The following is a 70,685-nucleotide window of genomic DNA, read 5'->3' as shown; positions in this document are numbered from 1 at the left end:
TTCAGTGGGAAAGGTGTCCAAGTCTGACCTTGCCCCTAGGTATTCCTGCACCATGTAAATTAGACGCTGGCGATGGGTGCTGGAACCAATCATACCTTGGGGCTGCGGACTAAAAAATTGTCTGAAAGCATCAGTCAGACGGCCACCTTCTCCACCGCTCCTTCTGACTGATGCCTCAGCAACACGTTGTCCAGGACCAGGAGTTTGTGACCTCCCAGTCTCTGGGAACGCGTTGCACAGAGCTTTCTGCAAGGCCTCCCGGAGATGTCTCATCCTCTGCTCCCTCTGCGATGGCAAGATAAGGTCGGCAACCTTACCCTTGTACCGTGGATCAAGGAGAGTGGCCAGCCAGTAATGGTCCCTCTCCTTGATCCGAAGAATACGAGGATCCTTCCACAGGCTTTGCAGGATCAGGGAGGCCATGCAGCGTAGGTTAGCTGAGGCATTCGGTCCGGAGTCCTCTGGGTCACTAAGGACAACATGATCCGCAGCTACCTCCTCCCAGCCACGTACAAGTCCACGTGTTTCTTGGGACTGTAAATCATCCCTATAAGACTGCTGCTGCTGATGCTGATGCTGAGTGCCAGCCTCCACCTCCATGCTGACACAATCATCCTCCTCCTCCTCTTCCTCCTCCTCACCCTCTTCCTGTGTGATGGGTGGCACAGCAGGAACACTGTCTGGATAAAGGGGGCCTTGAGAGGCAAGGAAGTCCTCCTCTTCCTGCCTCTGTTCTGCCTCAAGTGCCCTGTCCATTATTCCACGCAGCGTATGCTCCAAGAGGTGGACAAGAGGTACAGTGTCACTGATGCATGCACTGTCACTGCTCACCATCCTTGTGGCCTCCTCAAACGGTGACAGGACAGTGCATGCATCCCTGATCATGTCCCACTGGCGTGGTGAGAAAAAACCAAGCTCCCCTGACCCTGTCCTGGTGCTGTAGTCGCACAGGTACTCATTGATGGCCCTCTGCTGCGTGTGCAGCCGCTGCAGCATGGCCAATGTTGAGTTCCATCTGGTGGGCATGTCACATATAAGGCGGTTCTTGGGCAGGTTCAACTCCTTTTGGAGCTCAGCCAGCCGAGCACAGGCATTAAATGATCGGCGGAAATGCACACAGACTTTCCTGGCCTGCTTCAGGACATCATGTAAGCCGGGGTACCTGCCCAAGAACCGCTGCACCACCAGGTTAAGGACGTGAGCTACACAGGGCACATGGGTCAGTTGTCCCTGTCGGAGGGCGGAGAGGAGGTTGGTGCCATTGTCGCAAACCACCATTCCTGGCTTAAGCTGGCGTGGCGTCAACCACCTCTCGGCCTGCCCCTGCAGAGCTGACAAAACATCCGCCCCAGTGTGGCTCCTGTCCCCCAAACAAACCAGCGCAAGCACGGCATGGCATCGTTTTGCCTGCGTACTTGCGTAGCCCCTGGAACGCCTACGGAGCACCGCTGGTTCTGAGGACAGAGCACTGGAGGAGGCCATGGAGGAAGAAGAAGAGGAGGGGGTGGAGGAGAGAGGTGTGTCACAACCAACAGTAGCATTTTGGAGGCGTGGTGGTGGAACAACCTCCAACACTACTGCACCTTGTCCTGCATCCTTCCCAGCAGCCAGAAGAGTGACCCAATGGGCCGTGAAAGACAGGTAACGTCCCTGTCCATGCCTGCTGGACCATGAGTCAGCGGTAATATGCACCTTACCGCTGACCGCCCTGTCCAGCGAGGCAAGGACATTGCCTTCCACATGCCGGTAGAGAGCCGGAATCGCCTTCTGTGAGAAAAAGTGGCGTTTGGGGACCTGCCACTGAGGAACCGCACATTGTACAAACTCACGGAAGGGGGCCGAGTCTACCAACTGAAAAGGCAGCAGTTGAAGTGCTAGCAATTTAGCCAAGCTAGCATTCAACCGTTGGGCATGTGGATGGCTGGGAGTAAACTTCTTCCGCCGGTCCAGCAGCTGGGGCAGGGACATTTGCCTGCTATAATCGGATGTGGATGTACCACTAGCAGAGTTCCCGGAAGCACTTGGCTGTGACACACCTAATTCTACACCTTCATTCCTCTCAGAGCAGGTTTCAGAGAGGACTGAAGGTCTAGTGGGGTTGGAGATGCCAGCTGATGAGGAGCAAGGAGAGGTCCGCTTTGTTCTTTGGTGTGGCTCTTTGAGGTACGCTTGCCAACGAGCTGCATGGCAGGTCAACATATGGCAGGTCAACAGGATGACTGCCATGCAAACCAATTTGATGCAGTGTATGGTCTGAGCAATGACCGGCTGATCCCAAAGGCATAACCTCAGGATATGACGCTGAGCATGTGCATTTCTCCAGTATTGTTGAATGAAAAGATATAATAAAATATTTACAAAAATGTGACGGGTGTAATCCTCATTGTGGTGTGTAGCTGTATGTACATTATCTCACAAAAGTATTGTATACACAATGCTGACTGGATGGATAACTTAACATCTGGACCAACTGTTGGATAACGAAGTGCCCTCTTTGTCTTGTCTGATTCAAGGAATTACTATAAAAAAAGCACAAAGTTACCCTCCTAACACAGGATAATTACAGGTTACAGGTCCACAGGTGCCTAACAACATCCGCTACAGTGTGAGGAGCCGCTTCTTCAGAGCGCTTTGCAAGTGCTATTTTTAACGCCTCAGTGAGAAAGTAGCCTAAAACGCATGGATTTTTCTTGCATGCTGATGCTTCAAAGTTGGGTAAATGCAAAAGGGTCTTAAAATTCTTAAATATATACTCTAATGTGCCAAATTCTTCCATCTGCCCTGGGAACCCCTAATAATGGCCACAGCAGGTGTACACACCTGGAAACTCAGCACATGGATGGTGGGAAGCCTACATAATGGGCATAGCAGTTGTAAGTTGTATAGACGTGGGACACATCACCAGGATGGTGGAAACCCCTCATAATCACATCCAGCAGCTTTACAGAACTGGGAGCACAGCACAGGGATGGCGAGAACCCCTCATGGGTCTGTACACCTGTGCCCAAGCGCTCAGCACAGGGATGGTGGGAACAACTCACAACTGGCACAGCAGCCAGCAGGTGTACAAACATGGGAGCCCCTCATAATGGGGAAAAAGTTATACAGACCTGGGAACACAGCACAGGGATGGTGGGAACCATTAAGAATGGGCACAGCAGGTGTACATAACTGGGAACTCAGCACAGGGATGGTTGGAACCACTCTTAATGGGCACAGCAGCCAGCAGCTGTACAGACCCAGGAGCTCAGCACAGCAACGGTGAGAACTCCTCAATGTGCACATGTCTACAGATGCAGGAACTCTGCACAGGGATGGTGAGAACCCCCTCATAATGGGGTCAGCGGGTGTACAGACTCAAGAGCTCAGCAGAGGGATGGTATGTACCACTCATAATGGCCACAGCAGCCAGCAGGTGTACAGACATGGGAACAACCAGTGTACAGATCCAGGAACAAAACACAGATCCCATGCCATTGTATATCGCTGGGGATACCCTTCAAAGCAAACTATTTCAAGAGATGATCACACTGAAGTAGTGACTACGTTAGAAGAAGGGCTGGCTCTATTACGGACATGTGACATCATTCCAGAATCTTAAACAGTTACCCAAGCTTCCACTGCTACACCGATAAATCCTGGCCAAACAGTTTCTCGCAAGCACAAAGCTAAGAAATGAAAATACACTGGTTGAACACCCTACGCTACCACTTTAACGCAACGTTTTAGTTCCCATGGCCACTTAGATGGCTAAGACATTATACTTCACCCCAAATATTGTTGGGCAGTCCTACTGCCTCAGAATTCAATTCGTAATCCCTCTTTTTACTCCTACTGTTTGGGATACAGACCTTTACCTGTTTCTACTATGTTTATTTTTGCTAGTTTTGGTTTGCTTTTTTGTTTTTACTCCTCCTCTCTCTCCAGGATGGACCTCAGTACCAAGCATGTTTACTTCTTGTCACTCTGCGGAACTGAACCCTCGAATATGGACTCGTGGATCTTTTATAGACGTAATCACGTCCAATACGAACGCAACTACCTATCATCCGATAGTAAGGTAAAATGTTGAACATAATCTCTTTTAACACTCACGGCTTAAATCACCCTGTGAAAAGAACTGCTCTATGGAAGGAAGCTCTGAAACTGCAGGCTGATATTTTATGCATCCAGGAGTCCCATCTGCTACCATCTGATCAGTTTCGATGAAAACATCCCAGATATCCCCAAATCTTTTTTGCTTCTGCTACACAAAAAAACAGAGGAGTTGCCATCGCCATTAGAGATACTGTTTCTTTTAAAGTACTGGAGACAATCCCGGATAAGGAAGGGAGGTATTTGATCTTAATAGGAGATATAAACAACAAAACCTACACGATCGTTTGTCTCTATGCTCCAAACTCCCACCAGATGCGTTTCCTAAAACGGCTATTAAAGAGGATATCCACTGTTAAGAAAGGGGCCTTGGTGGTTTTTGGAGATTTCAATCTTACCGCCGACTATGCAATCGACACTACCACTAAGTCCAGATGCCCTTTGTCTCCCCTACAAACGCTCTTTCATTCGGAAGAGCTCTACGATGCCTGGAGGTGTCAGCACCCAGGAGAAAGGGACTTTTCATTCCACTCTGCCAGACATAATTCCTACTCTCGTATTGACATGATTTTAGTAGATAGAGTTTTGTTGCAACAGCTGTCCTCCTCCACCATCCACGACATCTCATGGTCTGACCACACTCCAGTGTCAGTCGCGGTGGCGGAGGGGAACGCTTATTTGGGAGATTTTGTGTGGAGGGCCAATTCTAATCTGCTCAGGGTACCCGAACATGCGACCTTCATATCAAACAAATTAAAGGAATATTTTGAAATGAATTCATCCTCAGTCTCTGACCCGTCAGTTCTGTGGTGTGCCCATAAGGCATACATAAGGGACATAATGATACAACTAAATTTGAGAATTAATTAACAAAAAACTAAACAACTAGATCTCCTATTACAAGAGATTAAATCACTTGAAATCCAGAATAAGGTCGCACCCATGGTTTCTCTGGCAGATAAATTGACCAAACTCCGTTGTGATCTTAGACGTATGCTTTTAGAACGCTATGATAAATATATCACAGCTATTAAGGTTAATCATTAGGCTCTGGGCAATAGAGCAAGTAAATTACTGGCCTATATTTTAAAAGAACACAGAGCCCGTACCAGAATCCCTTATATTAAATGCTCTGTGGGCAACGGCAGGATCATTGATCCTAAGGGTATTGCTGATGCCTTCGCTAATTATTATTCTACCCTGTACAACCTCCAGCAGGATGGAAACACCTATCAACCCTCAGAATCAGACATACAAGGTTTTTTGGAGGAGATAGCTCTCCCGGCCCTTTCCCGGGAACAACTACAATCTTTAAATGCACCAACCTCACCACTAGATATACAGAAAGCAATCCACTCTCAACTGATTGGCAAATTCCCAGGTCCAGATGGGCTACCCAATGATTATTACAAAACATTCGCCTCCACTCTAGTGTCTCCTCTAAAAGATACATTTACTCATGCAATACACACATTTTCGTTCCCCCCCTGAAATGCTTAAAGCATACATTGTCACTATACCCAAACCGGGGAAAAGCCCTGATGAGCCCGCCAATTTCCGTCCAATTTCTCTTTTAAATACAGATGTTAAATTATACGCTAAAATAATTGCCCAGAGACTAGCCCAGTTTATTCCTCTTTTGATTAATCCTGACCAATCGGGTTTCACACCTGGTAGGCAGCCATCGGACGCAACTCGCAGGGTGGTGGATATCCTCCACTGTAAAAATTCCTGTCGGACGCCTTCTCTGCTCCTATCTTTGGATGTGGAGAAGGCGTTTGACAGGATACACTGGGAATACATGGTCCATACCCTTAAAAAGTTTGGCCTTGGGAGACCTATATTGTCAGCCATATTAGCCTTATACTCCTCACCTTCCGCACAAGTATACACATCCAATACACTATCGCGATCCTTTACAATCTCCAACGGGACTAGACAGGGGTGCCCCCTCTCCCCTTTTATTTTCAATCCTCTTATGGAGCCTCTAGCAGAAAAAATTAGATCCCACCCAAATATCACAGGTTTCTCTTTCCCCAATCATACTCATAAAATAAATGTATTTGCCGACGATGTTATTTTATTCCTAACCTCCCCGTCACATTCCTTAATCAATGCCCACACAGTCCTTAACGAATTTAGGAAAATCTCCTATTATAAAGTTAATTTCACCAAATCACTAATTCTCCCTATACATGTCCCACCTGCTCTTCAAAATCGACTACAACTCCAATTCCCCTACTCATGCACTGCAGAACAAATAACTTATCTTGGCCTCCAAATTACCAAAGACCCCTCTAAATTAGCAGATACTAACTATCATGCCCTTATACAGAAATGAACCTTACAAACCGCTCGACTTGCCAAATCCGAATTAACATGGTCTGGACGCCTAGCGTCTTTTAAGATGTTACTTCTTCCCCAAATCTTATACATCTTCCGCACCCTCCCAATACCCCTCAAGACCACCCATTTAAAAGCACTAGATTCCATACTGACAAAATATATCTGTAACTCAAAAAAAACTGAGATGTACCACAGTCATATTAGCTAAACAAAGAGGGGCAGGGGGTATGGGGTTCCCAGTCCTGCTGGACTACTACCGTGCATCTCTGCTCACTCAACTTAGAACATGGTTCCTATGTGGAGCGGACATTCCGTGGCGCAAACTAGAACAGACCCTAAGCCCCACCAGAGATCTTTCTCACCTTCTTTTCCTTGATAGTTGGAGCCATGTTCCTTTACAAAACTTACCCATGACCCTCCGGGCCTCATTAAAAGCTTGGAGGGATCTATGTGGTGCCTTAACCCCGTCGGATAAACAAATAGAAATACCAATACCCCTGGTTACAATTGAAGGTGCTATTCCAAACATTAGACTTATTAATTGGACGTCCAGGGGGATTACCCAGTTAAGTGATATGTTCCATAACGACTTCCTAAAAACATTCCCACAGCTGCAAGAACAATACGGTCTTCCAAGTAGTGAACGTTACACATATGATCAGATCTCCCATCTCTTAAAACCATTAGGGGTTCATCATTTATATATTCAAGAAGCTGCGTGGAAATGTTTCACAGTCTCTGCTGCTACCCCAAAAGGGATCTCCATTTTTTACACGCTTTTTCAACGCAAAACCACCTTTATTAAATCAGTACCATTTCAGAAATGGGAGACAGAAATGCAGACCACAGTCACATCTCAACAATGGCAAAAAGCCCTAAACACTGTTTATAAATCATCAAAGTGTGTGAATCACTGGGAATTGACTCAGAAAATCACGTTGAGATGGTACTTGACTCCATACCGTCTTCATAAGTTTTTTCCAGGTCATTCCTCTTTATGCTGGAGGGGATGTGGAGAGGTGGGTAACATTATGCACATCATGTGGACCTGTAAACATATAACTAGTTTTTGGAATGCTGTGTTTCGATTAATTTCCTCTATTACCGGGTTGATTACATATCCAAAGAACAGCTTGGCTCTATTGAACCTGGGAATTTAGGTATTTCCGCCAGATTTTCGCACGGTGGTTACACATATACTAATTGCGGCTAGATTACTTATTACTAGGAAGTGGAAAAGTGATGTTCCCAAAAACATTTCGGACATATATCCTATCATACAAACACACTACAAATGGGAAGCCTTATGGGCTGTAAAATCAGGTTCCAAGAGACAGATTGATGGTAGGTGAAAATGCTGGCTGGAAAAATTTCCACAGTAGTCATGAGATTATACTGGTAAATACTGAAGTTTGCCCAAAAGGGTGAGTCCATTACTTTCAAGAGATAAGGCAGGAAGTTATTTATGCTGTACCATAGCGGATACATACCTATAGGTCCATACTGGAGGTCCAAATTGGTAATATAATACTCTTCAGATTATATTTTGTTAGAGGATTTGTTGCCAGACCACTTAAATCCTGGTCTTGGTTTTTCTCAGTTATCTTTTTCTTTTTTTCTATGGTCTTCTTTTTCTTTCACCTTTTCTATATATCTGCTTTCCTAACTTAGAGGCGTATATATCCTTTTACGTGTAAAGGAAAGTCTGCAACTGTTAAGTACTACATTAATCACCTGTAAAATTTTTGAATCAATGCTGTTGACTATTGATCCAAATGTTCCATGTGTGATATATGTATACGGTCTCAAGATTTACTGCTGATTGTTGATACTATCACGACATTCTGGAATTTTATACACCTATAACGACCTCTTGTAACAAATATGTATGGAAATGTATACTTCTGTTATGTTCTGAAAATATTTCTAATAAAAACTAAACTAAAAAAAAAAAAAAAAAAGAGGATTGAAGGTGCCCAAAGAGATTGACTACGGCCACATCACCCTGAAAGCGCACCATGTCATCTGATCTCGGAGACTAAGCAGTGGCGGTCCTGGTTAGTACTTGGATGGGAGACCGCCTGGGTACCCATGGGATCCATTTCTGGTTCAGATTAAAAAAGAGTCTGCATGAGTTTGCTCAGAATGCAATGCAAATTCAGCCATACCATTTGTAAGGCTATTCAGCCAAACAAACTGGTTGCATTTGCATGACATGTGATCTGCACAGCAATGCGGTGCAAATTGCATGCAATATCTGGCATTGCACCCAATGTGAACCAAGCCTTGGTGGCATTGTATATGCATTTTGAGCATCTAATTGGCTCCTGGATGCACACAATTCTATTTTCTCTCAAAGCAACTGACTGCACCTAAAATGCATTCAAAACCAGTGTGCATACCCTTTCACACTAGGGCGGTGCGGGTGTCGGCGGTAAAGTGCTGCTATTTTTAGCGGGGCTTTACCGTCGTTTTAGCGACGGTATGCGGCCACTAGTGGGGCAGTTTTAACCCCCGCTAGCGGCCAAAAAGGGTTAAAAGTGCCCGCAAAACGCCGCTGCAATGGCGCTTTGCCGGCAGTATAGCCGCACTGCCCCATTGATTTCAATGGGTAGGAGCGGTGAATAAACCGCTCCAAAGATGCGGCTAGCAGGACTTTTTTCACTGCCCTGCTAGCGCACCACTCGAGTGTGAAAGCCCTCCGGCTTTCACACTGGAGTGAAAGGGGCTGTTTTTTTCAGGCGCCACATAAGCGCTATTTTTAGCGCTGTAGCTCCTGAAAACCACCCCAGTGTGAAGGGGGCCTTAGGCTCGATTCACATCTATGCATGTTGCTTTTGAGCGTTTTTGCAGTGCTTGTTGCTTTTTTGGACATGCGTTTTTGCCGCGTTTTTATTTTTTTTTCTTCTCTGTGGTTGCTTGCCAACCAGCTATATACAGTGAAAAAAACCTGCAAATCGCAGTAAAAATGCAGTGCTTGCGTTTTTTGATGCAGCTCCATTGACTTCTATTACATGAAAAAACGCTGCATTTTTGCATGAAAAAAATGCCCCGCCCTTTCCAAAAATGCAGAGGCACAAAAATGCATTGATGTGAACATGTTCCATAGGAACCCATGTTAAAAAAAAAATGTCCCTGCATTTCTGCAAAATGCATCAAAAAACGCGTTAGTGTGAATCCAGCCATAAAATCCATTATATTTTATTTAGAAATTTCCTCTAAATGACTATAGATGCAGCCTTGACAGTGCCAGTGTAAATGAGGCCTAATAGTCAATAGTCTGGTGTAAAATGCATAAAAAAGCACACCTATGCTTTTTTTTTTGTGCATTTTCAGTTTTGCATAAACACCCTACAGTCCATTTAACATGGTTTCCTATGGATGTAGTTCACATCTGTGCATTTTTTGGAAAGGGCCAGGGATTTTCTGTTTTTTGGTTACATTAGATGGTTTAACCACTTCCCGACCAGCGCACGACGATGTACGTCGACAGAATGGCACGGGCAGGCATATTGGCGTACAGGTACGTCCAATATTCAATGCCGCCCTGCCATCGGGAGCGTGCCGCCGGCGGCGCGCTCCCGTGCTGGTCGGGACCCCCGTGAGTCCGGTTGCGGGACCCGCGGACTCGATCGCCGCGGGCATCCCCGCGATCGTCTCACGGAGCGGTCGAATGGAGGAAATGCAGAGTAAACAGCATTTCTCCATTCTGCCTAGCAACTAGTGACACTGATCTCTGCTCCATGTGATTGGAGCAGAGATCAGTGTTCACTAAATGAAAGCCCAACCCCCCCACAGTTAGTAACACACCCCTAGGAACACTTAACCCCTACACTGCCAACCACTGGTTAACCCCCTCACTGCCAGTGTTTACACAGGAATCACTGCATTTATATAGCAGTGATTACTGTGTAAATGACAATGGTCCCAAAAATGTGTCAAAAATGTCCGATGGGTCCCCCACAATGTCGCAGTCACAATAAAAATCACTGATCGCCGCCATTACTAGTAAAAAATAAATAATAAAAAATGATTAATAAAAATGCTATAAAACTATCCCTATTTTGTAAACGCTATAACTTTTGCGCAAACCAATCAATAATCGCTTATTGCGATTTTTTTGACCAAAAATATGAAGAAGAATATGTATCGGCCTAAACTGAGGGGAAAAAAATGTTTTTTTATATATTTTTGGGGGATATTTATTATAACAAAAAGTAAAAAATAATGCGTTTTTTTCAAAATTGTCGCTCTATTTTTGTTTATAGCGCAAAAAATAAAAACCGCAGGGGTGATCAAATACCACCAAAAGAAAGCTCTATTTGTGGGAAAAAAAGGACGTCAATTTTGTTTGGGAGCCACGTCGCACGACCGCGCAATTGTCAGTTAAAGTGACGCAGTGCCGAATCGCAAAAAGTGGTCTGGTCTTTGACCAGCAAATTGGTCCGGTCTGAAAGTGGTTAAATGGTCTAAAGATGTGCATTGAAAAATGCTAAATACACCTGCAATATGCAAACTGCAACCTGCACAAGTGTGAATCAGACATTGGTGCATTTTGGAGATTTGTACTACAGAACGTGTTCCATATGAAAACATGTTAAGTGGACTGTAATGAAAATCTGCAGAATGAAAAAAGCACAAAAAATGCATGGGTGTGAATCAAGCCTTATAGCGTATGAAGAAAAAACTATCCAAGGAAAAACCCTTACCTTTTTTTTTATGTATAGGTTTTGCTTGCAAAAGCTTTCTTCTGTCTCCCAGGATGCCAGTTTTTCCAACAAGAGATTGGCAGCATTTTTTTTAAATTTGGAGAACTGGCCTTTGCTTGTGACCAGACAGTGAACCCTAACTTGTTACAATGTTGTATCCTCCTATCAGGACAGGTTTTGGACTTTTAAACCCAGGTGACTCTGTGCTGTTTCTTACTTTCCATTTTGGATTTTATCTAGAGTGGATTGAATTTATCAGAGTCTGTGACCAGATCATCCAGTGCGTTGGAAGAAGTGAATATCAAGTCATGTTGTGAAGTTTGTCAGTCACTAGAGAGGTGACATGTGGGCTTATTTTTGAAGTGCAGTTTGCCGCTTTTGTAAACTTGCGTGATGCTATGAATGAGGGATTTATCTGGAAAGTTGGTTTGCAGGGTTTCTTCTTCCTTTTTTATTTTTCAATGTTATATACTTAGAATGCAAGGGTAGAGCATACTACTGTATACTCTATATTGTGTAGTATGTGATATTTAATGCAAACATCTTGCTTTCTGTAGTTTTTCTGTATTTTAAGCACACTTAAGCTTGCCATACACTGTACAATGTGATTTTACAACCTTCTTTAGAACTACCGGAAACTATACGGTGCAAGTGACTGTCCATTTGTGTTCTTTCGCATATTTTTATTCAAGCCATACACATTTTTTAATACTTTAACATGCAGGTTGAAGGAGGGAAAAGCATTCACACATTTCTCTTTGCATGGGGTAATCTTTCCCACTGTGGCATTGCAGTATGACAGTGGGCTGTTTTCAAATTACTAGAGTTGTCAGCTATAGCCACACTGATCATTGGGGAAAATTGTCTGGTTGTACACTAGTGATGGGAAGTCCGGATCTTTTAACTGAATCGGTTCATTTCGAACTACTCAGTAAAATGAACCGATTCAATGAACCGATTCTTCGGTTCTTCGGTTCACTTGCTGAGTCTACTGACAAGCAAGTGAACCGAAGCTCTGACTCAACCTTCTTAAATGATTAGAATCAAAAGAATGATTCTTCTCAGAAGGTTGGCAGGTCCTGGGGAGGTTTACTTGCATTTAGTTCATTGCTACAATCACAATCCTATTATTCTGTCAGACCACAATTTGTCAGATCAGCCGCGTCATCAATTTTGGTGACACACATAAAGCTGTGAAAATGAAAAGCGTATTTTTTGTGCATGTGATGGGCCAACTACACAGTTAACATTGCTAGACATCAGATTTTTCCGTTCTCTTTACAGTGCATGCACAGGAAAAATGATTGTATTTTACTTCCGCGTGCAGGCGAAGTATCCACGGTAGTAAAATCCCATCGTTGGGCTCCTTTCACACTTGTGCGACTTGAAAGTCATGCAATTTTTGCCACGATTTGTACCGTGACTTTGATGCGATTTTGATGTGACTTGAAGGAATACTTATGTACTCTTGAGGTCTCTGCCTCAAGTCGCATCAAAATCGGACCAAAGTAGTGCAGTAACTACTTTGAAGTCGCTGTGACTGGAAGACCCACAGATATGAATGGTACTCATTGGAAATCTTGGGGTACGACTTGTCATGCAACTTTGTAGTCCCAAGTTGCATGATAAGTCACACAAGTGTAAAAGGAGCCTCATTATGCACTGCAAAGACTACAGACAAATCTGATGGCTAACAATCTTACCTGTTGGCCCATCAGAATGCAGAAAACACACACAAAAACATGCTTTTCGTTTACACAACTGTTTGTGCATCACCGTAAGTCGCAATATTGGCTGCTCCTATAGATTGCTTGATCTGACAGAACACCTGCTACCCAGGTTACTGAGCACAATCCTATACTCATATAATCATATACCAGACCTCATATGCAATAAAGAGAACCTGTCACTTCAACAAACTATCACATAGGGGCTTGTTAAGTGAAAAAATTAATAAAATAAAAACTAAAACCATCCCCACCAACCCTGATATCTGCATGTGAATAAATGTGCGTAGCATTTGCACGTGTACATAAACGATGATTGCTTCACACGTTCGGTGTCACCACAAACGCTAGAGTGACTGCAATAATTCTAGAAATATAATTCATGGTTAACGAATGTACTGTACAGGCTTTTAAATTGTCATCCATTGAGAATTTAACACTTTCCTTCCTTTTTGATCAGTATGATCAGAGTTATAATCAATTGGATCATAGGGAAATGTGTTATAACTACTGGTGGTGACTCATGGTTCTTTCAGTGTACTGTGTTCTAAAAACGGATATGATTCTTTAAAGCGGTTCTTCACCCTAAAGGGGAAGTTCCGCTAGTATTATCCCTCCCCCCCCTCCGGTGCCACAATCGGCACCTTTCGGGGGGGAGGGGGGTGCAGTTACCTGGATAATCCAGGTAACTGCACCCACTTCCGGCCAGACCGCCGCAGACCCCCCGCATCGCTCCGCCCCCCCCCCCCCCGTTGTGTTCTGGGAAACACACAGTTCCCAGAGACACAGCGGGGGACCATAAGAGAAGCGCAGCGCAACTCGCGCATGCGCAGTAGGGAACCGGGCAGTGAAGCCCTCATGCTTCACTTCCCGATTCCCTGACAGAGGATGGCGGCGGTGGCTGCAGCGAGACGAGCGATGGCTCGTCATCTGCCGCCGACATCGCTGGAACCTGGTAAAGGTAAGTGTGATATTATTAAAAGTCAGCAGCTGCAATATTAGTAGCTGCTGGCTTTTAATATTTTTTTTTTAGGTGCAGCTCCTCTTTAACTCGGTGTACTGTTCGATTCTTTAACTCGGTGTACTGTTCAATTCTTTAACTCGGTGTACTGTGTACTCCTGGCTCTTGTTTTAAGTTTGTATCCAGTTCCTGAGTATCACTGTGCTTCGAGTCAGCTGATTGGTTGCAGGGAGGGGCCGAGCTCTCTCACTCTAGGATCATATTACCACTGCCAGCTCTGCTGCTCTGCTATGTACTGAGTGCAGAGTGAACTGTTTCAAACGAATCAGTTCACTGAAAAGAATCGATTCATCCAGTTCACTAAAAAGAATCGATTCAAAAGAACGATTCGTTCATGAACTGGACATCACTATTGTACACAAGTCATCCAATAGATCAACTTCTGTATAACCAGCCAGCCTATACATGGATCAAAATTCAGCCATTCCTGCTAAACAAGCAGAATTTTTTGACTCCATGTACAGCCAGGCTAACTCTAAAGCACAACCTCTGTACAATCAGATTGTCTCTTGTATGGCCAGCTGATTTTAGTGCCTCTTGTCAATAACAGTCCAGGTGATAGAGGGGCTTATTTTGAAGTGCAGATACCCATATCTTTCAGTTTACTGTAAGTTGTCGATTATGTTCTATGTGTGAATGAAGCATGAGGGAAATTGATTTGCTGTGTTCCTTATGTTTACTGTATTAAAGCGGGAGTCCGCCGGGACTCCGCGTTTTTTTTTTTTTTTAAAAGCCAGCAACTACAAATACTGTAGCTGCTGACTTTTTAAATAGTGACACTTACCTGTCCAGCGCGCCCGCGATGTCGGCACCCGAAGCCGATCTCTAGATCGTCTCTCGGGTGCTGCCGCCGCCATCTTGGGTATGGGAATCAGGAAATGGAGCCTTTCGGCTTCATTTCCTGGTTCCCTACTGCGCATGCGCGAGTCGCGCTGCGCAATAAGGACAGTCCCCGCTGCCTCTGGGATCTGTGTGTTTCCCAGCAGGCAGCGAGGCACTTGCGGAAAGGGGCGGGCACATTTGCGGAAAGGGGCGTAATCTACGCCCCTTTCCGCAGAGAGCTATCCCGGAAGTGGGTGCAGATACCTGTACTGTACAGGTATCTGCACCCCCTCCCCCCTGAAAGGTGCCAATTGTGGCGCCGGAGGGGGGGAGGGTTCCGATGAGCGGAAGGTCCACTTTGGGGTGGACCTCCGCTTTAAGACACTACAGATTAGGGAATATGCCAGGGACTTGTATCCTATTTGAGATCTTGACTTCAACCATAACAAAAACGCATTGCATAGATCTAGTTTTTCTGTCTTGTTATGCACATTTAGGGTGGTCATACATTATACAATCTCCTTAAAGCGGGAGTCCACCGTTTTTTTTTTTTAAAAGCCAGCAGCTACAAATACTGCAGCTGCTGACTTTTAAAATAGTGACACTTACCCGCCCAGCACGCCCGCGATGTCGTCACCCGAAGCCGATCTCTCGATCGTCTCTCGGGTGCTGCCGCCGCCATCTTAGATATGGGAATCAGGAAGTGGAGCCTTTCGGCTTCATTTCCCGGTTCCCTACTGCGCATGCGCGAGTCGCGCTGCGCAATAAGGATGGTCCCCGCTGTCTCTGGGATCTGTGTGTTTCCCAGCAGGCAGCGGGGGACTTTCGGAAAGGGGCGTAGATTCTGCGGAAAGGGGCGTACCTTCTGCAGAATCTACGCCGGAAGTGGGTGCAGATACCTGTACTGTACAGGTACCTGCACCCCCCTCCCCCCTGAAAGGTGCCAATTGTGGCGCCGGAGGGGGGAGGATTCCAATGAGCGGATGGTCCATTTTAGGGTGGACCTCTGCTTTAAGACCCCTTTCACACTGAGGCAGTTTTCAGACATTTTAGCACTAGAAATAAAAATACCCCTATAATACACAAGCTTAATGTATTCAGTAAAGTTGGTCTGTAAACTAAGGTCCGTTTTGTTAGGTTAATACAGCATTTTGAAAGTTTATAAACTAGCAGCAGACTGTGGCCATCTTAAGTGTGGGCATCTGAAGCCAGACTGTATTTCTTCCTGGATTTCAGCCTTGCAGATCTCGCACATGCTCAATGCTGCACAAGCAGTGTAATAAGTTTCAGGTCAGGTTTCCATGGCAACGGCAGTGTTAGAGGAGGTTGCCACCCATATCTATGCAAACCCCTCCTCCCTCCAGGAACCAGTAAATATACTGCATGTACAAGGAATATTATTCAAGAAACACACACTATATATACATCGTGTTCTGTACATATATACACACACATATCTACACTCAGTTGATACTTTTTTCTGTACAGCTTTTCATTTAAAAAGAAAAAAAAAATAATAATCTCAGCAACACAATTCATTTATGCATCTAGACGTATTGAAGACGACTTTATGAAGTTCAAACTGTGCATATTAATTTTGAAAAATGGTGCTTGTGTTTTGGTGTTATGCCCCTTTCACACAGGATGGATCAGTAATGATCCGCCCCGTGATGATCCGCTTGCTCTGCGGGGATCGCTCTGTTGTCCCCGCTGAGCCGGAGGATAACAGGGCGGTCCCAGCACACTGTGCAGGGACCGCCCTGTCAGCTCTCCGCTCTCCTCTACGGGGGATCGGATGAGCACGGACCGTCTGTCCGTGTTCATCCGATCCGCTCTGCAGACGGATAGAAAAATAGGATTTTCCTCCGTCTGCAGAATCGGACAATTGCGGAGGCGGACGATATCGGGTGTTTGCGGATGTTCATCCGCCGACACCCGCTATCCCATAGGAATGCATGTATGTCCGTACTTCATCCGCAAACGGATGGATGAAATACGCACATAATGTCCGCATATGTGAATGGGGCCTGAGATGGGATGGTGGGAGTATTTAAAAAAACTGCTTATTTACAACTATTTGCACAAACAACTTTCTCTATGTTACATAGATAATCGGGTTAAAAATAAGAAAATATTCACCCAGCACATCGCATCGCCCCCCTCCCAGTAAAATCGCATCGCCCCAGCACATTGCATCACAACGCCCCCAGCACATCGAATCGCATCTCCCCCAACACTTCTCATCGCATCGCCCAAAGCACATTGCATCACCCCCGACACATCAAATCACATCAGAACATCGAATCGCCTGAGATCACCTGGCAGTGCAAGGGAAATGGGACGTCCCTGTGGCGGGGGTAGTCTCCAACATCTTAGAGCTGCGAGCAGTGTACTTAGCTCTGCTGAGTCTAAAAGAACATCTACGGCAGAAACAAGTGCTATTGCGGCTAGACAACAGAGCAGCAGTTTCATATATATAACGGCAGGGGTGAACGCACAGCATCACATTATTAAAGGAAGTAGAGCCCATTATGTTATGGGCGGAAAGAAATTTGTTGGATTTAAAGGCAGTTTACCTTCCGGGCCGTTTGAATCAGCAGGCGGATCGCCTATCACGTTGTTTTCCAGACAGCAACGAGTGGGCAGTGCACCCATCAGAGTTCAGTTGGATCATGAGTCTGCAGAAGCCACTAGAAATAGATCTCTTTGCTTCTCCAATGAATGCGAAGCTGCCGAGATTTCCATCCCGTCTGCCTCATCCCCGTGCAGAAGCAGTAGATGCCCTCTCGAGTCCGTGGCGATGCGAGACCGCATATGCGTTTCCCCCCAGACCCTTGATCGCAAAGTTTTTAATCAGATTATCGATGGAGCCAGTCAGAGTGTGTAGAAATTGAGTTATTACTGTATTAATAACTATATTTCAATAATTCATATTGATGAGGAAAGTTCCAAGAAAATCCGTTCAGTTCTCGTGTAAAAATACCAAAATTGATTTAATAATAAAAATAGCAAAATATTACAAGAACAGTGTCAAAATGTAGAATATAAAATAGCATCGATAAGTTTCTTATTCTTAAAATGAAGATTGTATAAATTTATCCTTGTGTGTGTGTGTGTGAGAAAGTTTGTCAGCTTCTCCTTCCAAGTCTGTGTCAGTCTGTGTCTCTGCAAGTCTGCCCTCTAGAAACTGCCTGTCTGTATTTTCTACCCCTAAAACTAAAAACCCCCACCCTTTTACCAATTAAGAATGGTTTTAACAATCTCTGAGCTCTGTTGTACCACAGGGAAAGCCCGCGAATTCTGAATGAGCAAATTCCCTCCCACCTCATCCAACAGGATGTTGAAATACAAAACCGTCTCTAATCAAAACATTCCATTGGGATGGCAAAACTGCCATGTATTAAACCATTTAAGTTATACAATACAAGTTTCCTATCTTCTAAACCAAATTCTACATATATCAGTAAATAGATTATATACGTTTAAAATGCAATGTACGTAATGATAATCCTAATCAGGAAATACTGTAATATAAAGAAATAACATGTATCATACTGAAACTCTGTCTTTGAACAATAATGTAACATTACCTCTTAAAATGGGGGAGGGGAATGATCAACTGGCTCTAAATTACAGCCATATGTGAAATGTACATAGAACTACTTCCCATGAAATGCATATGAAGCTTTAAAAACACTTTTACATAAATATATGTAAATATACATATATATATATACATATATACGCATATATATGTACACACACATACACATACATATATATATATATACACATATACACCCATTTCACTTTATCCATATCTAGAATATATAATGATATACATTAGCAAGTCAATCATACTCAAGACCCAAACCATATATACATTTTAATATTCTAACAATTCCCTCTCAAAATGAATGATTAAACAATCTTTTCATTTTACGCAACTTTGAAAACCCAAATGTCCAATGAAGTCAAAAGAAATGAATCTATAACTCAAATGTCCATTAAAGTGAAAAACCAAATAATCATAAAAAATAATGTGACACAATATAAAGTCCCATGTGAAATATAAGACAAAAAATTATGATTGATCTTGTATGTTCAAAACAACAATAATAATGCTTGACCACGTGGACCCTTCACCTCTGTAAACCAATAATGAATGCACCTGGGGTGATTAGGGTGTGCCCAGGCACGCAGCGTGCCTGGGCACACCCTAATCACCCCAGGTGCATTAGCATTATCCAGGAGCAGCACCAGTGATATGACGTTTTGAGGCCTAAGAGAGGATCCGAGCATATTTGGAGACTACGTGATATCCGAAGGATTGGGTCGTTTCCAGGCTTCTTGCACCGAACGATTGGGTCGGCTTTCGGCTTCCTTATCGAAACGTCTATGTGATCGTATCTGCGCAGACTGACCTCCCTTAACAGGGGGTAACTGGAGATCTGGTAAGCCTCCATTCATTATTGGTTTACAGAGGTGAAGGGTCCACGTTGTCAAGCATTATTATTGTTGTTTTGAACATACAAGATCAATCATCATTTTTTGTCTTATATTTTACATGGGACTTTATATTGTGTCACATTATTTTTTTATGATTATTTGGTTTTTCACTTTAATGGACATTTGAGTTACAGATTAATTTCTTTTGACTTCATTGGACATTTGGGTTTTCAAAGTATTTTTCACTAATGATTTTTCACATTATTTAGGTTTTTCACATTTTCCATACACACACATTTTTCCTATTAAGTCACATTTATATTTAAGAGGCCAAGCGAAGCACTTTTACTTTTTTCTGCTTTTGTGTGCCCAGTATCCGGGTTATAGTGTTCAGCTGCTGTTTTTATATCATTTTATTTTATTTTATTTTACTAAGCGCAGATTTCTAATTTCTTTTGTAACCTAAAAAAAATAACTAGCTACTTAGCGGCACCAGTGACACTAATGGAGCGATCAGAAAAACGATCGCTTAGTGACACTGGCAAAAGGGGGTGAAAGGGTTAACTCTAGGGGCAATCAGGGGGTTAAACCTTTATTGGGGGGGTAGGGGGCTACCCTGGACCTAACATTAACTGCCCTGACAGTATTTACTGTCACAACTGACACTAAATGCAGTGATCAATAAATAAATGATCACAGCAATCAGTGACACTGTGACTGGGAGGGGGGCGATCGGGGGGGGGGGGGTTGTGTGCCTACATGTCAGTGTAGTGTTGGTGCACACTTACTTTCACTGTTCTCCTCGTAGTCCGGTCAATAAGACCGCCCCGAGGAGAATGACATCACTTCCTCCCTGCCTGTGTTTACTATACACAGCGGGGGAAGCTTCTCATTCGCCAGGAGCGATCGAGAGGGGATGGCCAGAAACCAACGGCCATCCCCTCATCCCGGAACGCTCCTGAAGTGAAACGGACCGCCGCATCCAGCAGGAGGGGGGTCCGATCGGACCCCCCACCCACTGGAAGGCAAGCACGTACATGTACGTGCTTTCATAGTTTCATAGTTAGTTAGGTTGAAAAAAGACACCAGTCCATCCAGTTCAACCTGAGTGAGTGTCTACAATTGTCCCTATTCCTGTACATTGCACACTCACATTGGTCCCTACCCTCAAGGAGCCCACAATCCAAGGTCCCCACGCATATACTAGGGCCAATTTTGGACAGAGGCCATTTAACCTACCTGCATGTCTTTGGATTGTGGGAGGAAACCGGAGTACCCGGAGAAAACCCACACAGACACAGGGAGAACATGCAAACTCCAAACAGGTAGTGTTGTGGTTGGGATTTGAACCAGTGACCCTTCTTATTCCTAGGTGAGAGTGCTAACCACTACACCACTGTGCTGCCCTTGTGCCTGTCGGTGCCATTGGACCGACGTACATTGCCATGCGGCGGTCCTTAAGTGGTTAAGGATGATAAAATAAATTGTCTAACATGCTATAGAAGCAGTGTCAGAGTTATGAGCTTTAATCATAACTCATTGCTTGGGTTCATCACTGAATTTTGTGGACCCAAAAATATTGCTTGACTGCGTTAGGAATGAAAAAGTATATAGCTCAATCAACTGCCTGAGTTATGGGCTTTAATCAGAACTCATTGCTTGGGTTTACCCACTGAATTTTGTGGACCCAAAAATATTGCTGGATGGAGTCAGGAATAAGAAAGAGAGCAGGGATTTCAGTCTGATCCCTCTTGGGAAAGTCTACAGAGAGCCCCCGCTCTCTGGAAGTAAAGGGCGGCTGTTGGAAGACCATCTTACATTTCAATTGTAAGCTATAATTAAAGTGGGAGTCCACCGGGACTCCACGTTTTTTTTTTTTTAAAAGCCAGCAGCTACAAATACTGCAGCTGCTGACTTTTAAAATAGTGACACTTACCTGTCCAGCGCGCCCGCGATGTCGGCACCCGAAGCCGATCGCTAGGTCGTCTGTCGGGTCCTGCCACCGCCATCTTGGGTATGGGAATCAGGAAATGGAGCCTTTCGGCTTCATTTCCCGGTTCCCTACTGCGCATGCGCGAATTGCGCTGCGCAATAAGGATAATCCCCGCTGCCTCTGGGAGCTGTGTGTTTCCCAGCAGGCAGCGGGGCACTTGCGGGAAGGGGCGGGCACTTGCGGAAAGGGGCGTAAGTTACGCCCCTTTCCGCAGAGAGCTGTCCCGGAAGTGGGTGCAGTTACCTGGATTATCCAGGTAACTGCACCCCCCTCCCCCCTGAAAGGTGCCGATTGTGGCACCGGAGGGGGGGAGGGTTCCGATGAGCGGAGGTCCACTTTAGGGTGGACCTCCGCTTTAAGCCTCTAGTCTGGTTGCTAGGTTGTTCTGAAGTAGAAGGCTGAGGGACTGGGTCAATCTCAGTTCGTGCTGGACTTGCGGAAGAGTGCTCATTCCTCTGAGAAGGCCGGGCTAGATCTGATTCAGTCTCTCTTCCAACTGCTTCTAGGGCAACATGGCAGGCAGTCCAAATGTTTGGTTATGGCCTATGAAGTGAATGGCAGATCCTATTCTAACTATTCATCCTTTCTTCCTGGGAATTCGGTGTTTTGATCTTGGAATGGTTCTTAGCTTTTCTTGGTTAGAGTATGAGGGCACCATACTACAGCCAACAAACTTTGGCCAGGCCAAAATCAACGTGCCCTATTCTTGGTTCAGACTTTAGGGACTGGGTCAAGATGTCTTCTCCCCATAGGGGAAAAGGTATGACACATGCCATTCCCACACAAATAGGTTTAAACGTCCATAATTTAAACCATATGAAAGTTTTCAATGAAAACTATTCATTAATGTCCATGTATAGTGTAGCCAGTAGCAAGCAAAAACAGAGTAGGGTTCAGGCACAATGCACATAGATATCACTTGCTGCCCATTTGCTAGAGCGGGATTTAGACAGGACCCCCTCCCAAGCCCACTGTAGCATTGTTTGTATATAATGCTGTTAACTACCCGTTTGCTGCTCATTAGTATGCCCACCTTGGAGCAGTGTAGAATGCATTGCCAGTGATTTCCCCTTGCGCATATGCTCTGTGGTCCCAACAGAGCAGATTTCATAGGCAATGTAAATAGTAAATGGCTGCTCTACTAGAGCCGGCCTTTGGTTTATATGAAATTCAAATGATGTGTTGTGCAATCAAGCCCACTGAAGCATTGTTTGTTTACAATGCCATTAATTCCCCTCCACTACTCATTTATATGCCCAACTTGGAGCAGTGTAGAATGCATTGCAAATGATTTCACCTTGCGCATATGCTTTTTGTGGTCCCAACAAAGCAGCATTCATAAGCAATGCAGATAGTGATTGGCTGCTCTAGGGGAGCCAGTTATATGAAATGCAAATGATGTGTTGCACAATCAAGCCCACTGTAGCATTGGTTTTATACAATGCCATTAATTCGCCCTTTACTGCTGATTCATACCCAGTCTGGCGCAGCATAGAATGTATTGCGCCTGATTTCCCTTTTCAGGCTCTCTGTGGTCCCAACAGAGCAGTGTGCAGATGCAATGCACATAGATTTCTTGCTGCCCATTTGCTGCAGCTAGGCTTTCGACAGGACCCCCTCCCAAGCCCATGGTAGCATTGTTTGTATACAATGCCATTAATTTGCCCTTTGCTGCTGATTCATGCCCAGCCTGGCACAGCATAGAATGCATTGCGATTGATTTCCCGTTGGTTTCCAGCTCTTTGTGGTCCCAACAGAGCAGTATTCAGACACAATGCACATAATTGATTTATTTTTATTTTTTTGTTAGGCTTTAGTACGGTTATTAGTTAGCATTAGAACCATATTGTTTAATGTGAAAATGATGTATATTTTTACTGCTGAATGCTTTATTTTTTTAGAAGCCAGGAAAGCATTTTATTGTTTTAAAATGCCTAGCTTGTCAATATTACAATTGAGTGCAGTGTGTTTTAAAGGTTGTTAATGCAATAATTGGGGCCTAAAGCCCCATATCATCCTCCTTGTGTTTTTTAATGTTACCAATATCTCGTTGCAGATGACTGGAATGAGCACAAGATGTATGTGTGAAATGCATCCACATGACCATAGTTTGGTGTCTTTGGTGTTATCTTTGTGAAACAATATAAAAGGCAATCGGAAGTTCTGGATCTGCAGTCATTTCTTTCTTCCTTCTGACTGGAATGATCCAGTATGGCTGGGCTGCTGCTCGATCTAAAGTAAGTGAAGGGTACACATTTTTTCTTCATTTTATACATTTATTTTTCTTTAAAGATGCATTTAGCCTTTAACTCCAGGGCACATTCATCCCATTGGTGGTCAATGGGCAGCATGTCTCCCCTTGGTGGTCAATGGGCAGCATGTCTCCCCTTGGTGGTCAATGATGGGCAGCATGTCTCCCCTTGGTGGTCAATGATGGGCAGCACGTCTCCCCTTGGTGGTCAATGATAGGCAGAACGTCTCCCCTTGGTGGTCAATGATGGGCAGCACGTCTCTCCCCTTGGTGGTCAATGATGGGCAGCACGTCTCCCCTTGGTGCTCAATGATGGGCAGCACGTCTCCCCTTGGTGGTCAATGAGGATTCACTATTGAGTTGGCCCACCCTTTTGCAGCTACAACAGCTTCAATTCTTCTGGGCAGGCTGACCACAAGGTTTAGGTGTGTGTCTTTGGGAATGTTTGACCATTCTTCCAGGGAGAGCATTTGTGAAGTCAGGCACTGATGTGGACGAGTAGGCTTGGCTCGGGATTCTCTGCTCTAATTCATCCCAAAGGTGTTCTCTTGGGTTGAGGTCAAGAATCTGTCCAGCCCAGTAAAGCTCCTCCATCCCAAACTCGCTCATCCATGTCTTTTATGGATTAGTGACAGGAGGGAAGTTGGGGCTACTTCCCCAGGATAGAAGGGTGAGGCATTCACACGTGGTATCAACAAAATTCCAAGCTTCCAGGAATAGGAATTTCTCCAACTTTAGACAAGGCAGAGACCCCAAAAAGAATTGGAGGAGTACTCAGGCCACGTTTCTAAAGGCAAATAGAGAAGCCTCTCCAATAATCAGGAGGGGACAAAGTCCATTTGACAAAAGGCCACTGCAGCCAGGTTGAAGAGGTTTGCGGAGGTATCGGCGGTCGTTGCGAAGATCCGTGGGTGGTTTCTACAGTCCGTTTTACCCATTTTTGGACCTTCCAAGATGTGCCCCCACAGGACTCGTTAGTTCTAACAAAAAGTCCAACTTCACAGCAGAAAGCGGAAGTTCTGCAGAAATATCTTCACCTTCTTGTAGTACAACAGACAGTTTTACCGGTCCCTCCCTCCGAGAGATTCATGGCATTCTATTCTCCTCTCTTCCTCATCCCCAAGAAGAGTGGAGAGTGGAGACCAGTGGTGGATCTGAAGAGGTTAAATCGTTTCATACAGCTCGACTCGTTCAAGATGGAATCCTTGCAGACGATCATCCAGATGGTCCAACCAGGAGACTGGATGGTATAGGTAGACTCGCAAGATGCTTATTTCCATGTTCCCGTGTTACCAGCGTTCCAAAGATTTTTGAGAGTGGCAATAGGCTCAACACATCTCCAGTTTCAATGCCTGCCTTTTGGCCTATGCACATCACCAAGGATATTCTCAAAAGTTCTAATTTCAGCCCTGGCACCTTCGAGTCTTTCACTTTTTGGATGACATTCTACTGCTAGCGTCCGATCAAGCCCAGCTACGGGACCACAAGGAGATTCTTCTGAGGACTCTGAGAGAGTTTGGGTGGTTAGTAAATACAGAGAAGAGCCTCCTAACCCCAACTCAGGTGATGATTTACCTGGGTGCTCTATTCAGCACCAAGGCTGGTACAGTGCGCCTCCCTCCCCAGAAGGTGAAGGCGATTGTTCAGAAGATGGTCCACGTCAGATCTCTCTCCCACCTGTCAGCCTCGAATTGCTTGAGTTTAATCGGGACCATGGCGGCTTGCCTTCCAATGTTACCTTGGGCTCATTGGCATCTGAGGACTTTTCAATGGGGCTTTTTGACGCAGTGGAGGAAGAAGTCCCTATGTCAGAGAATATCAATTTCAGCTTCTATGAAGAGAAGTCTCCTCTGGGGGTCAAAGGAAGACCTCATTTCAGACAGCAACGAGTGGGCAGTGCACCCATCAGACTTCAGTTGGATCATGAGTCTGCAGAAGCCACCAGAAATAGATCTCTTTGCTTCTCCAATGAATGCGAAGCTGCCGAGATTTCCATCCCGTCTGCCTCATCCCCGTGCAGAAGCAGTAGATGCCCTCTCGAGTCCGTGGCGATGCGAGACCGCATATGCGTTTCCCCCCAGACCCTTGATCGCAAAGTTTTTAATCAGATTATCAATGGAGCCAGTCAGAGTGATAGCTATTCTGCCGTACTGGCCGAAGAGGCCGTGGTACCCTTGGGCAGTGAACCTCAGTGTATGCCCCGCCGTTCAAGATCCCAGTGTTCCCGCAGCTTCTCTCACAGTGGAAATTGGTGCACCCAGCTCCTCACAAACTGAATCTACATCTTTGGATCTTGAGCGGCAGAATTTCCAGTCATTAGGATTCTCAGTGGTGGTGATTTCTACTCTCCTAAAGGCTAGGAAACCTTCCACGAACTTTATCTATTCTAAAATATGGAATACATTTAAAACATTTGCAGAAAGTAAGCAGTGGGACCCCACCACTCCGTCCACCTCAGTAGTTTTGGAGTTTCTGCAGAATGGTTTAGATCTGCGGCTCAGTTTAACCAGTAGAGACCCGCGCTATAGCCAAATGACGGCAACAGCGCGGACCTCCTTTGCCGGGACGATGTCTATTGACGTTGTCCCGTGCACAAGCGGCCTGCGCGCCCCCTGAGGGGCGCGCGTGGCGCGCTCTGTGATCGGCGAGTCTACGAGACTCGTCTGATCACGGATCCGAGCAAGGGGTCGATCCCGACCTCTTACCACGTGATCAGCTGTCAGCCAATGACAGCTGATCATGTGATACAACGAAGCCGGTAATCGGCTATCTTTCCTCCGGCGGCCGTGATCTGCCTCAACAACGGTGCTGCACCCCAGTGCCACATATCCGTGACCATCAGTGTCGCCCATCAGTGCCACCTATTAGTGCCACCTATCAGTGCCCATCAGTCCCATATATCAGTGGTACCTATTAGTGCCACCCATCTGTGCCATCTTATCTGTGCCCATCTTTGCCCATCAGTGCCGCCTTATCTGTGCCTATCAGTACTGCCTTATCTGTGCCTATCAGTGCCACTTTATCTGTGCCTATTAGTGCCGCCTTAACTATGCCTATCAGTGCCCACCAGTGCAGCCTATCAGTGCCCACCAGTGCCGCCTCATCAGTGCAGTTTAATGAAGGAGAAAAATGACCTGTTTGCAAAATTTTATAACAAACTATTAAAGATGATTTTTTATTTTTTTTGCATCTTTTTTTGGTTTGTTTAGTAAAAAATAAAACTCCCAGCTGTAATTAAATACCACCAAAAGAAAGCTCTATTTGTGGGAAAAAAATGATAAAAATTTCATTTGGGTACGGTGTTGTATGACCGCGCAATTGTCATTCAAAGTGCATCAGCGCTGAAAGCTGAAAATTGGTCTGGGCAGGAGGGGGGTTTAAGTGCCCAGTAAGCAAGTGGTTAAAGTGGTGCTCAAGGCCAAAATTACACTTTTTAAATAAAAATACCCCTATAATACACAAGCTTAATGTATTCAGTAAAGTTGGTCTGTAAACTAAGGTCCGTTTTGTTAGGTTATTACAGCATTTTGAAAGTTTATAAACTAGCAGCAGACTGTGACCATCTGAAGTGTGGGCATCTGAAGCCAGACTGTATTTCTTCCTGGATTTCAGCCTTGCAGATCTTGCACATGCTCAATGCTGCACAAGAAGTGTAATACGTTTCAGGTCAGGTTTCCATGGCAACGGCAATGTTAGAGGAAGTTGCCACACATATCTATGCAAACCCCTCCTCCCTCCAGGAACCTGTAAATATACTGCATGTACAAGGAATATTATTCAAGAAACACACACACACACTATATATATATATATCGTGTTCGGTACATATATACACACACATATCTACACTCAGCTGATACTTTTTTCTGTACAGCTTTTCATTTAAAAAGAAAAAAAAAATAATTAAAAAAATAATAATCTCAGCAACACAATTCATTTATGCATCTAGACGTATTGAAGACGACTTTATGAAGTTCAAACTGTGCATATTAATTTTGAAAAATTGTGCTTGTGTTTTGGTGTTAGGCCACTTTCACACGGGATGGATCAGTAATGATCCGCCCCGTGATGATCCGCTTGCTCAGCGGGGATCGCTCTGTTGTCCCTGCTGAGCCGGAGGATAACAGGGCGGTCCCAGCACACTGTGCATGGACCGCCCTGTCAGCTCTCCGCTCTCCTCTATGGGGGATCGTCTGTCCGTGTTCATCCGATCCGCTCTGCAGACGGATAGAAAAATTGGATTTTCCTCCGTCTGCAGAATCGGACAATTGCGGAGGCGGACGATATCGGGTGTTTGCGGATGTTCATCTGCCGACACCCGCTATCCTATAGGAATGCATGTATGTCCGTACTTCATCCGCAAACGGATGGATGAAATACGCACATAATGTCCGCATGTGTGAATGGGGCCTTAGATGGGATGGTGGGAGTATTTAAAAAAACTGCTTATTTACAACTATTTTAATCGGGTTAAAAATAAGAAAATATTCCCCTAGCACATCGCATCGCCCCCCTCCCGGTAAAATCGCATCACCCCAGCACATTGCATCACAACGCCCCCAGCACATCGAATTGCATCTCCCCCAACACTTTTCATCGCATCGCCCAAAGCACATTGCATCACCCCCGACACATCAAATCACATCAGAACATCGAATCGCCTGAGATCACCTGGCAGTGCAAGGGAAATGGGACGTCCCTGTGGCGGGGGTAGTCTTCAACGTCTTAGAGCTGCGAGCAGTGTACTTAGCTCTGCTGAGTCTAAAAGAACATCTACGGCAGAAACAAGTGCTATTGCGGCTAGACAACAGAGCAGCAGTTTCATATATATAACAGCAGGGGTGAACGCACAGCATCACATTATTAAAGGAAGTAGAGCCCATTATGTTATGGGCGGAAAGAAATTTGTTGGATTTAAAGGCAGTTTACCTTCCGGGCCGTTTGAATCAGCAGGCGGATCGCCTATCACGTTTTTTTCCAGACAGCAACGAGTGGGCAGTGCACCCATCAGAGTTCAGTTGGATCATGAGTCTGCAGAAGCCACCAGAAATAGATCTCTTTGCTTCTCCAATGAATGCGAAGCTGCCGAGATTTCCATCCCGTCTGCCTCATCCCCGTGCAGAAGCAGTAGATGCCCTCTCGAGTCCGTGGCGATGCGAGACCGCGTATGCGTTTCCCCCCAGACCCTTGATCGCAAAGTTTTTAATCAGATTATCGATGGAGCCAGTCAGAGTGATAGCTATTCTGCCGTACTGGCCGAAGAGGCCGTGTTTCCCTTGGGCAGTGAACCTCAGCGTGTTGTATGACCGCGCAATTGTCATTCAAAGTGCATCAGCGCTGAAAGCTGAAAATTGGTCTGGGCAGGAGGGGGGTTTAAGTGCCTAGTAAGCAAGTGGTTAAAGTGGTGCTCCGGCCAAAATTACACTTTTTAAATAAAAATACCCCTATAATACACAAGCTTAATGTATTCACTAAAGTTGGTCTGTAAACTAAGGTCCGTTTTGTTAGGTTAATACAGCATTTTGAAAGTTTATAAACTAGCAGCAGACTGTGGCCATCTTAAGTGTGGGCATCTGAATTCAGACTGTATTTCTTCCTGGGTTTCAGCCTTGCAGATCTCGCACATGCTCAATGCTGCACAAGCAGTGTAATAAGTTTCAGGTCAGGTTTCCATGGCAACGGCAGTGTTAGAGGAAGTTGCTACACATATCTATGCAAACCCCTCCTCCCTCCAGGAACCAGTAAATATACTGCATGTACAAGGAATATTATTCAAGAAACACACACTATATATACATCGTGTTCTGTACATATATACACACACATATCTACACTCAGTTGATACTTTTTTCTGTACAGCTTTTCATTTAAAAAGAAAAAAAAAATAATAATCTCAGCAACACAATTCATTTATGCATCTAGACGTATTGAAGACGACTTTATGAAGTTCAAACTGTGCATATTAATTTTTAAAAATGGTGCTTGTGTTTTGGTGTTAGGCCCCTTTCACACGGGATGGATCAGTAATGATCCGCCCCGTGATGATCCGCTTGCTCTGCGGGGATCGCTCTGTTGTCCCCGCTGAGCCGGAGGATAACAGGGCGGTCCCAGCACACTGTGCAGGGACCGCCCTGTCAGCTCTCCGCTCTCCTCTACGGGGGATCGGATGAGCACGGACCGTCTGTCCGTGTTCATCCGATCCGCTCTGCAGACGGATAGAAAAATAGGATTTTCCTCCGTCTGCAGAATCGGACAATTGCGGAGGCGGACGATATCGGGTGTTTGCGGATGTTCATCCGCCGACACCCGCTATCCCATAGGAATGCATGTATGTCCGTACTTCATCCGCAAACGGATGGATGAAATACGCACATAATGTCCGCATGTGTGAATGGGGCCTTAGATGGGATGGTGGGAGTATTTAAAAAAAAAATGCTTATTTACAACTATTTGCACAAACAACTTTCTCTATGTTACATAGATAATCGGGTTAAAAATAAGAACATATTCCCCCAGCACATCGATCCCCCCCCGTAAAATCGCATCGCCCCAGCACATTGCATCACAACGCCCCCAGCACATCGAATCGCATCTCCCCCAACACTTCTCATCGCATCGCCCAAAGCACATTGCATCACCCCCGACACATCAAATCGCATCAGAACATCGAATCGCGTCGCCCCCAACAGATCGCATCAAATCGCATCACCCAAGCACATCGCATTGAATCGCCCCAGCACATTGAATCGCATCTCTCCCAGAACATCAAATTGCAACACCCAAGCGCATCGCATCTCCCCCAGAACATTGAATCGCATCACCCCCAGCACATTGCATCACCCCCAACACTTCGAATTGCATCAGCACATCGAATCACATCGCCCCAGCACATCTCATCGCCCCAGCAAATCGAATCGCATCTCCCCCATCACATTGCATCTCCCCCAGCACATTGCATCACCCCCAGCGCATCGAAATGCCCAAAGCACATTGCATCACCTACAACACATCGAATCGCATCAGCACATCGAATCGCTTCGCCCCACCATATCGCATAGAAATGCATAGCCCAAGCACATCGCATCGCCTCAGCACATCGAATCGCATCTCCCCAGAACATCGACTCGCATCTCCCCAGCACATCGAATCGCCCCCAGCACATCGCATCGCTCAAAGCACATTGCATCACCCCAACACATCAAATCGCATCAGAACATCGAATCGCGCCGCCCCCAACACATCGCATCAAATCACATCACCCAAGCACATCGCATTAAATCGCCCCAGCACATCAAATTGCATCTCCCCAGAACATCGAATCACATCACCCCAGCAGATTGTATCACCCCCAACACTTCGAATTGCATCATCACATCGAATCGCATTGCCCCAGCAAATCGAAACGCATCTCCCCCAGCACATTGCATCTCCCAGCACATCGAATCCCCCCAGCACATCGAATCGCCCAAAGCACATTGCATTACCCCCAAAACATCATATCACATCAGCACATCAAATCGGTTTGCCCCACCACATAGCATCAAAACGCATTGCCCAAGCACATCGCATCGCCCCAGCACATCAAATCGCATCACCCATCGCATCGAATCGCATCACCCAAGCACATCGCATTGAATCGCCCCAGCACATCGAATCGCATCTCCCCCAGAACATCGAATCGCATAGCCCCAGCACATCTCATCGCCCCCAGCACATCACATCTCCCCAGCAAATCGAATCGCATCTCCCCCAGCACATTGCATCTCCCCCAGCACATCGAATCGCCCCAGCACATCAATTCGCCCAAAGCACATTGCATCACCCCCAACACATTGAATCACATCAGCACATCGAATCGCTTTGCCCCACCACATTGCATCGAAAGGCATCACCCCAGCACATCGCATCGCCCCAGCACATCGAATCGCATCTCCCCAGATCATCGAAACGCATAACCCCCAGCACATCGCATCTCCCCAAAACACATTGCATCACCCGCAACACATCAAATCGCATCGCCCCCACAGCACATCACATTGAATCACATCGCCCCAGCACATCGCATCGCCCCCAGCATATCACATCACATTGCCCCTGTAAGGGTTAATCCTGTGTCTAGGGTGGTCCCTTCAACCTCTCAGACCTTAGATCCAATGTATTGTATAAATTCAGATATATCTGGAATCAATTCTCAAAGGACAAATAAAACCACACACACACCATGGCGTCCTTCGAGAACTAATTGTATTGAGTTGTTACAAAGCAATTGATATAGGATATTTCACGTCATACAGAATAAGACATGCGCAGTAGACATCAAGACGATTACAGCTGGTCAAGACAAAAACGCTATTGTTCTTTGTTCTAAGCTAGCTGAATTAATATAAGAAAAGATACATAATTCCTTCTGTAGCTAAAAGATGCTGAGAAACAGTGTGAAGGTTATAGATAAGTGTGTGAGAACACACGAGTTAGAAGAATCTCATGTTGAGACAGTTATCTGAGAAGTTAAAGGGGTGTTCAAACTGTACATATTGTGAAATGGAAGTTTGTGAATATTAAGATGGCTGACAGAAACAAGATGGATGCTTAACATAACCTTTCAGCCCCCAGCACATAGAATCGCATCTCCCCAGCACATAGAATCACATCTCCCCCAGCACATCGAATCGCAACTCTCCCAGCACATTGAATCACCCCCAGCACAACGCATCGCCCAAAGCACATTGCATCGCCCAAAGCACATTGCATCATCCCCAACACATCGAATCGCATCAGCACATCAAATCGCTTCACCCCAACACCTCGAATCCCATCGCCCAAACGCAGAACATGGAATCGCCCCTAGCACATCACATCGAATCGCATCACCCCAGCACATGGCATCGCCCCCAGCACATGGCATCAAATCGAATTGCATCTCCCCCCAGCACATCGAATCGCATCTCCCCAGCACATCGAATCACCCCCAGCGCATTGCATCTCCCAAAGTACATTGCATCACCCGCAACACATCGAATCGCATCACCCCCAGCACATCAAATCGAATCGCATTGCCCCAGCACATCACATTGCTCCCAGCACATAGAATCGCATCTCCCCCAGCACATCGAATCGCATCACCCCCAGCACATCGAATTGCATCTCCCCCAGCACATCGAATCACATCTCCCCAGCACATCGAATCACCCCCAGCACATCGCAACGCCCAAAGCACATTGCATCACCCCCAACACATCGAATTGCATCAGCACATCGAATCGCTTCACCCCAACACCTAGAATCCCATCGCCCAATCGCATCACATATCCCCAGAACATCGAATCGCTCCCAGCACATCACATCGCATCGCCCCCAGCACATCGCAGCACATCGCATCACATCGAATCGCTTCGCCCCAACACATCGAATCCCATCGCCCAATCACATCTCCCCAGAACATCGAATCGCCCCAAAGCCCATTGCATCACCCACAACACCTTACATCAGAGTCCCACTTTATAGCAGAGTATCGCCCCCTTGCATCAGAGTGTGGCAGAGTGCCCCCTTCCACATACACTATATTGTCAAAAGTATTGGGACACCTGCCTTTACACACGAACACACACAAACTTTAATGGAATATCAGTCTTCGTCCATAGGGTTCAATATTTAGTTGCCACACTCTTTGCAGTTATAACAGCTTCAACTGGGCTGGACAGATTCTTGACCTCAACCCAATAGAACACCTTTGGGATGAATTAGAGCAGAGAATCCCGAGCCAAGCCTACTCGTCCACATCAGTGCCTGACTTCACAAATGCTCTTCCTGGAAGAATGGTCAAACATTCCCAAAGACACACACCTAAACCTTGTGGTCAGCCTGCCCAGAAGAATTGAAGCTGTTGTAGCTGCAAAAGGGTGGGCCAACTCAATAGTGAATCCTCATTGACCACCAAGGGGAGACGTGCTGCCCATCATTGAGCACCAAGGGGAGACGTGCTGCCCATAATTGAGCACCAAGGGGAGACGTGCTGCCCATCATTGAGCACCAAGGGGAGACGTGCTGCCCATCATTGACCACCAAAGGGAGACATGCTGCCCATCATTGACCATACAAGGGGAGACATGCTGCCCATCATTGACCACCCAGGGGAGACATGCTGCCCATTGACCACCAATGGGATTAACGTGCCCTGGAGTTAAAGGCTAAATGCATCTTTAAAGAAAAATAAATGTATAAAATTAAGAAAAAATGTGTACCCTTCACTTACTTTAGACGATGATTAAAATTTTTTTTACTGGTTATATGTTTTGAGTTACAGAGGAGGTCTAGGGCTAGAATTATTGCTCTCGCTCTAACGTTCGCAGCGATACCTCACATGTGTGGTTTGAACACCGTTTTCATATGTGGGCGGGACTTATGTATGCGTTCGCTTCTGCATGCGAGCACATGGGGACAGGGGCGGTTTAAAAAAAAAAAAATGTTTTTGTTCATTTTACTTTATTTATTTTAGTTTGACTTTTTTTCCCCAAAAATAAATTTTTTGATCACTTTTATTCCTATTACAAGGAATGTAAACATCCCTTGTAATAGGAATATGGCATGACAGGTCCTCTTTACAGTGAGATATGGGGTCAATAAGATCCCGCATCTCACCTCTAAGCTGGGAAGCCTGAAAAAAAAAAAAAGATTCTGGCTTTGATCGTATTGGCGAGTCGCTAGAAGCACCAGAGGGCGGCGGGAGTGTGTCTTGGTGTCTAATGCCATTAAAGTTTGGACAGAAAACATTGAAGTAGTCATCCGAGAAGATGTACCAAAGGACGACATTATAAAAGCCATGGGCAGCCGACGCAGCATCAAAACAAAACTGGTGCAAAATTCCTTTTGCTTCAACCTGGCTGCAGTGGCCTTTTGTCAAAAGGACTTTGTCCCCTCCTGCGTATTGGAGAGGCTTCTCTATTTGCCTTTAGAAACGTGGCCTGAGTACTCCTCCAATTCTTTTTGGGGTCTCTGCCTTGTCTAAAGTTGGAGAAATTCCTATTCCTGGAAGCTTGGAATTTTGTTGATACCACGCGTGAATGCCTCACCCTTCTATCCTGGGAAAGTAGCCCCAACTTCCCTCCTGTCACTCTCGAGATTGCCTTTTCCAGTCTTTCTCCAAAGAGTGCCTTCCCATCAAAAGGGATTTTGCACCCAAAATGCAATTTGTAAATGAAGGTGTTTATTATTAAAGGTGAAAAAAAATCCAAACCATCATGGCCCTGTGTGAAAAAGTGATTGCCCCCTAAACCTAATAACTGGTTGGGCCACCCTTAGCAGCAACAACTGCAACCAAGCGTTTGCGATAACGTGCAATGAGGCTTTTACAGCGTCCTGGAGGAATTTTGGCCCACTCATCTTTGCAGAATTGTCCTAATTCAGTTACATTAGAGGGTTTTCGAGCATGAACGGCCTTTTTAAGGTCATACCACAACATCTCAATAGGATTCAGGTCAGGACTTTGGCTAGGCCACTCCAAAGTCTTCATTTTGTTTTTCTTCAGCCATTCGGTGGTGGACTTGCTGGTGTGTTTAGGATCATTGTCCTGCTGCAGAACCCAAGTTCGTTTCAGCTTGAGTACACGAACAGATGGTCGGACATTCTCCTTCAGGATCTCTTGGTAGACAGCAGAATTCATAGTTCCTTTTATCACGGCAAGTCTTCCAGGTCCTGAAGCAGCAAAACAGCCCCAGACCATCACACTACCACCACCATATTTTACTGTTGGTATAATGTTCTTTTTATGAAATGCAGTGTTCCTTCTACGCCAGATATACTTGGACACACACCTTCCAAAGAGTTCCACTTTTGTCTCATCGGTCCACAGAATGTTGTCCCAAAAGTCTTGGGGATCATCAAGATGTGTTGTGGAGAAATTGAGACGAGCTTTGATGTTCTTTTTGCTCAGCAGTGGTTTTCTCCTTGGAACTCTGCCATGCAGGCCATTTTTGCCCAGTCTTTTCCTGATGGTGGAGGCATGAACGCTGACCTTAACTGAGGCAAGTGAGGCCTGCAGTTCCTTGGACGTTGTTGTGGGGTCTTTTGTGACCTCTTGGATGAGTCGTCGCTGCGCTCTTGGGGTAATTTTGGGCGGCCGGCCACTCCTGGGAAGGTTCACCACTGTTCCATGTCTTCGCCATTTGTGGATAATGGCTCTCACTGTGGTTCGCTGGATTCTAAAAGCTTTGGAAATGGCTTTATAACCCTTTCCAGACTGATAGATCTCAATTACTTTCTTTCTCAATTGTTCCTGAAATTCTTTGGGTCTCGGCATGATGTGTAGCTTTTAAGGATCTTCTGGTGGACCTTACTGTGTCAAGCAGTTCCTATTTAAGTGATGCCTTGATTGTGAACAGGTGTGGCAATAATCAGGCCTGGGTGTGGCTATAGAAATTGAACTCAGGTGTGGACAACCACAGTTATAGTATGTTTTAACAAGGGGGGTAATCACTTTTTCACACAGGGCCATGATGGTTTGGATTTTTTTTCACCTTTAATAATAAACACCTTCATTTACAAATTGCATTTTGTGTTTACTTGTGTTGTCCTTGACTATTGTTTAAATTGGTTTGATGTTCCGAAACACTTAGGTGTGACAAACATGCAAAGGAACAGGAAATGAGGAAGGGGGCAAACACTTTTTCACATCACTGTATGTTAGAAGCCTGAAGGTGGTACTTGTATGTTGGGCTTCTGTATGCGGCCAGGCTGTGGAAAAGTCTGACACATGGGGTATCGCCATACTCAGGACGAGTAGCAGAATGTATTTTGGGGTGTCATTTTGGCTATGTACATGTTATGTGTTAGAAAGATCTTCTAAATTGACAACTTTGTGAAAAAAAAATAGGTTTTTATTTTCTTTCCACATTTTCCAAAAACTTGTGGAAAGAAATTATATGTTCAAAAGACTCATTATGCCTCACAGAATATACATTGGGTTGTTTTCTTTCCAAAATGGGGTCACTTTGTGGGTAATTCCATTGTCCTGGTGCTCCAGGGCCTTCAAAAATGTAATAGGTACTCAGGAAATGAAATGTGTAATTTATGCCTTTAGAACGCCTGATGGTGCTATATGGATGTTGGGCCTCTGTATGTTGCTAGGCTGTGGAAAAGTCTGACACATGGGGTATCGCCATACTCAGGACGAGTAGCAGAATGTATTTTGGGGTGTCATTTTGGCTATGTACATGTTATGTGTTAGAAAGATCTTCTAAATTGACAACTTTGTGAAAAAAAAATAGGTTTTTATTTTCTTTCCACATTTTCCAAAAAATTGTGGAAAGAAATTACATGTTCAAAAGACTCATTATGCCTCATAGAATATACATTAGGTTGTTTTCTTTCCAAAATGGGGTCACTTTGTGGGTAATTCCATTGTCCTGGTGCTCCAGGGCCTTCAAAAATGTAATAGGTACTCAGGAAATGAAATGTGTAATTTATGCCTTTAGAACGCCTGATGGTGCTATATGGATGTTGGGCCTCTGTATGTTGCTAGGCTGTGGAAAAGTCTGACACATGGGGTATCGCCATACTCAGGACGAGTAGCAGAATGTATTTTGGGGTGTCATTTTGGCTATGTACATGTTATGTGTTAGAAAGATCTTCTAAATTGACAACTTTGTGAAAAAAAAATTGGTTTTTATTTTCTTTCCACATTTTCCAAAAAATTGTGGAAAGAAATTACATGTTCAAAAGACTCATTATGCCTCATAGAATATACATTAGGTTGTTTTCTTTCCAAAATGGGGTCACTTTGTGGGTAATTCCATTGTCCTGGTGCTCCAGGGCCTTCAAAAATGTAATAGGTACTCAGGAAATGAAATGTGTAATTTATGCCTTTAGAACGCCTGATGGTGCTATATGGATGTTGGGCCTCTGTATGTTGCTAGGCTGTGGAAAAGTCTGACACATGGGGTATCGCCATACTCAGGACGAGTAGCAGAATGTATTTTGGGGTGTCATTTTGGCTATGTACATGTTATGTGTTAGAAAGATCTTCTAAATTGACAACTTTGTGAAAAAAAAATAGGTTTTTATTTTCTTTCCACATTTTCCAAAAAATTGTGGAAAGAAATTACATGTTCAAAAGACTCATTATGCCTCATAGAATATACATTAGGTTGTTTTCTTTCCAAAATGGGGTCACATTGTGGGTAATTCCATTGTCCTGGTGCTCCAGGGCCTTCAAAAATGTAATAGGTACTCAGGAAATGAAATGTGTAATTTATGCCTTTAGAACACCTGATGGTGCTATATGGATGTTGGGCCTCTGTATGTTGCTAGGCTGTGGAAAAGTCTGACACATGGGGTATCGCCATACTCAGGACGAGTAGCAGAATGAATTTTGGGGTGTCATTTTGGCTATGTACATGTTATGTGTTAGAAAGATCTTCTAAATTGACAACTTTGTGAAAAAAAAATAGGTTTTCATTTTCTTTCCACGTTTTCCAAAAACTTGTGGAAAGAAATTATATGTTCAAAAGACTCATTATGCCTCACAGAATATACATTGGGTTGTTTTCTTTCCAAAATGGGGTCACTTTGTGGGTAATTCCATTGTCCTGGTGCTCCAGGGCCTTCAAAAATGTAATAGGTACTCAGGAAATGAAATGTGTTTCATGTGTTGAAATGTGTTAATTTATGCCTTTAGAACGCCTGATGGTGCTACATGGATGTTGGGCCTCTGTATGTGGCCAGGCTGTGGAAAAGTCTGACACATGGGGTATCTCCATACTCAGGACGAATAGCAGAATGTATTTTGGGGTGTAATTGCAATTATGCCTGCACCATGTGTGAGAAATAACTTGTAAATATGATAATTTCGTGAAAAAAAAAAAATATATATATATTTCTTAATTTTCCAAAGCATTGTGGGGAAAAAATTGCAACTTCAAAAAATTCACTACGCCTCTTACCAATTACCACAGACTGTCTTCTTTCCAAAAAGGGGTCATTTGGGGGGTTATTGTACTGTCCTGACATTTTAGGGCCTCAAGAACTGAGATAGGCCATCAGTGCATTAGGATTGATACATTTTCAATTATGCACAGCATGGCTTGTAGGCTCTATAACTTTCACACAAACCAATGATCATACACTTATCAGGATTTTTTTTACCAAAGACATGTAGTAGAATACATTTTGGCCTAAATTTTCGCCAAAATTAGATTTTTTTGGTTTCTTTTAAAAGAGAAAGTAGAAAATTTTGTTTTTTTTTCAAAAAATTCGCTCTTTTTTCGCTTATATTACACAAAATAATAAATGAAGTGGTGAATAAATACCACCAAAAGAAAGCTCTATTTGTGTGAACAAAATGATAAAAAATTTATTTGGTTACAGTGTAGCATGACTGAGTAATTGTCATTCAAAGTAAGAGAGCACTGAAAGCTGAAAATTGGTCTGGGAAGGAAGGGGGTTTAAGTGTCCTGTATTGAGGTGGTTAAGTGCCAAGTGGTCAAGTGGTTAACCACTCTTTTGATCAACTCTGTAACTTGTTCCACCTCTGCCTTTTCGCGATCTGTGCAGGCTTGAAAACAGTCTTTACAGATCAGTTTATCTGTCATCGGGGGTGCACATCACGCCCTACATTCCCTCTTTACCTGCCTGGGAGGGCTAGCTGACCGATGCCTTTTGGATCTTGCTCTTTCCTTAGAATGATGAGAGCTAGTTGAGCGGCTGTGCGCCGAACTTGGGCGTGTGCGTCCGTTGTGATGACCAGATGTCTGATTAGACGTTCTCTTGTGTATAGGGCTGAAACGAAAGTAATAGTGCAAGGCACTCTTTTAGTCTGGGATAAACACAAAAAAAACGAAAATAAAAATAAAAAACATGAGGTACGAACCCTTACCTAAGAAAGGAAGGGTCTTGGTCTAGCAGCGGCTGACTCATAATTGCAGGGCAGGCAAGGGCAGAAAGCGACTGGACAGAATACTAAAGAAAGCACAATAGAATCCCATGAAACCCCCTGGCCATACACCCCCCCTGATTATATATATATCATAGTTGCCAACTGTCCCGAATTTCCCGGGACATTCCCGGGATTAGTACATTTGTCCCAAATTAATTTTGTCCCGGGAAATGTCCCGGGAAATTCGGTTTGTCCCAAGAAATTGAATTTCCCATTTTTTTGCCGCCGGCCGCTAGAGGTCTATGGGAGGACAATGTCTCCGCCGGCCGCCATTTTTAAGAAGACCAGAAGTTGGTCTACACCTGTGGCGCCGCCCACCCCCGCTGCCAGTGTGTGTGTGTATCAGTGTAAAGTGCAGTGGGCGGTGCCACAGTTAAATGTCTCCGCACGGCAATGGCGGCATGTCGGGGGCCAGTCTGTCACTGTGGATGTCAGAGCGGGGGCCAGTCGGATGTCGGGGGCCAGTCATGGTATGTGGATGTCGGGGGCCAGTCTGTGGATGTCGAGGGCCAGTCTGTGAATGTGGGGGCCAGTCTGTGGATTTTGGGGGCCAGTCTGTGGATGTTAGGGGCCAGTCTGTGGATGTGGGGGCCAGTCTGTGGATGTCGGGGGCCAGTCTGTGGATGTTGGGGGCCAGTGGTATGTTGGGGGCCAGTGGTATGTCGGGGGCCAGTCTGGAGATGTGGGGGCCGGCCTGTGGAGTATGTGGGGGCAGGTCTGTGCAGGATGTGAGGGGGCGGTCTGTGGATGTGGGGGGGGGGCGGTCTGTGGATGTCGGGGACTGCATGTGGGAGAGGCCAGAACCCAGATGGAAAACTGCCCAGGGCAGAGGTAAGATACGTCCAAACACTATCCGTTGGGTATGAGGAAAAAAATGAGATGTTGTCATTTTTATAAGCTATTAACTATCCTGAGGGGAGGACTCCGGGGCGAAGCTATCACAGGTATGCTGCCATGGTGGCACCAGGAAAGTTTTATTTGTGGGGAAAAAAAATAAAAATAAAGGAAAAGGACAATATTTGGGCACAACGTCGCTCTTACTGTATGCAAATTTGCGTTCGTGGCTTGAAGGTGTTACTTTTTTTTTTTTTTAGAATGCGACTAAAAACCGTTCAAGAGGGGACATCCAACCCCCCCTCCAGCCACTCTTCCTGTCCCACTGGTAGACCTGAGCCACCAGTCGGCACGTCCGCCCGCCAAGCTGAGACCTGAACAAAGCCAGATCATTCCATTCAGAAGGAAGAAAGAAATGACTGCAGATCCACAACTTCCGATTGCCTTTTATATTGTTTCACAAAGATAACACCAAAGACACCAAACTATGGTCATGTGGACGCATTTCACACATACATCTTGTGCTCATCTGCAACGAGATATTGGTAACATTAAAAAACACAAGGAGGATGATATGGGGCTTTAGGCCTCAATTATTGCATTAACAACCTTTAAAACACAATGCACTCAATTGTAATATTGACAAGCTAGGCATTTTAAAACAATAAAATGCTTTCCAGAAAAGCCCGGCGCCGCAGGGGTTAACAAAACCCCATAGGCAGAGGGCTGGCATGACTGTGTGAACAGTGCATGTCAGCCCTGCATGATAGGGGGCGGGGGATTGGCCGAGGGGAGTAGGGTGGGAGTTACTCAGTGCAGAGAAGTTGATCCCGCCCCCTCCACGAGGCAGCATTCAAGAAAAAAGTTTGTATGGGACAGCAGCATGGCAGCCATAGAGGAGCTGATTGCAAAGGTTAGAGAGGAGGCAGCCACTCGGGGGGAGGCATGGGTGCAGGAGACACTGGGGGTTTTGCTGGGGCAGCCGGGGTGGACATCCACGGACGGAGGGGGGGTGGGGGGGCGCCCACGGAGTTCACGGCCCCCATCTAGGTTTTCACCTGAACCCCCCAGGAGAGGGAGGGCTGATGCCAGCAGTCCGGGGAGGGCTCCATCGGGCCCCCGGCGAAGAGAGCCACCAGGACTGGAGGGGGGAGACTGAGGAGCCCATCCCCAAGGAGGCTGGGACAGAGGAGCAGGCCGGAAGGGGGATCTACTGGAGCCTCTGGGCCCCACAGGAGAGCAGTAGGAGTGGATGCAGCCCCCCCACCCAGCGTGGAACACGCAGGTTTAGGACCTCAGCGGGGGAGATCTCAGGCTACGGGGGTGGTCCACCCCCCCCAGGGCTAGCATCGCCAGGTCGGGTGAGGAGGGACGGAGACTGGCGTCGGCGATTGGTGGTCGATCGGACGGGGCTGAGGTGGTCCGCACCGGCCCTACAAAGGAACGCAAAAATCCACTGGCGGGTACGCAGCACGGCGGCAGGCTGTTTTACCCTCGGCAGCCAGGGCCGTGTCCCCTGGTGGGCTGCCTGGAGAGGATGCGCTGATGTCCGGTCACAGGTCGGAGGGTAAGGTGTCCGGATCGGAGGAGGAGGTTCCGAGAAGTCCAATCCCTGCTAGGGTGTCCGAGAGATCGTCTGGTGGGATCGCTCCTGTGCAGCCCGGTGAGTACCCTTTAAGTTTACCTATTGGTGGGGGGATTGTTTCGGCGGGTGCCGGTGGTGCTGTGAGTGCGGGTACACAGGAGGTGGTGGAGCAGGGGGGTTTGAGGACAGGTGGGGCTGTCAGGGCAGAGAGTGGGCTGTTGGGTTTTCTGGCTGGGATCAAGGAGCTGGTGGGCAGGTTTGAGCACCAGAAGAGGGCTGCTGCTGGCCCGGCGGCGTGGGTCCCTTCTGGCGGGGTGTCCGGGGGTGTCGCAAAAGGCACGGAAGTGGTGGTCCCGGCAGTAGCTGGGCCCGCGGGGCAGGAGCCGCCAGTGCCCATTAAGGCATCGAGCGGGAGCGAGTCCTCTACTAGACAAGACATTGTGCGTTTGGCGGACTCTTCGAAATGCAAGGTGTATGTCTGCTTTGAAGGGCCGTTGGGGGCTCATTTGAAGCCAGAGGTACGGGAGAAAATATGGAAGGGTGAGTATGTGGAGATATTTTCACTACTACCACTAGAGAAGTTCAACCTGGACAGGGTCAAGCCGGATGATACTAAAAAAGACGACGAGGAGAAGCGGCGGTACAGACTGATACAGAGGACCTTTGCGAATTCCCCGTCCATCTCGAAAGTTTTCGGTTGTTGGGGTGTCATTGGGACAACATGTTTTATGTTGACCGTTGCCTCCCCATGGGGTGCTCCATTTCATGCGTGGTGTTTGAAACATTTAGCTCATTTGTGGAATGGGTGGTGCGGGATGTCGCAGGGCTGAACTCTGTTATCCATTATTTGGATGACTTTCTCTGCGTGGGTCCGCCGGATTCCAGAGTGTGCGGGGTATTGCTGGCGACGCTGGAACACGTAGCGGAACGGTTCGGCATCCCGTTGGCACCCGACAAGACGGAAGGGCCCAGGAAGGTCATCACCTTTCTGGGTATTGTGTTGGATTCTGAAGCGATGGAATGCAGGTTGCCGGAGGACAAGCTTGTGGATCTGAAAACCGTCAGGGTGATGTGGCCGTAGGAAATTTTGTTGGCCACTCTCACCCCTCTTGACAAACCCCAAGATGGTCACCTCGGCAAACAAGCAAAAAAATAAAACAGGTTGTCGACGCCAACAACATATTATAAAAAGCGTACGGCACCTTGTACTCCCAAGCGGTCTCCCACCCAGGTACTAACCAGACCCAACCCTGCTTAGCATCCGAGATCAGACAAGATCGTGTGCATTCAGGGTGATGTGGCCATAGGCAATCTTGCTGGCCAATCTCAACCCTCTTGACAAATGCCAAGATGGTCACCTCGGCAAACAAGCAGAAAAATAAAACAGGTCTTCAACGCCGACTACACATTAAAAAAAGGCTGCGGCACCTGGTATTCCTGGTGCCACCTGGTGATGTGGCACCGGCTCTAGTAGAGCAGCCATTTACTATTTACATTGCCTATGAAATCTGCTCTGTTGGGACCACAGAGCATATGCGCAAGGGGAAATCACTGGCAATGCATTCTACACTGCTCCAAGGTGGGCATACTAATGAGCAGCAAATGGGTAGTTAACAGCATTATATACAAACAATGCTACAGTGGGCTTGGGAGGGGGTCCTGTCTAAATCCTGCTCTAGCAAATGGGCAGCAAGTGATATCTATGTGCATTGTGCCTGAACCCTACTCTGTTTTTGCTTGCTACTGGCTACACTATACATGGACATTAATGAATAGTTTTCATTGAAAACTTTCATATGGTTTAAATTATGGACATTTAAACCTATTTGTGTGGGAATGGCATGTGTCATACCTTTTCCCCTATGGGGAGAAGACATCTTGACCCAGTCCCTAAAGTCTGAACCAAGAATAGGGCACGTTGATTTTGGCCTGGCCAAAGTTTGTTGGCTGTAGTATGGTGCCCTCATACTCTAACCAAGAAAAGCTAAGAACCATTCCAAGATCAAAACACCGAATTCCCAGGAAGAAAGGATGAACAGTTAGAATAGGATCTGCCATTCGCTTCATAAGCCATAACCAAACATTTGGACTGCCTGCCATGTTGCCCTGGAAGCAGTTGGAAGAGAGACTGAATCAGATCTAGCCCGGCCTTCTCAGAGGAATGAGCACTCTTCCGCCAGTCCAGCACAAACTGAGATTGACCCAGTCCCTCAGCCTTCTACTTCAGAACAACCTAGCAACCAGACTAGAGGCTTAATTATAGCTTACAATTGAAATGTAAGATGGTCTAACACTTAATAAATTCGAATTTACATGGACTGGTCGCCTGGCAGCTTTCAAAATGATGACCTTACCAAAATTATTATATCAACTCAGGTCCCTTCCAATATGTATCCCTAAATACTACTTTAAATCCTTACAAAGCAGTTTGGGAAAATATCTATGGAATGGCAAAAAATCCCGTTGCGCATACCATATACTAATTAAACATAGAAATATAGGTGGTGCGACCGTACCTGATCTACAGGATTATTATGACGCAACTCTTTTGACCCAATTGCAAGAATGGTTCTTGCCTACTCCTAAAACTTTATGGGGACAAATTGAGAAAGACATCACACGACAGCCTAATGTGCAATTCTGGTTACTTAGTAGGAAAATTAAGTCCACAATTACAGCTCAATACCCACCAACGGTGAAAGCGACGCTACACTCTTGGCAGAGAATCATCACATACAAATGGGATAAAACTCCAATCACGGTGTTAAACCCTCCTCTAACAATCATACCAACATTCATTCCTGGCGTACAAATACACGACTGGAATTTGGGTCGGGATATCAAACTTGGTTCCTTCTTCCAACAGGGCTCATTAAAGTCTTTTTCTCAGTTAAGTAATGAATTACAGCTTCCGAATTCTGAGCGATCTACATATATTCAAATAGAAAAGTGTCTGCTACACAATCCACAACTCAGAGCTTCAATCCCGGTTAAAATATGGTCTTTCCTCAATAATCATGCCACCTCACAGAAAGGAGTAGCTACAATATACCCAATTCTAGGGGCAAAAAACATACCCAGCAAACTACCTTCCTTCCTTAAATGGGAACAAGATTTGGGGCAAGACTTTTCAATTAAACAATGGATGGCTTCCCTACGAAGCATATATAGGGCCACTGCATGTGTTACACTATGGGAATTGGCACAAAAAATTGTTCAAAGACAATACCTGACTCCACATATCCTAGAAAAATTCAAGGGGAACTCGTCACCTAATTGCTGGAGAAATTGTACCCAATTGGGGACCCTATTTCATATTATGTGGGACTGCCCAAGCTTACATAACTACTGGCAGGCAATCTCCCATTTACTCACTTCCGTAACAGGTATTGTCCTTCAACTTTCACCAGAACTAGCCATTCTGAATATGAATTTACATACGATTCCCAAACAATATCGTAAAGTAGTAACACATATACTTTTAGCTGCAAGACTATCTATAACTAGAAAATGGAAAACTGACTCTCTTCCTACTGTGACAGAAGTTATAGAATTAACCCAACTTCACCACTCCTACGAATTGTTATTTCCTAATGACAAATCCCTATATATTAAGGAATAGGGATGAGCCGAACACCCTCCGGTTCGGTTCGCACCAGAACTTTCGAACGGACCCCAAATTCGTACGAACGTTAGAACCCCATTGAAGTCTATGGGACTTGAACGTTCGAAATTAAAAGTGCTAATTTTAACGGCTAATATGCAAGATACTGTCCTAAAAAGGGTTTGGGGACCTGGCTCCTGCCCCAGGGGACATGGGTCAATGCAAGAAAAAATGTTTTAAAAACGGCCGTGTTGGCGGGAGCACTGATTTTAATGACGATTAAAGTGGAAAAGAAAGTGGAATATTCCTTTAAATATGGTGCCTGGGGGGTGTCTGTAGTATGCCTGTGAAGTGCCACGTGTTTCCCGTGTTTAGAACAGTCCCTGCACAAAATGACATTTAACGGAAATAACGTCATTTAAAGCTGCTTGCGGTTTTAATGTTATATCTGGTTCCTGCAATATGGTTGAAAATCATTAAGAAAAATGGCATGGGTAGCCCTCCCTGCTCATTACCAGCCCCTTTGGGTCTTGTACGCATATTAAGGGGAACCCCGTACCCATATTAAAAAAAGGAAATGCGTGTGGCCCCCAGGCCCTATATACTTAGAACAGCAGTATACAGGCGGCGCAAACAAGACAGGGACTGTGTAGGTTTGTTGTGTTAAGTTGAATCTGTTTGTAATTTTCAAGTGGTACATTTTTAAAGTGTAGCTCCAGTCAAAAAAAAACATTTTAAGCTTTTTGGAAAACATAGGGAAGGGTTATCACCCCTGTATAATTTGTTTTGTCGTCCATCTTTTTTCATCTCACTTGCTGTTGTCTCCTTCTGTTTGCAAGTAGGAGATGTTTGTAAGTTGGATGTTTGAAAGTAGGGGCCTGCCCTATATGCTCTGCAGAAATGGCGGAACAAGGTGTTGGTTTTGCCACAACATTGTAAGCCCTCAAAGTGACTCTTGGTGGGCGCTGGAGCGCCCTGCTGTGAACGATTATATCAAGAATTGTAATTACATGCCATTGTTGAACAGTGGTAGAAAAATTTACCTTTGGTGGTTGTGGTGCTGGTGCCACAACACTATAAGTCCTCAGAGTTACTCTGGGTGGGCACAGGAACGGGCCCTCCTGTGAAATATTATATCAAGAATTGTAATTACATGTCCCTGTTAAACAGGGGCAGAAAAATTGGGCCTTAGGCACTGGTGCTGGTGCCACGACACTGCAACCTCTCCCATATACTCTTGTTTTATTGCAGGAATTAGCCCTGGTGCAAAGCATTGCATCAAAAATTGTACTTAAACGCCCCTGTTAAAGAGGGGCAGAAAAATTGGGCTGATGGCATCACCCAGAAACAGAACAACATATCATCGGAGGAGGAAGAGGATAGACAATCAACATAACAGGACAGTCACTCAGCATCAGCATAGGCAGCCTTGAAGGGATGTGATATTTAAAAAAAAAATTATTCGGTTACATCAGCTTCAGGTGCTTGGTAGCTGTGGGTGATCCAAGACTGATTCATCTTGATGAAGGTCAGTCGATCAACTGATTCGGTAGACAGCCGCACCCTGTGATCGGTAACAAAGCCACCAGCAGCACTGAAGGTGCGTTCCGAAAAAACGCTGGATGCAGGACAGGCCAGTAGCTCAATTGCATACTGTGCAAGCTCTGGCCAGTGATCCATCCTCAAGACCCAGTAAGCCAGAGGATTTTCGGTGGAAAAGGTGTCCAAGTCTGACCTTGCCCCTAGGTATTCCTGCACCATGTAAATCAGACGCTGGCGATGGTTGCTGGAACCGATCATACCTTGGGGCTGCGGACTAAAAAATTGTCTGAAAGCATCAGTCAGACGGCCACCTACTCCACCGCTCCTTCTGACCGATGCCTCAGCAACACGTTGTCCAGGACCAGGAGTTTGTAACCTCCCAATCTCTGGGAACGCGTTGCACAGACCTTTCTGCAAGGCCTCCCGGAGATGTCTCATCCTCTGCTCCCTCTGCGATGGCAAGATAAGGTCGGCAACCTTACCCTTGTACCGTGGATCAAGGAGAGTGGCCAGCCAGTAATGGTCCCTCTCCTTGATCCGAAGAATACGAGGATCCTTCCGCAGGCTTTGCAGGATCAGGGAGGCCATGCAGCGTAGGTTAGCTGAGGCATTCACTCCGGAGTCCTCTGGGTCACTAAGGACAACATGATCCGCAGCTACCTCCTCCCAGCCACGTACAAGTCCACGTGTTTCTTGGGACTGTAAATCATCCCTACAAGACTGCTGCTGATGCTGAGTGCCAGCCTCCACCTCCATGCTGACACAATCATCCTCCTCCTCTTCCTCCTCCTCATCCTCTTCCTGTGTGATGGGTGGCACAGCAGGAACACTGGCTGGATAAAGGGGGCCTTGAGAGGCAAGGAAATCCTCCTCTTCCTGCCTCTGTTCTGCCTCAAGTGCCCTGTCCATTATTCCACGCAGCGTATGCTCCAAGAGGTGGACAAGAGGTACAGTGTCACTGCTCACCATCCTTGTGGCCTCCTCAAACGGTGACAGGACAGTGCATGCATCCCTGATCATGCCCCACTGGCGTGGTGAGAAAAATCCGAGCTCCCCTGACCCTGTTCTGGTGCCGTAGTCGCACAGGTACTCATTGATGGCCCTCTGCTGCGTGTGCAGCCGCTGCAGCATGGCCAACGTTGAGTTCCACCTGGTGGGCATGTCACATATAAGGCGGTTCTTGGGCAGGTTCAACTCCTTTTGGAGCTCAGCCAGCCGAGCACAGGCATTAAATGATCGGCGGAAATGCACACAGACTTTCCTGGCCTGCTTCAGGACATCCTGTAAGCCAGGGTACCTGCCCAAGAACCGCTTCACCACCAGGTTAAGGACGTGAGCTACACAGGGCACATGGGTCAGTTGTCCCTGTCGGAGGGCGGAGAGGAGGTTGGTGCCATTGTCGCAAACCACCAATCCTGGCTTAAGCTGGCGTGGCGTCAACCACCTCTCGGCCTGCCCCTGCAGAGCTGACAAAACATCCGCCCCAGTGTGGCTCCTGTCCCCCAAACAAACCAGCGCAAGCACGGCATGGCATCGTTTTGCCTGCGTACTTGCGTAGCCCCTGGAACGCCTACGGAGCACCGCTGGTTCTGAGGACAGAACACTGGAAGAGGCCATGGAGGAAGAAGAAGAGGAGGGGGTGGAGGAGAGAGGTGTGTCACAACCAATAGTAGCATTTTGGAGGCGTGGTGGCGGAACAACCTCCAACACTACTGCACCTTGTCCTGCATCCTTCCCAGCTGCCAGAAGAGTGACCCAATGGGCCGTGAAAGACAGGTAACGTCCCTGTCCATGCCTGCTGGACCATGAGTCAGCGGTAATATGCACCTTACCGCTGACCGCCCTGTCCAGCGAGGCAAGGACATTGCCTTCCACATGCCGGTAGAGAGCCGGAATCGCCTTCCGTGAGAAAAAGTGGCATTTGGGGACCTGCCACTGAGAAACCGAACATTGTACAAACTCACGGAAGGGGGCCAAGTCTACCAACTGAAAAGGCAGCAGTTGAAGTGCTAGCAATTTAGCCAAGCTAGCATTCAACCGCTGGGCATGTGGATGGCTGGGAATGAACTTCTTTCGCCGGTTCAGCAGCTGGGGCAGGGACATTTGCCTGCTATAATCGGACGTGGGTCTACTGCTAGCAGAGTGCCCGGAAGCGCTTGGCTGTGACACACCTAATTCTACACCTTCATTCCTCTCAGAGCAGGTTTCAGAGAGGACTGAAGGTCTAGTGGGGTTGGAGATGCCAGCTAATGAGGAGCAAGGAGAGGGCCGCTTTGTTCTTTGGTGTGGGTCTTTGAGGTACGCTTGCCAACGAGCTGCATGGCAGGTCAACATATGTCTGGTCAAGCATGTGGTGCCCAAGCGGCTGATGTTTTGGCCACGCGAGATACGCTTGAGACATATGTTGCAAATAGCAGCGGTGCGATCTGATGCACTCGTCTCAAAAAAGGCCCACACCAAAGAACTTTTAGCATAACGTGCAGAGGCCGCGCCCTGCACAGGCGGAGCTCTGCGGTGTGATTCAGTCAGTGTGCTGCCCCTAAGCTGGCCCCCGGAGGGCATCCTGCCTCGTTGGACATGTGCCTCCTCCTCCTCCTCCTCCTCCTCTCTCCTAACCGGCACCCACGTGGAGTCAGTGCCCTCATCATCCCCTCCCTCTTCATCGCTGTAGCAAACCTGGCAGTATGCTGCAGCTTGTGGAACATGACTGCCAGATTGCTGTCCTTCTTAAGCATCCCCTCTCTCTGCATTCACACTACTGCCTTCCTCTAGCTGAGTGTCATCATCAGAGGCTAGAAAACACTGGGCATCCTCCTGGAGCATGTACCCAACACTGTGCTCAAAGAGTTCAGGAGACTCCTCAGGAGGACGTGGTGGGTCTAGGGAAGGAGTCACTGATGATGACATTGAGAGGAGGGAAGACAAAGCGTTGGCAGCTGCTTTGCTAGTACCCTGAGACTGGGTGAGAGAGGATGAGGAGGATGAAGAGGGCTTGGTCATCCACTCTACCAAGTCGTTGGCATGTTGCGGCTCAACATGTCCAGCTGCCGAAAAGAAGGACAAGCGTGTCCCATGGCCACGTGCTGATGACAATGCACCGCGTCCATGACCAGCACTGTTGTCTCTAGACACAGAGCCTGCTTGCCCTCTTTTATCGGCTCGCGCCTGTCTGCCTCTCCTTGCTGGCCTTCCAGACATGGTAATGGCCTGAAGGGAGTTGGGTAAAAAAGCAGTTGGGTAGTGTATATTGTGCTAGAGGCACACAACACCCACTAACTCCTGCAGATGCCTTTATTATAGAACACCAGAGATAAAGGGGTATATACAGATGTATACTGTGCTGTGCTGGAGGCACACACAACTTCCAATAACTCCTGCAGATGGCAAGTGGGCTCAAATAGAGAAGAGCTATGTAGGTGGATATAGCGGTATGTACTGGGTACAGAGCACGCAGACAGCACGCACTAGCTCCTAACACTACTGACTGCAAGCTCTATTATAAAAGATAGATCACTAGCTATATAGGTGAGGTGAATATAGCAGTGTATACTGTGGTCAGGGCACGCAGGCAACAACCACTACACAACATCAAGATCGAAAATCGTCCGAAAACGATCGGTGTGTACTGTGTTGAAGGTACACAGAACACCCACTAACTCCTGCAGATGCCTTTATTATAGAACACCAGAGATAAAGGGGTATATACAGATGTATACTGTGCTGTGCTGGAGGCACACACAACTTCCAATAACTCCTGCAGATGGAAAGTGGGCTCAAATAGAGAAGAGCTATGTAGGTGGATATAGCGGTATGTACTGGGTACAGAGCACGCAGACAGCACGCACTAGCTCCTAACACTACTGACTGCAAGCTCTATTATAAAAGATAGATCACTAGCTGTATAGGTGAGGTGAATATAGCGGTGTATACTGCGGTCAGGGCACGCAGACAACAACCACTACACAACAGCAAGATTGAAAATCGTCCGAAAACGATCGGTGTGTACTGTGTTGAAGGTACACAGAACACCCACTAACTCCTGCAGATGCCTTTATTATAGAACACCAGAGATAAAGGGGTATATACAGATGTATACTGTGCTGTGCTGGAGGCACACACAACTTCCAATAACTCCTGCAGATGGCAAGTGGGCTCAAATAGAGAAGAGCTATGTAGGTGGATATAGCGGTATGTACTGGGTACAGAGCACGCAGACAGCACGCACTAGCTCCTAACACTACTGACTGCAAGCTCTATTATAAAAGATAGATCACTAGCTATATAGGTGAGGTGAATATAGCGGTGTGTACTGCGGTCAGGGCACGCAGACAACAACCACTACACAACAGCAAGATCGAAAATCGGCCGAAAACGATCGGTGTGTACTGTGTTGAAGGTACACAGAACACCCACTGCTTCAGACGCCAACACACTACACAAGGCCGCCGCGCTGGTGGCCTTATATAGTGTGGGGCGTGCACTACACAGCCTGAGCTATGATTGGCCACAGGTATCCTGCCTGTGGCCAATCATGGCTCTCCTCGCTGCTGGCGCTGCGATTGGCCAAGCATGCGGGGTCACAGTGCATGCTTGGCCAATCATGAGCAAGCAATGCACTGCGCCATCGCAGTGCATTGTGGGCCGTGAGTGCCACACGAATTTGGCGCGAACGGACCAAAACGTTCGGACTTCGCCGAACGGGTGAACAGCCGATGTTCGAGTCGAGCGTATGTTCGACTCGAACACGAAGCTCATCCCTATTAAGGAACAACAACTATGGGAACCTTGGAGTACATGGTACAAAAATTACACTTCCACTATTTAGATAATGCTGATTCTTTAATCATATAGAAGAAAGAACTCCTGTGCGTTTTAATATTTTTTGGATGGCTTTAAAAATAATTTCATAACAAAATGACAAATATATCACATGTCTGTTTATCTGAATTGAGCTGCGGAGTAAGAATAGATCTTTATTTTCCTTCATAAAAGATAACTACTGTGTTTGAATTTCCTTTAGGATGTTGGCCTAGGTACTCCAAGACACAGATAGATCCCTGTGAGGGGTGTCTTGGGGTCCAGAAGTGGCCTTTATCCATATCGCTATTTATAAGTCTTACAATAATTATATTACGGACTTTATTATACAAGTTCTAAGAGACTTACTCTTGTTCGAGTCCCTTTATGACTATGAATATTAGATACTTGGGAATACTACTTTATTCTTTATTGTGGACTATTTGTTTCTATGCTATATTGTGCTGAGAAAACCCTGTCACTACATTATACTGTTATGTTACTTTTATTACTATATATTATTTTTTTTGTTTTGTATCCCTTGTTGTAACCAACTCTGCTAAAAATCTCAATAAAAACATTTGAAAAGAAATGTAAGATGGTCTTCCAACAGCCGCCCTTTACTTCCAGAGAGCGGGGGCTCTCTGTAGACTTTCCCAAGAGGGATCAGACTGAAATCCCTGCTCTCTTTCTTATTCCTAACTCCATCCAGCAATATTTTTGGGCCCACAAAATTCAGTGGGTAAACCCAAGCAATGAGTTCTGATTAAAGCTCATAACTCAGGCAGTTGATTGAGCTATATACTTTTTCATTCCTAACGCAGTCAAGCAATATTTTTGGGTCCACAAAATTCAGTGATGAACCCAAGCAATGAGTTATGATTAAAGCTCATAACTCTGACACTGCTTCTATAGCATGTTAGACAATTTATTTTATCATCCTTAACCACTTAAGGACCGCCGCATGGCAATGTATGTCGGTGCAATGGCAGCGACAGGCGCAAGGGCAGTACAGCGGTGTAGTGGTTAGCACTCTCACCTAGCAGTAAGAAGGGTCACTGGTTCAAATCCCAACCACAACACTACCTGCCTGGAGTTTGCATGTTCTCCCTGTGCCTGTGTGGGTTTCCTCCAGGTACTCCAGTTTCCTCCCACAATCCAAAGACATGCAGGTAGGTAAATTGGCTCTAGTATATGCATGGGGACATTGGATTGTGGTCTACTTGAGGGTAGGGACCAATGTGAGTGTGCAATGTACAGGAATAGGGACAATTGTAGACACTCACTCAGATTAAACAGGATGGACTGGTGTCTTTTTTCAACCTAACTAACTATGAAACTATGAAAGCACGTAGCATGTACGTGCTCGCCTTCCAGCGGGTGGGGGGTCCGATCGTACCCCCCTCCCACTGGATGCGGCGGTCCGTTCCGCTTCAGGAGCGATCCGGGATGAGGGGATGGCCGTTGCTTTCTGGTCATTCCCTCTCGATAGCTCCTGGCGAATGAGAAGCTTCCCCTGCTGTGTATAGTAAACACAGCCAGGCAGGGAGGAAGTGATGGCATTCTCCTCGGGGCGGTCTTATTGACCGGACTACGAGGAGAACAGTGAAAAGACCCCCCACCCCTCCTTTACACTTCAATGTATTCAGATCGCCGAAAATGGCGATTCTGAATACCGGATATTTTTTTTTAAATCGGCGCCATTGGCAGCTGAGTAAACGGGAAGTGACGTCATGACGTCGCTTCCGTGTTTACTATGAGGAGACTGGAACGAAGCTGATTACGGCTTCGTTCCAGTTCCTCCCCAGCGGCATCGCACCAGGAATCGGTGCTCCGTATCGAGCGGGAGCACCGGTAACAGCGGCGGGAGGGGGGACGTCCCCTCCCGCTCCTCCGGCATAACAGCCGAGCGGCTTTTAGCCGCATCGGTTGTTATGGCTGGATAGCCAATTGCCTGCTGAAAAAAACAGTACTGGGATGATGCCTGCAGGTGCTGGCATCATCCCGGTATACCGCCCGGAAGACAAGTACGCACATCTGCGTATGCTCAGCGGGAAGGGGTTAATAACAAGGTTGAATATAGACAGGCACAGAGAGAACATGCAAACTCAGGGAGGGAGTGTCATGGTTGGGATTTGAACCAGCAACCCTTCTTACTGCTAGATGAGAGTGCTAACCACTACACCACTGTGCTGCCCAAACCACTGGGCTTCAATATCTCCAGGTCACTTAACCCCTGAATCTCTAAAGCTGGCCATGCACATGTCAGTTTTTTTCATTCAGCTAGTGGGTTAAATTTAAAAAACAACACCTGACTGGATTCCTCCATCCACACACTCAACGTGGGTGCTGGAATCTTCTCCACTGTATTATTGAATTCTGACAGCAGGAAGGCTACCTTGCTGTCAAAATATGCAGATCATCTCTCCAGCCTACAGCCCTGACTGATTGGGAATATCCTGACTTCTGTTCAACCACAGTGGCCACACATGGATCCAAATTCATCTTTAGTTACTCTAAGGCTTGCCATACATGGAAGTTTTTTTTAAAGTGGGCTAATCAAAAAAAAGCAAAAACAACTGAACCGATTATCACATTGACACAAGTGGGGTCAATAGAGAAATCCTTCTTTCTGGGTTATTGTATTCTGACAAAAGGGGAGATGACCCCACTGTCAAAATAAACTAATCAGCACTTATTGAAAGTAAAACCTTCCAACAAGCCGGTTCGAGAGAAGTCGATTCGAGAAAAGTTTCATGATGTGCCTATTTTGTGAGGTTCCCCCCCAAAAAAAAACTATACCTTTGTCTTAAATAACTTATGATTGACCAGACGACACATTCTCTTTGGAGTCGAATGGCCATAGCAGCCTTTTTATTACCAGCAGATGAAAATACAAAATTCTTAGAAACAAAATAACTTAATGCATATAAATACATTTTACAACAAACATTATAACCAAATATATATATCAGTATTACACATTCAGGGTGATATGGCCGTAGGCAATCTTGCTGTCCACTCTCAACCCACTTGACAAACGCCAAGATGGTCACCTCGGCAAACAAGCAGAAAAATAAAACAGGTCGTCGACGCCAACAACATATTAAAAAAGCCTACGGCACCTGGTATTCCCATGCGGTCTCCCATCCAGGTACTAACCAGGTCCGACCCTGCTTAGCATCCGAGATCAAACGAGATCGATCGCATTCAGGGAGATGTGGCCGTAGGCGATCTTGCTGGCCACTCTCAACCCTCCTGACAAACGCCAACATGGTCACCTTGGCAAACAAGCAGAAAAATAAAACAGGACGTTGATGACAGCAACATATTTAAAAAAGCCTACAACACCTAGTGTTCCCAGGCGGTCTCCCATCCAGGTACTATCCAGGCACGACCCTGCTTAGCATCTGAGATCAAACGAGCTTGAGTGCATTCAGGGTGATGTGGCCATATGCGATCTTGGTGGCCACTCTCAACCCTCTTGACAAACGTCAAGATGGGCACCTCGGCAAACAAGCAGAAAAATTCAACAGGACGTTGATGACAGCAACATATTTAAAAAAGCCTACTACACCTAGTACTCCCAAGCGGTCTCCTATCCAGCTACTAACCAGGACCGACCCTGCTTATCATCTGAAATCAGATGTGATCGGGCGCATTCAGGGTGATATGGCCGTAGGCAGGGCCGCTGATAGAAATCATGGGGCCCCGTACAGCCTACCTGATGGGGCCCCCTTCAGCTCCACCCTGGCCCCGCCCCTGGTCCCTCATTTAGCCCCACCCCTGGCCCCACCCATTGTCCCTCCCCAGACCCCGCCTTGAAACAAAGTGTAGGTTTGTCTACAAGTGACATTTGTTTTTCTCCAGTCAGTTATAGGTTTGATTATCCAAAAGAAATACTGTTTTCAGATGAGAACATACCTCTTTAATATCTATATGTAATACAAACAAAACAAATAAATAAAATGGTATTTTGGAGAGTATTGGCAGGATATTTATTGCAGAGTATTGGCAGGGTAAGTATTGCAGAGTATTGGTAGGGTAAGTATTGCAGAGTATTGCCAGGGTATTGGCAAGGTATTGGCGGGGTATGTATTGCAGAGTATTGGTGGGGTATGTATTGCAGAGTATTGGCAGGGTAAGTATTGCAGAGTATTGCAGAGTATTGCCAGGGTATTGGCGGGATAAGTATTGCAGAGTATTGGCGGGGTATGTATTGCAGAGTATTGGCGGGGTAAGTATTGCAGAGTATAGGCAGGGTAAGTATTGTAGAGTATTGGCAGTGTATTGGCAGAGTAAGTATTGCAGAGTATTGGCAGGGTAAGTATAAAGTATTGCAGAGTATTGGCAGAGTATGTATTGCAGAGTATTGGCAGGGTATGTATTGCAGAGTATGTATTGCAGAGTATGTACCGCCTGGGAGTACCAGGTGCCGTAGTCTTTTTTTTAATATGTTGTTGGCGTCAACGACCTGTTTTATTTTATTTGTTTTACCTGTTTTAGGCCATCTTGCTGGTCACTCTCAACCCTCTTGACAAAAACCAAGATGGTCACCTCGGCAAACAAGCAGAAAATTAAAACAGGTCGTTGACGCCAACAACATATAAAAAAAAAGCCTATGGCAGCTGGTATTCCCAGGTGGTCTCCCATCTATGTACTAACCATTTCAGACCCTGCTTAGCATCCGATATCAGACGAGATCGGGCACATTCAGGGAGACGTGGCTGTAGGCGATTTTGCTGGCCACTCTCAACCCTCTTGACAAATGCCAAGATGGTCAGCTTGACAAATAAGCAGAAAAATAAAACAAGTCGTCGACGCCAACAACATGTTAAAAAAAAGCCTACGGCACCTGGTATTCCCAGGGGGTCTTCCATCCAGGCTCTAACCAGGCCCGACCCTGGTTAGTATCCGAGATCAGACGAGATCAGGCGCATTCAGGGCAATGTGGCCATAGGCGATCTTTTTGGCCACTCTCAACCCTCTTGAAAAACACCAAGATGGTCACCTCGGCAAAAAAGCTGAAAAATAAAAGAGGTTGTCGACATCAACAACATATAAAAAAAAAGCCTACAGCTCCTGGTATTCCCATGCAGTGTACCATCCAGGTACTAACCAGGTTCGACCCTGCTTATCATCCGAGATCAGATGAGATCGGGCGCATTCAGGGTGATGTACAGTAAGCAATCTTTCTGGCCACTCTCAACCCTCTTGACAAACGCCAACATATTTACCTTGGCAAACAACCAGAAAAATAAAACAGGTCGTCGACGCCAACAACATATTAAAAAAAAGAATACGGCACCTGGAATTCCCAGGCGGAATCCCACCCAGGTACTAAACAGGCCCGACCCTGCTTAGCATCCAAAATCAGATGAGATCGGGCAAATTCAGGCTGATTTGGTCGTAGGCGATCTTTCTGGCCACTCTCAACCCTCTTGACAAATGCCAAGATGGTCACCTCGGCAAACAAGCAGAAAAATAAAACAGGTCATCGACGCCAACAACATATTAAAAAAAAGAATACGGCACCTGGTATTCCCTGGCGGTTTCCCATCCAGGTGCTAACCATGTCACCCTGAATGTCCCTAGACCTAAGTGCAGCGTTTGATACAGTAGATCACAATATTCTACTCGTCCACCTCACAGAAGTAGCCGGAGTCCAAGACATAGATCTCCAATGGTTCGCGTCCTTGCTAGGAAATCGGTCACAGACAGTGAAACTAGTAAAATTCCTCTCCGAAACTAAGGCAGTCACCTGCGGAGTCCCTCAAGGCTCTCCTTCGTCACCCGTTCTCTTCAACATTTACATTCGCCCACTCCTTCAAATCATCAGATGCTCAGATCTCTGCTTCCACTCTTACGCTGACGACACGCAACTTTATTTCCGGATAAATGGAAAAAAAGATCACCAACAACAACTTGAAAACTGCCTCAAATCAATAGTGGACTGGATGACCACTAACTCCTCCAGCTGAACGAATCAAAGACAGAGCTTCTTATCTTACACCCAAATCATAAGCCCGAAACCAAAACCTCCTGGTCTCCACCAACCGTCTTTGGGCAGACTATCTCCCCAAAGACCAAAGCAAAGAGTCTCGGGGTTATTTTAGACGCACAAATGTCAATGGATGCGCATATAGGAGCAGTAGTCAGTGGATCTCACCATCTGCTGCGCATGCTTCCCAGACTCATCCCTTTTATCCCATAGAATGACAAAGCAGTGGTAGTTGGAACAATCATTAATTCACCACTGGACTACGCAAATTCGCTTTACATAGGATTACCACAATATCAACTTGCGCGATTACAACTGATCCAAAACACGGCGGCAAGGCTGATAACAGGAAAAAAAACCCTGGGAATCCATCTCTCCTTCGCTGAGGAGCTTACATTGGCTAACCATAAAAAATCGGATCACGTTCAAGACCCTTTGCCTCACCCACAAATGCGTGCATAGAGAAGCTCCGCAATACCTAATGGAGAAAATAAATCATTACACACCAAACCGCAGTCTTAAATCCAAGGGGGATCGGAGATTCGCTGTCCAAGGGCCTCGGCTATGGAATGCTCTACCAATCAACATCCGCCTGGAAGAAAATCACCTGGCTTTTAGGAAAAACCTCAAGACCTTCCTCTTTTAGCAGATGATCAATTCTCGCCACAGCGCCTAGCGGTGATTCAGTTCGCATTGTGCACTATACAAGTATTTCATTCATTCATTTGTTCATTCCCAGGTGGTCTCCCATCCAGGTACTAACCAGGCCTGACCGTGCTTAGCATTCAAGATCAGACAAGATCGGGTGCATTCAGGGTGATGTGGCCATAGGCAATGTTGCTGGCCACTCTCAACCCTCTTGACAAATGCCAAGATGGTCATCAAACAAGCAGAAAGATAAAACAAGTCATTGACGCCAACAACATAATAAAAAAAAGCCTACAGCACCTGGTATTCCCAAGCGGTCTCCCATCAAGGTATTAACCAGGCCCAACCTTGCTTAGCATCCGAGATCAGGCATATTCCAGGTGATGGGGCTGTAGGATCTCGTTGGCCCCTCACAACCCTCTTGACAAATGCCAAGATGGTCACCTCGGCAAACAAGCAGTAAAATAAAACAGGTCATCGATGCCAACAACATATAAAAAAAAGCCCACGGCACCTGGTATTCTCCGGCAGTCTCCGATCCAGGTACTAACCAGGCACGTCCCTGCTTAGCATCCACAATCAGACGAGATCGGACGCATTCAGGGTGATGTAGCTGTAGGCCATCTTGCTGGTCACTCTAAACCCTCTTGACAAACGCCAAGATGGTCACCTCAGCAAACAAGCAGAAAAATAAAACAGGTCGCCAAAAACATATTAAAAAAAAGCCTACGGCACCTGGTCTTCCCAGACGGTCTCCCATTCAGGTGCTAACCAGTCCTGACCCTGCTTAGCAATCGATATCAGATGAGATCAGCACATTCAGGGTGATGTGGCCATAGGGGTTCTTGCGGCCACTCTCAACCCTCTTGACAAACACCAAGATGGTCACCTCGGCAAACAAGCAGAAAAATAAACAGGTCGTCGATGCCAACATATAAAAAAAAAGCTAACGGCACCAGGTATTCCCAGGCAGTCTCCCATCCAGGTACTAACCAGTCCAGACCCTGCTTAGCATCCGAGATTGGGCGCATTCAGAGTGATTTAGCCATATGCCATCTTGCTGGTCACTGCAAACACTGTTGACAAACGCCAAGATGGTCAACTCAGCAAACAAGCTGAAAATTAAAACAGGTTGTCGACGCCAACAACATATTAAAAATTAGCCTACGGCACCTGGTATTGCCAGGCGGTCTCCCATCCTGGTACTAACCAGGCCCGACCCTGCTTTGCATCCAAGGTCAGATGGTATCGGGCACATTCAGGGTGATGTGGCCGTAGGGGATCCTGCTGGCAACTCTCAACCCTCTTGACAAATGCCAATATGGTCACCTCGGCAAACAAGCAGAAAAATAAAACAGGTCATCGACGCCAATAACATATTAAAAAAAAAAGCCTACAGCACCTGGTATTCCCAGGTGGAGAGTGGCCAGCAAGATTGCCTACGGCCCCATCACCCGGAATGTGCCTGATCTCGTCTGATCTCGGATGCTAAGCAGGGTTGGGCATGCTTAGTACCTGGATAGGAGACCGCCTGGGAATACCAGGTGCCGTAGGCTTTTTTATAATATGTTGACTTCGACGACCCTTCTTCTTCTTCTTCTTCAGATGTTGCCTTGTCGAGTCCTCCGCTCACAATAGCTCTGACCGGGCACGCGGCGACTTATATAGGGACATCACCGGATGATGTCCCCGCCCATTTTGGTGTCCCAGTCCCAGAGGATGCTGGGACTGTGACATCATAATAGGCGGGGACATCATCCGGTGATGTCCCTATATAAGTCGCTGCGTGCCCGGTCAGAGCCATTGTGAGCGGAGGACTCGACGAGGCAACATCTGAAGAAGAAGAAGAAGAGAAGAACAGAACAGAAGGCGGCGGCAGCGGCGGTGACAGCGGCGACAGAAGACCGGGCCACCGCCTGTAAAAGAGCTATAAGAAGGCGCGGTGGCCCAGCACAAGAACCGAAGAGGGGGGACAAGACCCCCGAAGTCGGAAGAAGAGGGCGGCGGCGAGGAAGAAAGCCGGACTCCTCCGCTAGTAAAAGAGCTACAAGAAGATAGCGGAGGAGTGCGGCGAGAAGACCCCCGAAGACGGAAGACCCCCGGAGCTGTGCAATAAATTATTTTATCTTGTGTGTTGTGTTTTTTTTTTGTACTTTATTTTACAGGTGAATGGGTAGGGGTACATTGTACCCCATACTCATTCACATAGGGTGGGGGGCCGGTATCCGGGGGCCCCCTTATTAAAGGGGGCTCCCGGATTCCGATAAACCCACGCCCGCAGACCCCGACAACCAACGGCCAGGGTTGTCGGGAAGAGGCCCTTGTCCTCATCAACATGGGGACAAGGTGCTTCGAGGTGTGGGGGCCGCGCGGCCCCCACTTCCCCAAGGCACCCCCCATGTTGAGGGCACGCGGCCTGGTACAGCTCAGGAGGGGGGGGCGCTCGCTTGCCCCTCCTTTCCTGGCTGGCCGGGTAGCGTGCTCGGACAAGGGTCTGTTGTGGACTTGGGGGGGGACCCCCACGCATATTTTTTTTGGCGTTGGGGTTCCCCTTTAAGTCCATACCAGGTGGCGGGGCCAGCGGCGTCTTCTACCTGGAGACCCGCTCGAAATGAGCGGACTTTTCTCCGGGCGGGAAAAGTCCATTCATTTCAAAAGTACGGCGGACTGGCACACTCGTGGCCAGATTGTCCGCCGAAATGCGAGTCCAGCGGGAAGATTGGAGTGCAAAACTACTTTCTAAGTCCGCCGTACTTTCGGGTCAAAAAAGTATGCCAGAAGCCTACACATGGGGGGATTGTCCGGCGGACTTGAGTTTGCCGGACTTTTCCACCCACTTGTTTGATTGTGTGTACGCGGCATAAGAGTAACTAAAGATAAATTTGGATCCATGTGTGGCCACTGTGGTTGAACAGAAGTCAGGATATTCCTAATCAGTCAGGGCTGTAGGCTGGAGAGATGATCTGTATATTTTGACAGCAAGGTAGCCTTCCTGCTGTCAGAATTCAATAATACAGTGGAGAGGATTCCAGCACCCACATTGAGTGTGTGGATGGAGGAATCCAGTCAGGTGTTGTTTTTTAAATTTAACCCACTAGCTGAATGAAAAAAACTGACATGTGCATGGCCAGCGTTAGAGATTCAGGGGTTAAGTGACCTGGAGATATTGAAGCACAGTGGTTTGGGCAGCACAGTGGTGTAGTGGTTAGCACTCTCATCTAGCAGTAAGAAGGGTTGCTGGTTTAAATCCCAACCATGACACTACCTGCCTGGAGTTTGCATGTTCTCCCTGTGCCTGTCTATATTCAACCTTATTATTAAGCCAGGTTTAACCATGAAGTAAGCATTTTAGGTTAACAGTAAAAAAAATGTATATCGTGCCATGGTTTCGATTGTGTCAGACTGCCTTCCGGATTTAAATATAAAACGCTACCAAAAAACTGTTAGCAATCGCAGGGATCAGGCCAGACTCTGCGAACGCTGCAGTTATGTGTTTAGTGTTTTGTAAGTGACAGTGATCGATCGATACTGCACTTGGGTGGGCTGGGCTGAAAGACATTATGTGCTCTACAAACTATTACTACCTTGTCTCTTTCCATACTTATCTAATTTATAAAACCCTACTAAGCACACTGATATAAAGTTACTTATGAAAACACACACATTGCTGCTAGTAAAACATTATCTTATTTATTTCCCATTAAATTAGGAAAGCTAACATAAAGTAATAAAAGGACATTACAATATCACGCAGCTTACATTCAGAACATACAATACAATAATATGAAAGATACTTATCACACGGTCCTCTGCGAGGCTTTGCTGCATCAGCTAGGCTCAGACCAGGACAGGGCCTTCACCATGAGGTTTAGGCCGGAGCCATCTCCCAAAGTAGGCCGAGTCACCACATGGCAGGGTCTCACAGCAAACAGGAAAACATTGTCTGTGTGTGAGCCTTTTCATACAAACATACACACCCACTCGTAGCCACCCCCATTTGCCTTCCATCCAATAGATTTCGCCAAGAGGCATTCCTTCACATGTATGTCCATTCTTCAGGAAGCATGCTGTATTGTCCACTATTGATCAGTGTTTTCAACGATGAGCCACCCAGCTTGATTTTACTCCCTTTGAAGCCTGCAACCACACACACATCACAGCAGGGGGGGTCCGAGTCCAGCTATTGTTCTTCTGATTACAAAGCTTTCATGTGCTTCATTCATTTGAGGCTAAGTGGCTACCTCAACAATGAACAGATAACATAAGTATTATATGAATTCAATCCAACAGCCGCTTTGCGCCTGAAAGGCGCATACCACCCCTCTTCAGACACGGTTCCTATTAAACAGTCCATAACTGTCCTAACGTGTGTGGCTCCCCAACATGTGTTTCTGAACCAGTACCTATGGAACAGTCCTTAGCTGTGTAATGTGTTGTGGTTTTCAACATGTGCTTCAGAAACAGCTCCCGTGGAACAGTCCATAATGGTCTTTAGTGATGGACGAACTTCCGACGGGACGTTTCGCGAACGCGAAACGCGAACGGACACAAACGTTCGCGAAAACGACCGTTCGCCGCGGGCTCCATTGACTTCAATGGGAGGCGAATTTCGCAAACCTTTAGGTCGAATTTGCGGCCACGGGGTAATTATTAGGGGGTAGCACGTAGTCCCACCACCTGGACAATAGCATAATACATGTATGAGGTGAATTTGGGATCGATAACTACAAGCATTTTTTTTTTATTTGGGAAATTGTTCTGACAATTCAGGACTATGGAGCTAATGAAGGCAATGGAGGAGAGGGAAGGTCAGGGACCAGGGTAGGCAAACAAGAGGGTGCAGGAGATACAGAGCACTGACAGCAGCACCGTAATACAGAGCACTGACATCAGCACCGTGACATACAGCGCTGACAGCAGCTCCGTGACATACAGCGCTGACAGCAGCTCCGTGACATACAGCGCTGACAGCAGCTCCGTGACATACAGCGCTGACAGCAGCTCCGTGACATACAGCGCTGACAGCAGCTCCGTGACATACAGCGCTGACAGCAGCACCGTGACATACAGCGCTGACAGCAGCTCCGTGACATACAGCGCTGACAGCAGCTCCGTGACATACAGCGCTGACAGCAGCTCCGTGACATACAGCACTGACAGCAGCTCCGTGACATACAGCGCTGACAGCAGCTCCGTGACATACAGCGCTGACAGCAGCACCGTGACATACAGCGCTGACAGCAGCTCCGTGACATACAGCGCTGACAGCAGCTCCGTGACATACAGCGCTGACAGCAGCTCCGTGACATACAGCGCTGACAGCAGCTCCGTGACATACAGCGCTGACAGCAGCACCGTGACATACAGCGCTGACAGCAGCTCCGTGACATACAGCGCTGACAGCAGCTCCGTGACATACAGCGCTGACAGCAGCTCCGTGACATACAGCGCTGACAGCAGCTCCGTGACATACAGCGCTGACAGCAGCTCCGTGACATACAGCGCTGACAGCAGCTCCGTGACATACAGCGCTGACAGCAGCACCGTGACATACAGCGCTGACAGCAGCTCCGTGACATACAGCGCTGACAGCAGCTCCGTGACATACAGCGCTGACAGCAGCTCCGTGACATACAGCACTGACAGCAGCTCCGTGACATACAGCGCTGACAGCAGCTCCGTGACATACAGCGCTGACAGCAGCACCGTGACATACAGCGCTGACAGCAGCTCCGTGACATACAGCGCTGACAGCAGCTCCGTGACATACAGCGCTGACAGCAGCTCCGTGACATACAGCGCTGACAGCAGCTCCGTGACATACAGCGCTGACAGCAGCTCCGTGACATACAGCGCTGACAGCAGCTCCGTGACATACAGCGCTGACAGCAGCTCCGTGACATACAGCGCTGACAGCAGCTCCGTGACATACAGCGCTGACAGCAGCTCCGTGACATACAGCGCTGACAGCAGCTCCGTGACATACAGCGCTGACAGCAGCACCGTAAGCAGCCCCAGGAGGAAGTCAGCACAGCACAGGGATGGTGTGATCCCCTCATAATAAGAACCCCCAGGAGGAAGTCAGCACAGCACAGGGATGGTGGGAGCCCCTCATAATAAGAACACCCAGGAGGAAGTCAGCACAGCACAGGGATGGTGGGAACCCCTCATAATAAGCAGCCCCAGTAGAAATATGACACCGCTCAACCTCTTCAAAGAGGAGGGTAGGGGCATATAGTACGGTGTGCTTTTTTGGGTCAGGGAAGTGAGCCAAATGAATTAAGAAGGTCTGTGTGCTTGATTCCAAAAATTGTTTATAGACATATACATGGTCTACTGATCACATGTGTTGAATTCCTCCGAGATCCATGCCTCATTCATTTTTAGAAATGTGAGGTAGTTAACACTGTGGTGAGCTAGGCGAGTACGCTTATCGGTCACAATCCCCCCTGCTGCGCTGAACGTCCTTTCGGACAGGACACTGGATGAGGGGCAAGCCAACAGTTCGATTGCAAATTGGGCAAGCTCTGGCCAGAGGTCAAGCCTGCCCACCCAGTAGTCTAGGGGTTCATCACTCCTCAGAGCGTCCACATCGGCCGTTAACCCAATGTAGTCGGACACCTGACGGTCTAGGCGTTCCCTGATGCTGGATCCGGATGACACCTGTCGATGGGTCGGCTGAAAGAATGACCTCATATCCGAAGTCACCAACACATCTTCAAACCGGCCTCTTCTTGCAGGCGCTGTTGGATTGGTACCCGCAAATCCTTCTCTGGGAGTGGGAATTGCTCCTCTGCCAGCGCACGCAAAAGCAGAATGCAGCATTTCTCGAAGCAAGGCCTGGAAGTGCTGCATTCTGACAGCCCTCTGCGACGGCGGTAACATTTCCGCCATTTTGTGTTTGTACCGGGGGTCTAAGTACGTTGCCACCCAGTACTGGTCCTTGACCCTCATGCTTTTTATACGGGGGTCCCTATTAAAACACTGGAGCATGAAGGCCCCCATTTGCACTAAAGTGGAAGCGGTGTGGTGGCCTGGCTCCTGCTCATCATCCAGGATAATGTCGTCCTCTTCATTCTCCTCTCCCCATCCTCGCACAACAGGGATCCCAGAAAGGTTTAAAGCATGCTCTTCTTGCTCCTGCTCATCCGCCCCGGCACCATCCTCCTCTGACTCCTCATCAGACTCCTGTTGTTGACTTGTCTCAGATAGAGTAGCCCCCCCTGGGAATTCATCCAGCATTGCGACTTCCTCATCTTCCCGCTCCTGCTCCTCCACAGCCTGATCAATGACACGACGCAATGCACGCTCCAGAAAGAAGGCATAAGGTACCATGTCACTGATGGCGCCATGGCTGCGACTGACCAGTTTGGTGATCTCCTCAAATGGCCGCAGAAGTCTGCATGTGTCGCGCATGAGCAGCCACTGGCGCGGTGAAAAAAAACCCAGCTCCCCAGAACCGTTTCTTTCGCAGAGTTCATACAGGTAGACGTTAACTGCACGTTTCTGCTGGAGCAGCCTATCAAGCATATAGAAGGTTGAGTTCCATCGCGTCGGGCAATCGCAAATAAGACGTCTGACCGGCAGATGGTGTCGCCGCTGAATGTCAGCAAGGCGAGCCATGGCCGTGTAAGATCTTCTGAAATGGGCCGAGATTTTCCTTGCCTGCCGCAAGATGTCCTGGACCCCAGGGTATTTGACAAGGAATCGCTGCACGACCAAGTTTAAGACGTGTGCCATGCACGGCACGTGCGTGATTTTGCCCTGTTTCAATGCGCTAAGCAGATTGGCACCGTTGTCACACACCACTTTACCAACTGTCAAATTGAGCGGTGTTAGCCACTCATCTGCCTGTGAACGCAAAGCTGAAAGGAGTGCCGGGCCAGTGTGGCTCTTTGCTTCCAGGCACAACAGACGCAGCACGGCATGGCAACGTCTCACCTGGCATGTGGAATAGGTTCTGGGGAGCTTGGGCGGTGCAGTGGAAGAGACGCTAGCAGCGGAAAAGGAGGAGGCAGCTGAGGAGGAGAGGGAGGAGGATGGAGTAGGAGGAGGAGAAGAAGAGTCAGGCCTGCATGCAATCCGTGGCGGTAAAACCAAATCTACACGGGTGCCACGGGTTACATGCTTGACGGCCGTCAGAAGGTTCACCCAGTGGGCAGTAAAACTGATATACCTTCCCTGCCCGTGTTTGCTAGACCACGTGTCTGTGGTCAGATGTATCTTGGCACCGACACTGTGTGCCAGAGATACATTCACTTGCCGCTGAACATGGCCATATAGCTCTGGGATGCCCTTCTCTGAGAAATACTTCCTTCCTGGGACCTTCCATTGTGGTGTTCCAATGGCCACAAATTTGCGAAAGGCCTCCGAGTCCACCAGTTTATATGGCAGTAGTTGGCGGGCTATGAGTTCTGACAAGCCAGCCGCCAACCGTTGGGCAAGAGGGTTATCCGGCGTCATCATTTTTTTACGCTCAAACATTAGGCCCACGGAAGCCTGCCTTTTTGCAGAAAAATGTGAGCTTGGCGTGATGGAAGGTGGAGTGGAGGACAATTGTGAGGAGAGAGGAGAAGGAGAAGTAGAAGACGAGGCTGGACGGTGAGAGCCTGCAGTGTGGCTTTGTGTGTTCCGTTGCTCCCACTGGGCTCGGTGATGGCTGCTCATGTGCCTTCTTAAGGCGGTCGTCCCTAGGTGAGTATTGGGCTTACCGCGACTAACGCGTTGACTGCAAAGATTGCAGATGGCAACGCTATTGTCAGCAGCGGACACGTTAAAAAAAGCCCACACTGCGGAGCCATGTGCCGGTGTCCTGGGAGCGCCAGATGTGACCGTACATGGTCGATGACTCGCTCCTGATACATTTGCAGTCTGCTTTGTCCCTGCTGTGCAATGTAAGTCATTGCTGCTTCTCCTCCCTATCTGCTGGTCCATATCTCCCTCTGAACTCCCCTCCTCTTCCTCTCTTGTGGGCACCCACGTGACATCACTAGACACGTCATCATCAACGTCACCTTCCCCACCGCTATAAGTAGAGTAGGCAGCAACACCGGGGACCAACCTCCTCCTTGGGCTGATCTGGGTACTGGCGTCAGACTGCTGAGTAGCGCTTGTTGCTACCTCCTCTTCCTGATCCAATACCAAGAGTGGCTGCGCATCAGAAATGTCCTCTTGATATGGATCGGAAAATAATTCCAGTGACTCAAGCGGAAGGTATGTGGTGGTGGTGGTGGTGGTCGTGTTGTTGGTGGTAGTGTCTTTGGGGGTGCACATAGCAGAGAGTGAAGAAGAGGGTGCAGATCGAGAGGATGAGGAGGGTGCAGAAGAGTAAGGCTGAGCGAGCCACTCAACCAAGTCTGGTGCATCCTTTAAAGTAATTGAACGCACCTTCTGCAACTTCCCACTTTGGCTCAAGCCTGTTGCTCCTGCCCTACCCCTACCACCCCTGCGGAAGGGCCTGCCTCTTCCTCTGCATGTCATTTTTTAAATGACCCTGTGACAAAACTCTTAGTCCCTATACCGCTGAAGGACTGCTGCAGTATAGGTGAGCGGTCAGCAGTGGTGCACGTCAACCCTATCTATTGTGGACCTATAGCGGTCCTTACAGAACAGCAGACTGTACCGCACTCAAGCCTATGTACCGTAGCACCCTATACCAAGTTACCAGTCCTTATAAGAACTTTTGTGGACCAAGCAGGTTGTGTATTAGTGTTTAGCAGACTGTACGTCAGTCCCTATACCGCTGAAGGACTGCTGCAGTATAGGGCAGCGGTCAGCAGTGGTGCACGTCAACCCTATCTATTGTGGACCGATAGCGGTCCTTACAGAACAGCAGACTGTACCGCACTCAAGCCTATGTACCGTAGCACCCTATACCAAGTTACCAGTCCTTATAAGAACTTTTGTGGACCAAGCAGGTTGTGTATTAGTGTTTAGCAGACTGTACGTCAGTCCCTATACCGCTGAAGGACTGCTGCAGTATAGGGCAGCGGTCAGCAGTGGTGCACGTCAACCCTATCTATTGTGGACCGATAGCGGTCCTTACAGAACAGCAGACTGTACCGCACTCAAGCCTATGTACCGTAGCACCCTATACCAAGTTACCAGTCCTTATAAGAACTTTTGTGGAACAAGCAGGTTGTGTGTTAGTGATTAGCAGACTGTACGTCAGTCCCTATACCAATGAAGGACTGCTGCAGTATAGGGCAGCGGTCAGCAGTAGTGCACGGCAACCCTATGTATTGTGGACCGATAGCGGTCCTTACAGAACAGCAGACTGTACTGCACTCAGGCCTATGTACCGTAGCACCCTATACCAAGTTACCAGTCCTTATAAGAACTTTTGTGGACCAAGCAGGTTGTGTGTTAGTGTTTAGCAGACTGTGCGTCAGTCCCTATACCGCTGAAGGACTGCTGCAGTATAGGGCAGCGGTCAGCAGTAGTGCACGGCAACCCTATGTATTGTGGACCGATAGCGGTCCTTACAGAACAGCAGACTGTAACGCACTCAGGCCTATGTACCGTAGCACCCTATACCAAGTTACCAGTCCTTATAAGAACTTTTGTGGACCAAGCAGGTTGTGTGTTAGTGATTAGCAGACTGTACGTCAGTCCCTATACCAATGAAGGACTGCTGCAGTATAGGGCAGCGGTCAGCAGTAGTGCACGGCAACCCTATGTATTGTGGACCGATAGCGGTCCTTACAGAACAGCAGACTGTAACGCACTCAGGCCTATGTACCGTAGCACCCTATACCAAGTTACCAGTCCTTATAAAAACTTTTGTGGACCAAGCAGGTTGTGTGTTAGTGTTTAGCAGACTGTGCGTCAGTCCCTATACCGCTGAAGGACTGCTGCAGTATAGGGCAGCGGTCAGCAGTGGTGCACGTCAACCCTATCTATTGTGGACCGATAGCGGTCCTTACAGAACAGCAGACTGTACCGCACTCAAGCCTATGTACCGTAGCACCCTATACCAAGTTACCAGTCCTTATAAGAACTTTTGTGGACCAAGCAGGTTGTGTATTAGTGTTTAGCAGACTGTACGTCAGTCCCTATACCGCTGAAGGACTGCTGCAGTATAGGGCAGCGGTCAGCAGTGGTGCACGTCAACCCTATCTATTGTGGACCGATAGCGGTCCTTACAGAACAGCAGACTGTACCGCACTCAAGCCTATGTACCGTAGCACCCTATACCAAGTTACCAGTCCTTATAAGAACTTTTGTGGAACAAGCAGGTTGTGTGTTAGTGATTAGCAGACTGTACGTCAGTCCCTATACCAATGAAGGACTGCTGCAGTATAGGGCAGCGGTCAGCAGTAGTGCACGGCAACCCTATGTATTGTGGACCGATAGCGGTCCTTACAGAACAGCAGACTGTAACGCACTCAGGCCTATGTACCGTAGCACCCTATACCAAGTTACCAGTCCTTATAAGAACTTTTGTGGACCAAGCAGGTTGTGTGTTAGTGATTAGCAGACTGTACGTCAGTCCCTATACCAATGAAGGACTGCTGCAGTATAGGGCAGCGGTCAGCAGTAGTGCACGGCAACCCTATGTATTGTGGACCGATAGCGGTCCTTACAGAACAGCAGACTGTACTGCACTCAGGCCTATGTACCGTAGCACCCTATACCAAGTTACCAGTCCTTATAAAAACTTTTGTGGACCAAGCAGGTTGTGTGTTAGTGTTTAGCAGACTGTGCGTCAGTCCCTATACCGCTGAAGGACTGCTGCAGTATAGGGCAGCGGTCAGCAGTAGTGCACGGCAACCCTATGTATTGTGGACCGATAGCGGTCCTTACAGAACAGCAGACTGTAACGCACTCAGGCCTATGTACCGTAGCACCCTATACCAAGTTACCAGTCCTTATAAGAACTTTTGTGGACCAAGCAGGTTGTGTGTTAGTGATTAGCAGACTGTACGTCAGTCCCTATACCAATGAAGGACTGCTGCAGTATAGGGCAGCGGTCAGCAGTAGTGCACGGCAACCCTATGTATTGTGGACCGATAGCGGTCCTTACAGAACAGCAGACTGTACCGCACCCAAGCCTATGTACCGTAGCACCCTAGACAGACCAAGTTACCAGTCCTGATAAAGAGCTTTGTGGAACAAGTGAGTTGTGAATGTTTAGCAGACTGCAGCAGAAGGGCAGCAGTCAAGTATAATATTCTTTCTATATTTGGAAGAAAGAATATTATACGTGTACAAGCCTATTACCGTACCACTGATACCAGTCCTGAAAAGAACCTTTGTGGAACTAATAGTAACAGCAAGTCTTTAAAATTATCCTCACTGCCTGACACACTGCTTCCTGCCTGTCCCTATACA

General features: G+C 46.9%; 1 non-coding gene and 8 pseudogenes across 1 annotated transcript; 1 reads left to right on the top strand and 8 right to left on the bottom strand.

Annotated features, from left to right (window-relative positions):
- Positions 1–42,950: 42,950 nt before the first annotated feature.
- On the bottom strand, positions 42,951–43,069 carry LOC143958419 (5S ribosomal RNA; annotated as a pseudogene).
- An 11,747-nt stretch (positions 43,070–54,816) lies between these two features.
- Positions 54,817–54,935, bottom strand: LOC143958360 (5S ribosomal RNA). Its single transcript, XR_013270131.1, has one exon. It is a non-coding gene; the product is annotated as a 5S ribosomal RNA (ribosomal RNA).
- A 107-nt stretch (positions 54,936–55,042) lies between these two features.
- Positions 55,043–55,161, bottom strand: LOC143958636 (5S ribosomal RNA; annotated as a pseudogene).
- A 107-nt stretch (positions 55,162–55,268) lies between these two features.
- LOC143958698 (5S ribosomal RNA) lies at positions 55,269–55,387 on the bottom strand (annotated as a pseudogene).
- A 1,159-nt stretch (positions 55,388–56,546) lies between these two features.
- Positions 56,547–56,665, bottom strand: LOC143958644 (5S ribosomal RNA; annotated as a pseudogene).
- A 108-nt stretch (positions 56,666–56,773) lies between these two features.
- LOC143958563 (5S ribosomal RNA) lies at positions 56,774–56,891 on the bottom strand (annotated as a pseudogene).
- A 108-nt stretch (positions 56,892–56,999) lies between these two features.
- LOC143958787 (5S ribosomal RNA) lies at positions 57,000–57,118 on the bottom strand (annotated as a pseudogene).
- A 2,395-nt stretch (positions 57,119–59,513) lies between these two features.
- Positions 59,514–59,632, bottom strand: LOC143958387 (5S ribosomal RNA; annotated as a pseudogene).
- Positions 59,633–59,789: 157 nt separating this feature from the next.
- On the top strand, positions 59,790–59,908 carry LOC143958415 (5S ribosomal RNA; annotated as a pseudogene).
- Positions 59,909–70,685: the final 10,777 nt, after the last annotated feature.

Source organism: Lithobates pipiens, unplaced genomic scaffold (genome assembly GCF_037356315.1).
Source record: "Lithobates pipiens isolate NorthernLeopardFrog02 unplaced genomic scaffold, aLitPip1_a1.2 Scaffold_61, whole genome shotgun sequence".
Lineage (NCBI taxonomy): Eukaryota > Metazoa > Chordata > Amphibia > Anura > Ranidae > Lithobates > Lithobates pipiens.
The sequence above is the reverse complement of the archived record's forward strand: the minus strand, read 5'-3'. Positions and strand labels throughout refer to the sequence as shown.